The sequence below is a fragment of the Taudactylus pleione genome, unplaced genomic scaffold (assembly GCF_031769625.1).
Source record: "Taudactylus pleione unplaced genomic scaffold, aTauple2 ptg000184l, whole genome shotgun sequence".
NCBI classification, from domain to species: domain Eukaryota; kingdom Metazoa; phylum Chordata; class Amphibia; order Anura; family Myobatrachidae; genus Taudactylus; species Taudactylus pleione.
In genome coordinates this window covers 6691948-6764036 of record NW_028284586.1, presented here as the reverse complement: position 1 = coordinate 6764036, position 72089 = coordinate 6691948, and the positions used below count along the sequence as shown (strand labels likewise).

At 43.4% G+C, this 72089-nt stretch overlaps 1 protein-coding gene across 1 annotated transcript; it reads left to right on the top strand.

Annotated features, from left to right (window-relative positions):
* The first annotated feature begins 44715 nt into the window (after window positions 1–44715).
* LOC148519726 (protein kinase C delta type-like) lies at window positions 44716–69128 on the top strand. Its single transcript, XM_088476205.1, has 8 exons — window positions 44716–44923; window positions 46816–46958; window positions 58789–58959; window positions 59808–59899; window positions 65574–65636; window positions 66897–67026; window positions 68839–68994; window positions 69114–69128. The coding sequence occupies exons 1-8, from the start codon at window positions 44716–44718 to the stop codon at window positions 69126–69128; spliced, it is 978 nt and encodes a 325-aa protein (XP_088332331.1).
* Window positions 69129–72089: the final 2961 nt, after the last annotated feature.

The window sequence follows — 72089 nt, the reverse complement described above, 5'->3', positions numbered from 1 at the left end:
CACAACTGTAGCACTGTGCAAAGTACTGTTCTCTTTTTTGACTATTGGGCCATCCACAGCTGCTCTTAGAGGTGATTAGGGAAATGCCTACCTCCCAGCGCCTAGTGAAAATATCTACTCTAGTTGTATCTAAACCATTATAAACCACCAGCAGGGCCTAGACAGTATCAAATATTTTTGGGAACAAGACACAGAGATCGATAATGCACAAACCACTTTCATTTTGCAAGCCATAGAGTTCATCATCACACATAATTATATGTGGTTCGAGGATCAATTCTTCTTGCAGCGCAGAGGCACAGCCATGGGAACCAAGTCCGCCCCGAGTTACGCGAACCTCTGAGTCATTGGGAGGAACATCACATTTGGACCAATTGCGAGCTTGGGGCGAACTTGGTTCTCTGGAAATGATATACTGGCAGGGAGGTAAAGCGTCATTACAACAATTCCTTAAACACTTAAACAATAACAACAGGAATCTAGTCTTCACCTCAAACTATAGCAGAATTTCTAGACCTTGACATTTTTATTAGGGACTCCCAAAAAAAATACAATATGAGAGAAGTAGAAGAACCTTTCAATAAACTGAAAGAAAAACCTAGATAGGAGTTACTGGGCAATTCAATGAAGAAGCAGGCTAATGAAAACAACAAGGTCTACTTTATAAAAAAATACACAGGATCATCACAGAAATAAAAAACATTCTAAGATAACACTGGCATATTTTACACATGGACAATAGTCTAAGGGAAATACTACCAAAGGCACCAGATTTAAATCGGGTGCTTTTCAGAATACTACAACAAAAACTCATTCACAAACCATTTGAAAATCAGTTAAGATACCAAACAAACCACAATAGAGGGACATATACTGTAGTATCTAGAGGCTTCTATCATTGTGGAAGATGCAAAAATTGCAAATAAATTAATTATAGACGCACGAAGCCCACAGGCCATTTTCAATCTAAGCAAATATACAAGAATTAGGGAGATGTTGACATGCTAAGGAACAATATACAGTGAGATTATGTCCACCACAAAATGGCCACCGCAATAGATGAAGAAAGAAGCCCAAATTATATCTATAGGACACAGAGTCCTGCTTAGCCTTGAGGGCTGGAATTCCTTGGCTGGATGCGGCTGGGTGGTTGCCTGAAGGGCTGGAGGAGCTGGCTCCAAATGTGGCTTAAGAGCCAATTAGTTGTGGTGCGGCCTTTGGGCTGGTAGCAGCCCCGGGCTGGAAGGGCCTGTGGGCCAGTAAGTGGTGATGCGGCCTTTGGTTTGGTAGCAGCCTTTGGGCTGGATGAGGCCTGTGAGCCTATAAGTTGAGTTGCGGCCTTTGGGCCGGTAGCAGCCTGTGGGCTAGATGAGGCCTGTGGACCTACTATATGAGATGCGGCCTCTGGGCCAGTAGCAGCCGCTGGGCTGAGTTGCTGCCTTGAGGGCAGGAAGACTTTGGCAGGATGCGGCCTTGGGCCAAGACACAGTCACTGAGTAAAGCTGCAGCCTCTGGGCTGAAGGACTTGGCTAGGAGATGCTGTGATGCGCCAGTGTCGCCGGGATGACACAAGCGGTCGTACACCGGATTGCGTACTCAGGACGCCCAGGTGCGCTTAATTCCGCCGGGATGACACAAGTGATTGTACACAGGATTGCATATTGAGGATGCCCAGGTGTGCTTAATGCCGCCGGGATGACACAGGCGGTTTGTACACAGAAAGACGTACTCAGGACGGTAGGTTGCGCACTCTGGACTCTGAGTGCGGCCTGTGCCGCCTGGATGACACAAACGGCAGGGAGTGCAGATGCAGACTGTGCTGCCTAGATGACACAAACGGCAGGAACAATGGCTGGATACTGGAACTCGACTGTGAACAGGAGACCAACAGAAACCGGAAACACGTGAAACGCTATCACCGTCACCGTGGAGTGAAGGGCTGGCTAGAATTTAACAAACACGGCCCAACCAGAGCAAGCCTCCCTAATGAGAGACTATTGAGCACCTGGGTTGTGCAAAGACAGGAGAATCAATTAGTGCACACCTGATACTGCACACAGTCAGGCAGTAATTAGTGCAGAGCCCCAGCAGCAACCAAGACTAGAACTGCAAACAATATGCTGCTACCACAGATCCTAAAAGGAGGAAGGAGGAGACTTCAGCAAACGCTTGCCTGGCATTCACCCCGCACAGCATTGGCAGCGCGGCGGCTTGTGACACACGGGACCAGTAATGTCCCAACAACCATTCAGAAAGAGGCCACACATGCGCACTAAGAAGATCAGGATGTCGGTGGATAACGCAATTGCTTAATTAAGGACTGTAAAGCAAGGAAACAGGGACCATTTAACTAGGGAATTCCAAACCATCCCCAGAATGCAGGAAACTTTCAGCAATCGCCTGCTCACATAGTGGTTGTAAATGCTCTATTGGAGCAGGACAGCCTGCTCTAGGGGTCAGGTCACACCTGTAGTCTACAGCCAGTCAGGTTAACTGAGAGTACTAGGGAAGAACCTGTAATAACGGTTGATGTAGCTGGTACTAAACATACTTTTCATGTAGACACAGGGGCGACCAGATCAGTGATAAAATCTCCATCCACTTTACAAATGACCTGCAAGACAGTACCAGCAATGGGCGTAACGGGTAATTCCATTCTCCTGGCAGCGGTGGCTCCTACTAACCTGCTGGGAAGGGATTTGTTGTGTAAAATGGTATGTGTCATTTATTGTACCCCTGATGGTATATTTTTAGATATCCCAGAGAGAGTTGCACATGAGGTAAGGGATATATTGGACACTCCACAAAGGTTAATGTTTCACTCTACCATTCTAGAGCAAAGTCCATCACAGGTAAAAGAGATGTTATCTCAAATACCGGGCTCCCTTTGGACCAAAGATGAACAGGTTTAGTGGCAAATGTAGCTCCTGTAATGATCAACTTAAAGGTGGGAAGACAGGCTCTAAATATCCATCAGTACCCTTTAAAACCAGAGGTGGAGTTAGGGGTGTATCCCATAATTGAAAGATTGCTCCAGCAGGGGATTTTAGTCCGTACAGCTAGTGTAGCCAACAGTCCCATCTTTCCTGTGAAGAAGAGTGGTGGGAGGGGTTATAGGCTAGTACAGAACCTTAGAGGGGTTAATAAGGTAGATTAGAGCCAATTCCTTGTAGTGCCAAATCCAGCTGTCATTCTCATGCAGATCCCACCAAATGCAACCCATTTTACTGTCATTGACCACTGTTCTGCCTTCTTCTCTGTCCCTCTTCATCCTGACTGTCAGTATTTATTTGCCTTCACATACAAAGGGGTACAATACACATGGACACAATTGCCCCAGGGCTTCATAGACAGCCCCAGTATCTTCTCCCAGGCCTTACACGACTGTTTACAATCTTTTCAACCCACCAATGGATCTATTCTAAATCAATATGTAGACGATTTATTGTTGTGTTCTGATTCGTTTATGTCATGTTTAAATGATACTAAACTACTGTTGCTTCATCTCTCACAGACAGGACACAAGGTTGCTAAGGACAAATTACAGCCATGCCAGACCAGGGTTAAATACTTGGGACACTGCCTAACCCAGGGCCTACGACATTTGACATACGACAGAATACAGGCCATACAGACCATGACACTGTCGCAGAACCAACAGCAAATCCGTACCTTCTTGGGCATGTGTGGATACTGCAGATCATGGATCCCAGGTTTTTCTATTTTGGCCTTACCTTTGCAGGAACTGGTATCATCCTCAAAACCCGACCGTGTCACACACACTGAGGAAACAGAGCAGGCTTTCCTTAACCTTAAGGATAGTCTGACAAGAGCACCTGCATTGGGAATACCAGATTGCAAAAAATCATTTGATTTATATTGTACAGAGGCTAATAGTTGTGCGGCAGGTGTCCTCACACAAAAACATGGTGATGCTAGTAGACCCGTACCATATTACAGAGCACAATTGGACACTGTGGCAAGATCACTCCCAACGTGTTTAAGAAGTGTAGCAGCAACTGCTCTATTGGTCAGTAAGAGTGAGGATATAGAATTAGGACATGATATGATTGTTTATACACCCCATGCTGTATCTGTTTCCTCAGCTAGGTTCACGAAATGGGAATTAGCTCTAATAGCACCTGCAAATATCACCATTAAACGGTGCTGTACGTTAAACCCAGCAACGTATTTACCATATGTGCCTCAGGATGCACAAAAGGTGGAGAGTGGTGAGTCGCAGGTGGAAGGTGAGTTCTGCAGGTATATTGATGCACATGATTGTATGGAATATTTGAATCAGACCTTTACTACAAGACCTGACATACGTGATACACCTTTAGAAAATGTAGATGTGGCATTTTACACGGATGGGAGTTATCATAGACAGACTGACGCTGGAGAGTTATGTACAGGTTATGCTGTTGTAAATAACGAGGATGTTATAGAAGCCGAACCCCTTGGTCCACCTCACTCGGCCCAAGTGGCTGAACTGGTGGCATTAAGGAGAGCGTGTGAACTGGCAGAAGGTAAGTCAGCTAATATCTACACTGACTCCAGGTATGCCTTCAGGGTAGTGCATGATTTTGGAGCTCTTTGGCGTCTGAGAAATTTTATGACAGCAGCAGGCACACCAGTAGCACACTCATACCACATAAAAGGACTGTTGACAGCAATTCAAAAACCAAAGGCAGTAGCCATCATTAAGTGTAAAGTCCATACATGTGAGGATGATCGGGTGTCACTGGGCAATAACAGGGCAGACAAAGCTGCCAAATGGGCATCAGGTTTAAGAGTGAACATGCCAATTGATCAAATGATGATGTTTCAAACTATTGATATGCAGAAATTAATTAAGATGCAAAATTTGTGTTCCATTCAGGAAAAGACAGTCTGGAGATCTAAGGGATATGGGCAAGAGTCCTCTGGACTCTGGAGAGATGGACAAGGTAAGCCGGTGGCACCCATGGCATACTATTGAAGCTTGGCTGAGGCAACGCACGGTCTGACTCACCTGGGAAAGCAAGGTATGTGCAAGTTGGTCAGGGCATATTGGCTTTTCCCAAGCCGAAAAAAGGGCAATATCCTGCTTGACATGCTTGAGGAAGAACGTTGGAAAAACAATACCAACCGAGCCATCTCACATCCCTCCAACAGACGGACCTTTTCAGGTGATACAAATTGTTTTCATCCATTTACCACCCTGCAGGAATCTGAAGTATGTATTGGTTTGTACCGATGTGTTTTCCAATTGGGTAGAGGCATATCCAGCTGCCACTAAAACTGCTGTGTTTACTGCTAAAAAGATTGTTCAGGAATTTGTATGCAGGTAGGGTATCCCTAGAATCATAGAAAGTGATGGGGTACTCATTTCACCGGAGATGTCTTCCAGAACATGTGTAAGATGATGGGTATTAATAGTAGATTTCACACCCCTTACCGACTGCAAGCCAGTGCCAAGATGGAGAGGATGAATGGTACTATTAAAAATAAACTGAGTAAGATCATGGCAGAAACTGGATTAGGTTGGCCAGAAGGTTTACCGCTAGTCCTTCATAGCATCAGGACAACTCCTCTTAATCTGTCCCCCTTTGAGATACTGTTTGGTAGACAACCTCATTTGATTATAAGTCCACAGGAAGATTTGAAAAGTAACAACGAGGTTACTGTAAGGTATCTTATAACAATGAGTAAACAGTTGAAGCAGCAGCAGCAGAAACTGAAATTGTTGTCACCTGATATGCCAGAAACAAACTGTCATGATGTGAACCTGGAGAATTTGTTATGATCAGAAATTTTTTACGTTCAGATTGTCTGACAGATCGGTGGGAAGGTCCGTATCAAGTGTTGCTGACAAGTACGACATCCTTGAAAGTGGCAGAGAGATACCTGGGTCCATTCCACTCACTGCAGAAAGGTCAACTATCCGGTGGAGATACAAGGCGGAGTCAGGGCAGATAACGTGGACCTGTCGATTGTGAGCTTGTTCCGGGAGAGTTAAAGACTGCAGTGAGATACCTGAGCTAGGGAAATTTGCAGCTCACTATTCCAGCAATGGAATGACAGGCTGAGTTTGCGTTCCTGTTTTCTTCCAGAATTCTCATCATCCTTGTTGGTTCAGGATGTCCTGTTTCTGTAATGGTGGGCAGATGATGGAGGGAGAGGTCGATGGTGATATCGCTGGATTAGAGTCGGGAGAAGGAGCAATGCAGTCACAAGGGCGGTATCTGAACAAACTCAGTACAGTAATTGCTAAGAGATCTGTTAGCCTAGAAACTCGGAGACAGTGTGAAGGTTTATCGTCAAAGGAATATTGTATATGTGAGTTTTGTGGGTCCCTAGTTGATGAGAGATGCACCCAACGGTGCCAACCTAAGTATAGCCAGTATTGGGGTGGGTATCCTTTAGAGGATTATCATACCATGGTGGGCAAAGTTTTAAACCAGACTGACTGTTGGGTGTGCTCTCACGTGCCTCAGGGACAGCATAATGTAGGGTTAGTGCCATTTCCATTAAATGTCTCTGAGGTTTTAGAATTGCAACAAGAGAAGATGCTGGATGGAAAATTTCTTATGTCTAAACCACCTCATTTTAAACTCCACCAGTACCAAGTAGATAGATCACTTTTGTGATTGAACATCACCAACTTCAACAAACCAGGAAGTTGGGAGGTGACTGGGAATAACCAGATGATGAGCTTCTTACTAAGAGTTGATAATGAACCTATAAATTTGTAATTTTTACGCACAATTAGATTAAGTGGGAGACACTTCCGGTATCAGTATACATGTAGTGACACCAAAGAAATGGTTGGTAGGGTACCAGAAGGGTACTGTGCCAGAGTTATACAACCAGAAACGTGTGTTAGTCAGATGGGAGAACTAGAGATAGGATCATTTGCTAGGGAAATGTGTTTAATGATTATGATGCATTCTTTTCCTTACCTTCTCCCCAATGATGTGTATTTTATATGTGGAAGGAAATCGTATAAGTTGCTCTCTCCGAGTCCAGAAGGTTTATGTTATCTTGGAAGGGTACTCCCAGAGGTTATGACTCTTACACATGGTGAAATGCTTGGTATTAATAAAAACACACCATCACCATATCTTCACACACGGGGCCTGATTCAGACCCGCTCGCGAGCGCTGAGCGCTCGCAAGCGGGTCGATGTTGGCCCAGTGCACATGCGCATGAGGAAGCAGTCACTATGGGTCTCGCTACAAAGGGGCGTGCTGTCGATGGTGAGTGACAGCACGCCCCCTTTGGTGGGCGTGCCGGGGGTGTGGCTGCCCAGACGGAGGCGTTCCCATGGGAACACCTAGCGTCTGGAGCAGGCCCCACTGACATCACAAGTGATGTCAGTGGGAGTGCTCTCGGCTCTGATAGAGCCAAAAGCACTCCAGGGCTTGAGGCAACGAGACCCTACCACAAGGGTCTCATCGCAAGCCCGATGGTCACGATGGTCTTGACCATCGTGACCATCTTTTTGGCCGCTCGCTATAGCTGTGGGTGGCCACCCACTGCTATGCGAGCGGCCAGGAGGCCTCTATAAAAATTAAGAGGGACAGCCCTGATTCAGAGCGAGCGCTCTGTCAGAGCATCCGGCTCTGAATCAGGGCCACAGTATGAACACAGAGACAAAAGAAACATGATACCTGGTGATGTACATAAAGAGACACAGTTGATTAGTGAAACAACTGGCTTTCAAGTTTTGATAGCATTAGATCCCACCAGAATCGCTCGGGGTACTTTACATTTTAGATACATCCAAGACCTTGCTAAATTAATAGATAATATCACCGAGATGTATGATGACATATTTAGGTACACAGGTAAGGAGTTACAGGTCTACAAGAAAGAACTTGTGCAATATAGACTAGTATTAAATAATTTAACAGCTGTCACTGGAGAGTACTGTGTGACTTTAGCCACTCAATTTGGTGTAAAGTGTTGCACGTATATTACAAATAACACTAGTGACCCCAAGGAGGTGATAGACCGGAAAATGGACGAAATTCTGCAGCTAAAATGGGAATTTCAGAAGAACCATAATGCTTCAGTGGCTGAAGTAGAGGAAGAGGTAGAAGAGTGGTTCTCTTGGTTGAACCCAGTGAAATGGTTCTCCGGTCTAGGAGAGTGGGTTCAGGAAATGGTTGCTAGTGTAGGGAAACTCCTGATGCTCATATTGGTTGTCATCTTAGTAATTGGCTCATGTGTCAGATGTGTTCCTACTGTGTTGAAGTGTGGAAAATGTAATGCTAAAGTAAACCGGGAGAATGAAATCATGATGGTGGTAAGCAATGATAGTATGAATGCCAAGGTAAATGAAGAACTGCATTACAATCCTGAACTAGAATGTACCATCAGATGATGTATAGATTTAGCCATGCATGAAATGTATTATTAAATGTTATTTTAAACATCATAAATAATGTAAGTCCCTATCCCCTTCAAGACTTCCTTTATAGGTTAGATGCATCCCCACATCTTTCCCATGATCTTCCAAGATCTGCGGTGTGTGTATAAGGGTAGTTTTATGTCCCTCCCAGGGACACATTATTGATGGTTTAATGACCACATTGTGCCATCCCATAATATAACATGTGATAATATTTCATAGTGTAAGCCTGAATAAACTTTAAGACCAGAGTGTGATAGCATGTTGTTTGCTATCAAAGGGTGGACTGTCGAAGCCGGATGATTGGCTGAGACCAGATCTCTAGTTAATATCGGGAGACGCCATCTTATGTTGCCCCTGACATCGCCATCTTGCGTCGTCAGCATGAAACCATTGTGTGCGATGCTAATATGCTATTATTAGCATCGTGCAACTGCATTGCTACCACATATTGTTAAAAGTCTTACCATACCCCATACGCACATTAAATCATAAATATAATATACAAGATGCACAGCGCACAGTTGCGCTGTTTATCAAAGCACTCTACACATAAAACGCACCATGCATACTAGCAACTATACGCAATATTCTCATACTTATTACATATACCAAAACTTATAAAAAGGTTCCTCCACATTAAAGGCTTAATATTAGACTTTATATTATGTTGTGAAATGTAATGTATACGATATTTAAGGTACATAAGCTAGTAAACATATCATGTTTGGTACCATTCTAAAGCACTGTTTGTTTGCAGATTTCCGGTTTGACCCACAAGGAAATCGCATCATGTGTTCACAAGATATGAAAATAGTGGTTAAAATGTGAAAATGTATGAAGTGTTTTTTTACTAGTTTAAACCAGTTCTTCAGTGGGTAAACCACACAAAGCAACATCTGAGGAACTGGGACATACCCCTAGTGATGCTATATGAACTGTCCAATGACCTGCATCATACCAGAATGTCCACGAGCAAGATCCAAAGGAAACCTGTTAATTAGTTTCTTTGTTCTGGGAGGGTATATAGCTTGCATACTGGTTCTAGTATACAGCCATTCTTTCTTGGATGACCACAGACTTCTGGACTGATGACTGTTTGTTGGGACCAGTGCACACGTGTATGTATTGGGCTGTATCATATTCTGTATTTCATTGTCTTTGCTCTAATTGTGCTAGATGAAAGTGTGTAACTTTCTTTTTATTACAATAAGAACTTTTGTGCGTTGGAAACACAATTATTGTCTGGACTGCGATTATTTCTCTTTAGCAATTTAAGGGTATTCATAATATTGTAACTGCCGGAGACCAGAACTCCCTGCACATATAAAGCTGTCTTTCAGTAGGGTAGACAGTATCAGATTTAAAAGGAAAATAAAGTGCACTCACTTACCTGTTAGTGTTTGGTAGTGCCCCCTCTCCTCTTCAGAGTCCAGGACATGCAACTGTCGCATTGGGTCTCCTCCTGTTTCTGTATTAGCACGCTGCTGCTCTTCCTCTGCACTTCCAGTTCTTCACAAAAAGCCTGGGGGTGGGGCCTTGGTCTGGGGATGGGGACTGCAGTGGCAAACGCAGGATTTCTAGAGGGGGGTTTTCCAAATGCCTGATTTTAGAGTGAATGTGGCCAGTCCATGAAGAGGGTAGAATTAGCACTTAACCAGCTTTAATATGTGTCATACAAAGTATATTGTGTGTCATAATTCCAGCATATAGAGGATCAGCAATCACTGTAACCCATTAAATGCAGCAGTAGGGCCATCCTGTCTGAGCTGAATGGTTTAATTGGATTTGTGGGCACCATTCCAGAGTATTAGAGCAAGTCCGGGAGTCTGGGAGCAACCTAGCACTGCACTGGACATATATGTACATATTGGGCTCTATAGCAGCACATCCCTAACAGTGAATGTTTTCCAGATCTCCTAGTTGGTGCACAGGTTATTTATTACTGGCTGATACATGTTAAAAGATCCACAGGTGGTGCTAATTATTTCATTTGTGATACTGAGAAGAACATACAGCACTAGTAAAATTCTATTATATTACTATTTCTGTTGTGGTCATGGTGTGGGCTGGGGAGGGGGGTTTCCAGGCAGATGGAAACCCCCCCTGCATTTGCCTATGGACTGGTATGGCCACTGTCAGCAGGCTGCTGTAGCAGGAAAATTTCCTGTACAGTATAATAGCAGCACAGATGATGTTAATCTGGCCCTGTGTAGGGGGCATGTCAGACCTCTGTTACTAGAGGTACCGCTGGTCCTCTAGTGTCTGCTGGCAGAATATGGCCAGTGAAGATCTAAAGTTGTGAATGTGAAACAATTTTCTTTTCTCAGGCGGTGGCCATTTTGGTAAAGACATTTTCAATAGTATACATGCAAGCGTGCAGATCGGCCCACCTAACCATCGGCCCTTCTGGCATATGCCAGAAGTGCCAGATGGCCAGTCCGGCCCTGTATGCATTCAATCAGATGCTTTTACTCTATAATAATCCTCTACATATTATCAGAAACATCTACAGACCCCCCCCTTACTAAAGTGCTAATATATATGTATATATAATTTGCCACTATGTACTTTTTTGTTATTTCCTTACTCCATTATGTCTAATATTATTGTTTTATTTTGGCTTGGTTTTAGCTGCCTACCATCCCTGTATAGTTATTGCATTTGGGTCTGGTACTCTCCCTATCTTCCTCATTCCCCTAATTTATTTATATATTAATGTCTTTACCTCTCTACCCTTTTCTCCTATGTATTTTTTCATTTGGGGCTGGTTTTCCTTTACTCCCACATTTTATATAAATTATTTTCGTTTGATTCAATGTTATCAACAGATAGCAAAGGAGTACAATCTAATTGAGGATTAACTTGGTGTTATCAAATTTTCTCCCTATTCATCCCTGTTAAATTATGTTTTCTCCCAATTCATCCCTCTAGTTCATCCCTGTGAGTGGTAGCTGGTCTGCTGGTTGACACAATCTTTTTAGCAGATTGTTTCAGCAAATGTATATCTGAGATCTGCTGCAAAAATAAACAGGTATGTAGGCATATATTAGGTGTTTAATCTGTGACCAGGTCTCCAGTAAAATTGTGGCAATAGTCTATTCTGGAAATGGATCAACAGAGGTTTGGACAGTTGTGTAACCATCTTAGTTATGCAGCATCACATTTTATGAATAATTTGCTGAATTCACGGTCTCTATATTAAAAAACTGCAAATTTAGTGGAGGGAGGTGTCTGAAAAGGTAAGGATGACATGTCAAAAGTTGTTATATAGTCCTTACCTTAGGATGGTATCCAGATTTGATTTCTAAAGGTGATGTTGTTGATTAGGACATTTTTGGAAAATGTATTCTAAAGTCCTTTTTGGTAGTTGTTATCAAAAGTCACTTAAAAGAAGAAGGAACTACACAGAGAATATCAATGTAGGACAAAATGTCACCACAAAATGGCTGCCAGTAGCTGGGCATTCTTTACACTGGGCTGTGACCTGCATTGTGACATCACAGTGCATGCAGGCAGCAGCTGGATATGGATGTAGCTTAAGTCAGCTCTTGGCCCTACAGTACCTGCCACATTTATATAACATGATTAGAATTAGGAAATTAAGAAATAATGGGTTTTGATCTTTTTATTCTTTCTTTCAATTTTCACTTGTTTGAAGGCATTACTCATTTGCTATATTTTTTAGCTTTAGTTATTTTCTTATAGCATAATATATATTTATGTACTGTAAATATTCTCCCCCCTTTCTTTCTGGCACTCTAATCCCAGTTTATTTGAAAGCGTAACCTGGTGTATGGCAGACGTATTTGCGTTTCTTATGGGGAGCTATATTTGTTTCTATGTTTGTATCTTTTATATTTTCCTTTTAAAGTAATTATAAAATTGGGAAAATCATTTGCAGTTTCTTAAAGACTAGTCATCAAATCCATCTATTGTACAGCTATTTGCAAATGTGCATTCAATCAGATGCTTTTGTTCTACAGTATATTAATCCTCTACATGTTATCAGTTACATCTACAGATCCCCCCCAGCACTAAAATGCTAATATATGTGTATATATATTTAAATTGCCACTTTGCAGTTTTTCTGTCATTCCTTCTCCAATGGTTCCCAAACTGTGCGCCATGGCACCCCGGGGTGCCTCGGGACACTTGCTGGGGTGCGTCAGGTTGTGGTCCAGCACAAAAATTCTTTATAGTCAATGTAATGTAAATATGTGCACAAACAGAAGCACAAACCTGTCCAACACTATATAACCAAACCAAAGGATGACAGGTAAGCTCAATTTACTTCACTGTACAGGTCGAGTCTCCCATATCCAAATATTCCGAAATACGGAATATTTTTAGCCTGAGATAGTGAAACCTTTGATTTTTATTTTTTTTTAAATATTTCTTTATTGAAGCACAACAAAAAACAATCAAAAATATAAGCGATACATAGATTCAGTCAGAGATAATATTAACAATTATATCTCGAGATTTACACATTAACTTATCAATAAATATTTTCATCAATATATCACTGTGTTTACAGTAAATAAAACAATGTAATATTAACAAACAAACAAAAGAAAAAAAATTACAATATAATACAGTTTGATATAGTGTAAAATAGCTTGAGCCCGGGTTCTTGGTATCCCCTCATTAATCAGATACATTAAGACAAACAAATCAGAGGGTCATTCCCACAAATTTTTTTCGTACCAGAGTGTACCAGAGTGTTTTGTACCAGAGTGTGGTCCTAAAACATTTTGTTAATTGTTCTTTCAATGATTGGGACAATGTTGCAATGTAACTTTCCCAAGTGGAGAAAAATTGTTCTGTAAACTTTTAATTCTGTAGTGTGGCTCCCAGCCACTCCATTCGAAAGATGTGAAAACGTTTTCCCTGAAACATTGTTAGTGAGGGTGCAGTAGTTTGTAACCACACTTGCAAAATGCATTTCTTTGCTACCGCTGAAACGATAATTAGCAATTTTTTAACCCCTCTAGATACTTTAGTTTCATTAGGTGTGATGCCAAATATGGCCCATTTGGGTGTTAATGGCAAACAATCCACCAGATATCTATTGACATAGTTTCCCACCATAATCCAAAATCACCGTATAATTGGACAGCTCCATAAGCAATGCATCAATTCTGCATCTTGTGCTCCACAACGGAGATACCTCGAATTCTCCAACAACCCCATTATATGTCTACGGTGAGGAGTGAGGTAAGTTCTGTGTAATATGTTCAAAAAGTTCTGTGTAAGACGTCGCCGGTACCAGTTTAACCGATTGTTCAAATGAATATAATAAATGGTCTACAGATAAGGATGGAAAATATATTTTCCACTGTGCCAAACCTGTATGTTGAGTATCATAATCTAAAGAGTCATGTAAGAACAAATAATGTTGTGATATTGCTTTATTTTGGGGATTCTCTGTCATGAGTAAGGTGTCTAGTTTGTTAATATGATCATTTGGTGCTAACTTTCAAGAGAGTTTAGCTATGTAATGTTGTGCTTGAAGGTAAGATAGGGGTGAGGTACTCACAATTGGGTGCTTGTCTATAGCTTGATTTAATGTTAAGGGTTTTCTTGAGTTCCTATCCATAAAATGTCGGATAGCAGTGATTCCGCTTCTATGCCATAAAGTGAAGGGGTGTCCAGCATTTCCATGTTGGAAATCCGGATTACGTCTAAATGGGATATGTAAAGAGAAATATGGATTTAGTGTATATCTGCTGCATAAAACATGCCATAGTTTTCTAGTAGTCATCAAAAGGGGATTGGTTTGGATTAATTCTGATATCACCTCATCATGTAAGTGCAGAAAGGATATGATATTAATATTCCCCAGAAATGCTGCTTCTAATGTTGTGTGAGCATATTGATTCACATTGTGAATCCAATCCCTTAAGTAGCGAAGATATGCAGCATAACTATACATAGTGATATTCGGCATATTGATGCCCACATTTGATTTCTGTTGTTGGAGTCTCACCATACCAATTCTGGCCCTTCCACCCTTCCATATGAATGTTCGTATCAGTTTTTCTATTTCAGATGTGTCCCTTTTGGTTAATAGGATAGGAAGAGATTGGAGTGGATAGAGGAGTCTGGGAAATAGAATCATCTTCACTAAATTTGCACGACCCAAATAGGAAATGTTAAGGTGCTTCCATCGCTCTATGTCATATTTGATACTAGGTAAAATATGTTTCATATTTATGGTATATAGGTTTTGAGGGTATTTAGGTAGCTGGATCCCTAGGTATGAAATAGTTTTGGTGGTCCATTCAATTGGAATTTCTCTAAACCAAGCTGGTCGTGCACAACCTTTTTTTAAGTAAAGTGCTTTTGACTTTTCAAAATTTCTTTCGAAGCCGAATACTGATCCAGTTTCCGATATTCATTCCATTAGCAAGCTAAGTATTCTCCGAGGTTTCGAGATAAATAAAAGGACATCATCAGCGAATGCCGACAGTTTAACCGTTTCTGTGCCAATATTAATTCCCTTGAATTGTGTCCAATTTTCCAATATTCTCAACATGGGATCTAACGCCAAGTTAAAGAGCATGGTAGAAAGTGGATAGCCTTGTCTAGTATCTCTGGTCATAGTTATTCCTTCCCTTATAGTTCCATTAATAAGCAATGATATTGTTGGTTGGGTGTAAAAAAAATTAATTATTGATTAAAACATCGGACCAAAACCCCATCTGTCAAGACTCTCATAGAGAAAGGGCCATGAGACCATATCAAAGGCCTTGGTGGTATCTAGGCTCAAAAGCATAGATGGGGTCTGGGATTGTAAATTAGCTGCCACAACCGCTGCTATTGCAGTACATATGCCTTTCACAGAATGACTTCCTTTTGTAAAGCCCAGTTGGTGTGGTGTCAGGAGAGTGGTAAAAAATCTTTGTAGACGATCCGCCAATATTTTGGCTAAGATTTTAAAGTCGATATTCAACAAAGTAATCAGGCGATATGATGACATTAAAGTCAAATCTTTATTGGGTTTTGGAATTAAAGATGTATATGCTTGATTAAAATTTGGGTAACAAGGGGTACTATCTCTAATTTTTTTTAAAAGAGCACATAATGTTGGTATAATCTCGTGTTTTAGTACTTTATAATATTTCATCGAATAACCGTCAGGGCCTGGGGATTTATTGAGGTGGATGGATGAAATGGTAGCAGATATTTCAGTCTCAGTGATGTCACTTTCTAACTCCTCACATTGTAGGGGCGTTAAGCATGGTAAAGCTGCTTCGTCCAGTATTGCTGTCATCAAAGCAGGATCATGAGCCTGTGATGTGTACATTCTCATAAAATATTCCTGAAATTTGTTTGCTATATCTGTGTTTTTAGTAAGTAAAGTCTGCGTATGTGTGTCTCTAATGGCAGTTATGTGATGTCGCATTTTGAAACTTTTAGTCATGTTTGCCAATAATGTGCCAGTCTTGTTGCCCCATCTAAAGTATATTTGTTTTATATGATCTAATTTTGTTTGTGCCTGTGCTAGTACAAAACCATCTAGTAGTTGTTTTGCCTCTAGGTATGTCGATTGTGTTTCTGGTGTGGATTGAGAGATGTGATCCGCGAATGCCGATTGTAAATTTCTTTGTAATTCTATGTATTGTACCTTATTATCCCTATTTCTCTTCGCTATATAAGAGAGAATATGGCCACGCACAACCGCCTTCGATGTTTCCCAGAATAGTATGGGCGTGTCCCAATGATCTAAATTATCATCCATAAATTCTGTTCATTTTGTTACTAAATATTTGCCGAATTGTTCAGAATTATACAAATATGATGGGAAGCGCCAAATAAAGGGCCGAGAATGGGTTGATTTTGCAGCCAATGTTATTGATACTGGTGCATGATCCGATATTGCAATGTCCCCTATTGAGGTAGATATGATATCTGAAAGAAGTGTTGTAGATATGAAAATGTAGTCAATTCGCGAACCATGGACCCATGGACTGCTGAGTAGAAGGTATATGATCTGTCTGTGGAATTATGCAGTCTCCAAACATCTGATAGATTATGGTCAGCCAAGAATTGCGGAACATAGGTCCAATGCTTTGCTAAAGGGTGTGTTGGATTCGGTAATTTATCCAATGTAGGGTCGGCTACATTGTTCAAATCCCCTCCTATTATCAAATTATGGTTAACTCTACTGTGTAAAAGTTGTGTAATAGATTGGAAAAAAGCCTGTTGGTCATTATTAGGTGCGTATAGGTTTAACAACGTGTATTTGGTGTCATATATTTGAACATCCATCAATATATAGCGTCCCTCTGGATCCAAAATGGAGGATAGTATGGTATATGATAGGTGCCTAGCGAGTATGATAGCTACACCTCTAGATTTTGTGTGATAAGATGCCGATATACAATCATTGATCCATCTATCTTTTAAAGTGGAATTATTGCCTTGTTTGATAGATTATATCAGGTTTCAGTTTCTTTAGTGATACAATTATTGTTTTGCGTTTAATTGGTGTGTTGAGACCCCCCCACATTCCATGAGGTGACCTTAATTATTTGAGAAGGTTGAGTATCAGGTGATACCCTAGTTATTGTGGGAGCAGTCATCCAACATCTTTACCAGAAAGTTTACATAGAAGGTGCAATATTAGAATAACTGACTCCCCCCTGTCCCAGCCATCAGGGAGAATCAATTGTGAATACAATAAGAGATCAAAACCCGGGCCCAGTTCACATAACCGTACTGCATCTGTGCAATAACTCAAAAATAAAATGTGCTTCAATACATTTTCAAAACTTTTCCTAACCCAAATTTTTCCATTCCAGTTCTGATTGTAATTTTCAGACACTGGTGAATATATACCAACAAAAATAAAGCGGACAATATTAACAAACAATAATATAACATGAATAAAAGCGTGTAATAGGATATTCCATTCCCGTTATCATGTGTTGCAAATTTCCATATTCTGATATAATACATGACAAATCCTTTGGGGAGATGTCACATGACCATACTAACTTTAAGTACGAGTAGAAAAAGCTGAACGAGAATGACTAGGTGAGTTTCTGGGAGAAAGAGTAGTGGAGAAATGTGTGAGTGCTGTTTCAGGATTGTCAAAGAATAGTGTTTGACCATTGTCAGTGACTTTTAGTTTTGCTGGATATAATAATGTGAATCTTTATTATTTTCTACCAAGAATTTGCATACTGAGGAGAACTCCTACAACAGAGAAGTCCTGGAAAATAAGTATACGTTGATCATCAATCACTAAATTTCTCGGTTTCTTGAAAGCTGATAAAATTTTTTCCTTAGCTCTAAAATCCAAAAATTTCGCAATCACAGGTCTCGGTCTACTTCCTGGTCCATCTCTTTCTGGACCTAGCCTATGAGCCCTCTCTATGTGAGGTACCCCTACATCATCCTGGATTTCCATATTTATGATCAAGGTTTTACCCAAATATTCAAACAATGCAGAACCCTTAATCTGTTCTGGTATGCCTATAAACCTCAGATTGTTACGTCTGTGTCGGTTCTCTAGGTCGTCAACCTTTTCTCATAAGGATTTGTGAGCTGTTACCTAAACATCATGTGATTTTTGTAGGGTATGTAATTGATTTTCCACATCGCTCATTCTCTACTCAAGGGTATCCAATCTGTTAGAATGCTCTGATATTTTGGACAAAACTGTATCCAGGGAATTTTGAATTTTGTCTAACCTCTCGTCAATTTTCGGGGCAAATTGATTAAACTTTTCTTCCATTATTGGAAGAAAATCCTGTAATTTCTCATCTATTATAGGTTTAAGTGTTTCAAATTTTTCGTCTATTTTGGGCATTATCGCACTCAATAAAGTGACAGCTAAGTCTGGGTTTGGAGTGATAGCTTCAGTTCTCCTCAAGTCAGACTGATCAGTGTCTGTGTGGGAGAGGATGGCGAAGTGCCTCCTTTCGCAGGAACTTTATTTGGTTTGCCCATTGTGCGGGAAAAGAGTCTCTGTGTTTGCGGAGGGAAAGCCTTATTGAAATATTTCTCCATATACTATACCAAACACACTAGAATAGACCCCACAAAAATAAAAGAAAACAAATAATGTACAACAAAAACCAGTGTGTTTCACCTGAAATCAAGGTATATGTGGTTTGTTTTGTAACCTGCAGGTGGCAGCAGATACACACCAAATGGAATACTTCACTCCAGCAAAATGATCCAGCAATAAATGTGTATTGTGTCAGTGAAAAATAGCAAAGGGAATAGAAAAACTAAGAAATTGTGGACTACTATAAGTTATAATATTAAAGCATATAATATTCACTTAGCAATATGTGACAGTGAATTACGGGTGTGTGATGAGTATACTTACAATACCACCTCGATTTATTACAATCCGTACCATCAATTCACCAATATTATGCTAGTTCGGCAGGTCACAAGGGCAGAGAAATAATATGAATCCAGGTCTCAGTCACTGCTGCAATGAGCCAATGAGAGTGTCCTTTGTAGGCTTATCTTCCCTCTTTTAAGAAAAATAAAAAAGAAGACAGAAATGTCCCTTGATTGGCGCACTAACAAAAATTTTAATAAAATGTAACTTTTATTAAACAATATTAAAATTGTATATATAATAATCTCTCCAGTGAAATATAAAAAATGAAAAACGTCTCAGTGTGTTAATTATTGAAATGAATAGTGTTATTGGTACACCTGCGCGTGTAATGGCGACACAAAAATGGATATTAATAAATAGAGAATCTCTCACAAATAAGTCATAGAATATATGCAAATCCAAAAATAGCAAATCAAAACATGCATTTAATTGGGACCAATTATATGTGGCATGCTATAACATCCCTATAAGTGGGATAATATTCTGCAATGTCCACTGCATGTCAGAATTGCCATGATATGCATGTGAGAAGTGGCCGCAATATACTCATATACCTAGATTGCCACCTGTAACTGAAATGCACATAGAATCTAATACATTTAAACAAAGGTTGACTTAACTGCTGCAAAGCCAACAAATAACTTATAACATCTAAGGGGCTGGAATTATATTCCGTAAAGACTGACTAATATATTTGTAATCAGTCAATTGGCTCAATTAATATAGATTTCATATCACAAATGTCATGTAGGAATAGGAGATTGATATCTTATATTATCACCTTATCCCCTCATGTTATTCTACAATGTTTTTGGACATTATTGGCTATTCATTAGGCTGCAGGTAAACATGCACATGTGCTGTCTGCAGTGTATTCAGCAAATCTCTGGAAAGAAAGCCAAATCTTCAGATATACAATGTTGCAGTGTCACAGTGTCTTGTTATAATGTTAGCAGCACATGTAGCCATTTAAATCATAAGGGTATTTGCATTAGCTTTGACAATAAGAAAACCCAAGGCCTTGAAAAAACTCTCATTTGTGAAACGTACGTTGGCAGCAGCAGGGATTTTACAGCTGCATGAGCAGATATGTTACTGCTCAAATGTCTGTAGTGATGTGATATGATGTAAAAAGAAGATAATACTTCACTCAGTACTCACCTGATATGCGCTGTGTATATGAGACACTTATCTCTATTGAGCTGATGTAATGCTCATATATATTATATCAATTAAGTCAAACCTAATACTCATATAACTTATACTGCTGAATTCAACCATTATTAGTGAGCTAGTGTAAGGCTCAGATAGTGTATACCATGTGACTGATTAGAGCTGTTTCTAGACTCACTAAGTTACCAGCTATTCATGTTAGATCCTATTTATTTATAGCTGCATGAACAGCAGCAAGCTTAGAATCATTTATACACACCATGTGTGCTGTTCAAATTTGGCTTCTTTCCCACATACTCCATAATTTGGGCATATTCTATGACTTATTTGTGAGAGATTCTCTATTTGGCATTTGGGTTTTCTTATTGTCAAAGCTAATGCAAATACCCTTATGATTTAAATGGCTACATGTGTTGCTAACATTATAACAAGACACTGTGACACTGCAACATTGTATATCTGAAGATTTGGCTTTCTTTCCAGAGATTTGCTGAATACACTGCAGACAGCACATGTGCATGTTTACCTGCAGCCTAATGAATAGCCAATAATGTCCAAAAACATGGTAGAATAACATGAGGGGATAAGGTGATAATATAAGATATCAATCTCCTATTCCTACATGACATTTGTGATATGAAATCTATATTAATTGAGCCAATTGACTGATTACAAGTATATTAGTCAGTCTTTACGGAATATAATTCCAGCCCCTTAGATGTTATAAGTTATTTGTTGGCTTTGCAGCAGTTAAGTCAACCCTTGTTTAAATGTATTAGATTCCATGTGCATTTCAGTTACAGGTGGCAATCTAGGTATATGAGTATATTACGGCCACTTCTCACATGCATATCATGGCAATTCTGACATGCAGTGGACATTGCAGAATATTATCCCACTTATAGGGATGTTATAGCATGCCACATATAATTGGTCCCAATTAAATGCATGTTTTGATTTGCTATTTTTGGATTTGCATATATTCTATGACTTATTTGTGAGAGATTTTCTATTTATTAATATCCATTTTTGAGTCGCCATTACACGCGCAGGTGTACCAATAACACTATTCATTTCAATAATTAACACACTGAGACGTTTTTCATTTTTTATATTTCACTGGAGAGATTATTATATATACAATTTTAATATTGTTTAATAAAAGTTACATTTTATTACATTTTTTGCTACTGCACCAACCAAGGGACATTTCTGTCTTCTTTTTTATTTTTCTTACATGTTGTATCTTGTCCTTGGCAGCACGCCCCAGACGTCGCATAAATATTTAATTTATTACTCTTCATATTGGGGTTTCACACTTATTTCTAAATAAATATTTACTGGTGCAGAAGCTTTCCCCAGATTCTCTTCCCTCTTTTAGGATTTGATTGCAGGATCTGTTCCCGGGGTCACAGCCCGTGAAAATAAATCTATTATAACGGGAGAAAGTTCCACACAGTATTGCGCTCTCAACCCCTCAGTCAGGTCAAATAAGATATGCTGCAATGGATCAGACAGGGCTAATCACAATTTATATGGTACGGGGAGCACAATTCAGAGGGAGAGTTAACAAAGAATCTGTTATTGGCATCCACTAATTAGCAGTTGCTGGGTTCCTCGGCAGGTCATCTATTCAGGATCTCCCATACTCCTATTGTGGGATGGGGAAGCTCATCCCCAAACAGTCCAGTAGTGATGTGGTTAACTGCCAGGAGGAATCAAGCCCTATGTATGCCACACAGGTCACTCATGCATATCACCATATAGCCAGGGCCAGCATCATGGGGTAAGTAATGACCCACACCTGTTTATGCTGGTGCTCCCCATTTACAGCAACGATGGTAGCACTTCCAGATTCTGATAGAAACAGTCCGGTGCCGGTAAGACACTCCTGGAATCTAATGGTGTGGGGATTTGAGCAAGGATCCTGGTGTGACTGTGGCATTGCTGAATACTGCAGGGTATCTTCGGTGAGACACCGCAATCAAAGGAGCCTCTCAGCTCCCACTGTGGTCTTCGTGAGATTGCTCACAGTCCCCTGCTGCTGATGCTGACCGTGCGGGTACAAGCGTCTGGGCACCCGTGCAATTTGCGCATGTAGACAGTCCCAGCCGGGCACAGATCACAGCCCCCATCCGTCTTCTCCCGCTCCAGGTTGTACACCCACGTAGTTGTAAGCAAGTGGTATTTATATTCAATCGGCCCTCACTTCGGTAGTGCAGGACTCCCAAAGAACTCCATATATTAGCTTCTAATGTGGTGGGAAGAAAAAACGACACGTTGTTCAGGCCAGTAGTTTTGGTCAGTGAAGATGGCGCCAAAATGGCGCAGTAAAAGCCAATAATCTGGCCGGACTGCTGGGTTTAATAATCCGCGCTCCCTAGGTCACCAGAATGCCGGCAAACTGGTCTCTGTATGTTCCCAAAGCCAGGGGTCCAATAAGGTGTGAACCTCGCTGGTGTAAGAGCTTTGCAGCTCGGTTTTAAAGATGTTGGGAGAGGAGCTGCACTAAAACGCGGCTATCTCGGATGCCACACCAACTGGAAGTCTCCGAAACCTTTGATATTTGATGGTTCAATGTACAGAAACTTTGTTTAAGGCACAAAATTATTAAAAATAAAGTATAAAATGACCTATAGGCTGTTTGTATAAGGTGTATATGACATATAAATGAATTTCAGGTATCTACACAAACTTTGTTTGAGCAACAAAATGATTGAAAATATTGTATAAAATTACCTGCAGGCGGTGTGTATAAGGTGTAAATGAATCAGAAATGCATTCTGTGTTTAGATTTGGGCCCTATAAGACATTTCAATATGGTACGCAATTATTCCAAAATACGGAATATTCCAATATACAAAATACCCTTGGTCCCAAGCATTTTGGATATGGGAGACTCAACCTGTACGGAATCGGTATGAAATCCCGACAGCGGCTGCCCGACATGGGTGAAAATCCCGATCGTCCCCAGGTACGTATTTACTAACCTAACCTTGCCCCCCTAACCCTCCCTTAGGGGTGCCTAACCTAACCTTCACCCCAGTACCTAACCCTAATCCCCCCTCTAATTGCCTAAACCTAACCCCCCCTTCCCTGCCGCCTAAACTGAAGTCCCATGGGGGGTGCCTAACCCTGTCCCCTGGGGGGGTGCCTAACCCTAACCCTCCCTTCCCCTAGCCTAACCCTAACCTCCTGGGGGGGTGCCTAACCCTAAATCCCCATCGGGAGCCCTAAACCTAACCCTCTACCCCCGCGGCTGTCCGCAGTGGCGCCCGGCGTCGGTAAAATGACAGGCGTCTAGATTTAGACGCCTGTCATTTAACTCTCACCGGGATAAAGCAGTCGGGAAGCCGGCCGATGGTATAACGTCCGCCAGCTTCCCGACTGCATACCACCTGTACTACTACATTTTTTTCTGAATTCTCAATAACAACCTTTTGACTTAGTGGTGCCGTGAAAACAATGTGAAAACAATGCTGATGCACTAGGGCGCCGTTATTCAAAAAAAGTTTGGGAACCACTGCGACTCCATGATGCCTAATATTTTTGTTTTATTTTGGCTTAGTTCTGTCTGCCTACCATACCTGTTTAGTTATTGCATTTGGGCCTGGTACTTCCCCTATCTTCTTCATTCCCTTAATATGTTTACATATTAGTGTCTTTACCTCTCTACTCTTTTCTCCTATGAACTTTTTAATTTGGGCCTGTGTTTTTTTACCCCCATCTTTTACATAAATTTTATTACGTTGATTCAGTGTTACCAACAGACAGCAAAGGATTTTACTTTAATAAAGTATTAACTTGGTGTTACCAATTTTTGTCTGCCAAAGATTCGAAGAGTTTGTACATTGACACAATCTTTTTAGCAGATTGTTTCAATAAATGTATATCTGAGATCTGCTGCAAAAAATAAACAGGTGTGTAGGCATATATTAGGTGTTTAATCTGTGACCAGGTCTCCAGTAAAATTGTGAGGTTTGGACAGTTGTGTACCCATCTTAGTTATGCAGCATCACATTATATGAATCATTTGCTTAATCCACGATTTCTAATTTAAAAACTTCATATTTAATGGAGGGAGGTGTCTGAAAAAGTAGAGATGACATGCCAAAAGTTGTTATATAGTCCTTACCTTAAGATGTTATTCAGATTTGATTTCTAAAGATGATGTTGTTGATTAGGACATTTTTGGAAAATGTATTCTAAAGTCCTTTTTGGTAGTTGTTATCAAAAGTCGCTTAATAGAAGAAGGAACTACTCAGAAAGTATCAATGTAGCACAAAATGTCACCACAAAATGGCTGCCAGTAGCTGGACATTCTTTACACTGGGCTGTGACCTGCATTGTGACATCACAGTGCATGCAGGCAGCAGCTGGAGATGGATGTAGCTTAGATCAGCTCTAGGCCCTACAGTACCTGCCACATTTATATAACATGATTAGAATTAGGAAATTAAGAAATTATTGGTTTTGATCTTTTTCTTCTTTCTTTGAAGGCAACACTTATTTGCTTTAACATTTTTTAGATTTAGTTATTTTTTTTATAGCATAATATATATTTATATACTGTAAATATTCTCCCCACTTTCTTTCTAACATTCTAATCCCAGCTTATCTGAAAGCGTAACCTTGTGTATGGCAGAAGTAATTGCGTTTCTTATGGGGAGCTATATGTGTTTCTATGTTTGTATCTTTTATATTTGTCTTTCAAAGCAATTATAAAATTGGGAAAATTATTTGCAGTTTCTTAAAAACTACTCATCATATCCATCTATTGTACAGCTATTTGCAAATGTGCATTCAATCAGATGCTTTTGTTCTATATTAATCCTCTACATGTTATTAGTTACATCTATAGACCCCCTCTCATTAAAATGCTATATGTATATATATTTAATTTGCCACTTTGCACTTGTTTGTCATCCCCTTACTCCATTATGCCTCATATTTTTGTTTTATTTTGGCTTGTTTCTGTCTGCCTACCATCCCTGTATAGTTATTACATTTGGGTCTGGTACTCTCCATATCTTCCTCATTCCCCTAATATGTTTATGTATTTATGTATTTATCTCTCTACCCTTTTCTCATATGTACTTTTTCATTTGGGCCTGGTTTTCTTTTACCCTGACCTTTTATATAAATTTTGTTACTTTGCTTCAGTGTTACCAACAGACAGCAAAGGAATTCAATTTAACGGAGGATTAACTTGGTGTTATCAATTTTTCTCCCTATTCATCCCTCTTTTATCACGTTTTCTCCCAATTCATCCCTCCCATTCATCCCTGTGAGTGGCAGCTGGTCTGCCAAAGATAGGAAGAGTTTGTACGGTGACACAATCTTTTTAGCAGATTGTTTCAGTAAATGTATATCTGTGATCTGCAGCAAAAATAAACAGGTGTGTAGGCATATATTAGGTGTTTAATCTGTGACCAGGTCTCCACTAAAATTGTGACAATAGTCTGTTCTGGAAATGGATCAACAGAGGTTTGGACCCATCTTAGTTATGCAGCATCACATTATATGAATAATTTGCTTAATCCAATTTAATTGCTAAATTAAAAACTGCATATAAAATAAAGGGAGGTGTCTAATAAGGTAAGGATGACATGCCATAAGTTGTTTTAAAGTCCTTACCTTAAGATGTTATTCAGATTCGATTTCTAAAGATGATGTTGTTGATTAGGACCTTATTTAAAGATGTATTATAAAGTCCTTTTTGGTAGTTATCAACAGTTGCAACAGAACAAGGAAATGCACAGAGAGTATCAATGTCGGACAAAATGTCACCACAAAATGGCTGCCAGTAGCTGGGCATTCTTTACATAGGGCTGTGACCTGCATTGTGACATCACAGTGCATGCAGGCAGCAGCTGGAGATGGATGTAGCTTAGATCAGCTCTAGGCCCTACAGTACTTGCCACATTTATATAACATGATTAGATTTAAGAAATTAGGAAATATTTAGTTTTGATCTTTTTCTTTGAAGTTGCACTTCTTTGAAGACATTACTCATTTACTATAATATATTTAGATTTAGTTATTTTTTATAGCATAATATATATTTATTTACTGTAATATTCTCCCCCTTTCTTTCTAACATTCTACCCCCAGCTTATCTAAAAACATAACCTTGTGTATGGCAGAGTGTGACAAGGTCACTAGTATAGTGCAGGAAGGTCGCTATATTTCTCCCAGATTCCTAACCTATGTGTTATAAAAACCCCAGGACAATATCTGTGCAGGTAACAGCTTTGTGGGCTTTTTGACAAAACTGGAAAAGGGTTCCTGGAGTTTATGAATGGAGAGATAGGACGTTCTCCATTCATTAGGCCCAGTCTGGGTTTTGGGGCTTTTTGCCTCACATGAGGATAATTAGGGCTTGCAGCTGTGTATGTGTGTTTTAAGGCTGTCAGACTGATCATTTGGGAGACACACTACCCGTTGAAATGCGAGTCTATGGTTCTTCCCTTTCAGAGGGTGCCCGTTTTTGGAAGCTTAACTCATTTTGGCTGGACCTGATGGGTGCCGGCTCTGAGTTGGAGGCTCTTTGGGTGTTCTTTTTTGAAGATAATGCATGTACTGAGGTTTCTCTCTTTTGGGATTTCTTTAAGGCTTTTTTAAGGGACACCTTTATTTATTATGCCTATTTAGAGGCAGTCCATCTGCCCCTTTTTGAGACTGAGGCAGTGGATTTGTTGGATGCTCCTTTTACAGAGGAGGAATTGGAGGTTGCTATCTCCTCCTTTCCACACTGTAAAGCTCCCGGAGTTGATGGTGTCCTGATAGAGGTGTATCAGAAATGTAAAAACTTGTTTATCCCGTGTCTCATTGAGACTTTTGATGCTTTTTGAATGCTGGTTGTCTCCTGCCATCCATGTCGGAGGCCTTGGTTGTAGTACTCCCAAAGCCTGGGAAGGACCCCCTCCATCCAGACTCTTATAGACCTATTTCCCTTCTTACCACTGTCATTAAAATATTGGCTAAACTGTTGGCTATTCGTCTTAATTCTGTTATAACTTCTATTATACACCCTGACCAGACCGGCTTCATGCCTCGTAAATCCACTACTGAAAATCTTAGGCGTCTGTTTTATCATATGCAAATGTCCCATAGGGATGCTCCTGAAGCTGTGGTGGTCTCCTTAGACCCAGCCAAGGCCTTTGACTCTGTGGAATTGGAGTATTTATGGGAGGTCTTGTCTAAGTTTGGTTTTGGTTCTCGTTTTATTAGCTGGGTCTGTCTTTTGTACTCTTCCCAGGCAGCCAGAGTGTCGGTGAATGGTTGTGTCTCCTCTTCTTTTCAACTTGGGTGTGGTACTCACCAGGGGGGCCCTTTATCCCCTGCATTGTTTGCACTGGCTATCGAACCCCTGGCGTGTCTCATTCGCTCAGATTCCACTATTCAGGGCCTGCGTGTGGGCTGTGTAATTGACAAATTAGCTCTTTAAGTGGATGATATGCTCCTGTTCCTGGCAGACGTGGGCCCAGCTTTGGAACGTTTGATGGACGTTATTAAGGATTTTTTTTTTTTCGGGGTTGCTGATTAATTGGTCCAAGTCTAGTATTTTTCCTTTGAATGGTTCCTGCCTCTATCCCCCTCTCACTCCTGCCCTTTACAATGGACTCTCTCCTTTCGGTATTTGGGTGTTTCCATTTCACTTAACCCTGTTGATTTTGTAGAATTTAATGTGATGCCCATTACCTCAGCTTTTAAACAGAAGATTAATGTGTGTAAGAAACTTCCGCTTACAGTGACAGGTCGTATTAATTTATTTAAAATGTCCATTCCACCTAAATACCTGTATTTATTCCTAAAAAAGTTTTCTCTCATGCTGATTCTATTCTATCTTCTTTTGTGTGGGGGGATAAGAGACCACGGATTGCTCTCCGTACACTTTGTAGATCTAAATCTTCAGGTGGGCTGGCCCTTTCTAATTTCTTTTTATTACCAGTTATTTATATAGTGCACACATATTCCGCAGCGCTTTTACAGAGAATATTTGGCCATTCACATCAGTCCATGCCCCAGTGGAGCTTACAATCTATATTCCCTATCACATGCCAACACACATACACACTAGGGTTAATTTGTGTTGGGAGCCAATTAACCTACCAGTATATTTTTTGGAGTGTGGGAGGGAACTGGAGCACCCGGAGGAAACCCACGCAAGCACAGGGAGAATATACAAACTCCACACAGTTAGGGTCGTGGTGGGAATTGAACCCATGACCTCAGTGAGGCAGTAATGCTAACCATTATACCGTCTGTGCTGTGATAGCTTCACAGCTGTCACACTTGGTGCCCTGATTATCTGCTGGTACTGATACCACTTTGGCGGGATTTGTTAGTGGGCAAACAGGCTCCCCTTTAGCTCCTTTACAAATCTTGTTCTCTGTAAAATTGCCGGGTAGATCTCCCCCTTTGACAGGTTCGACTGGTTTGACATGTTGCTCAGGTATTATTTGGGGATGAGGGTGTGGATCCAGATGTCCCCCTGTGGTATAATGGTGGTTTTTCTGAGCTGGGAGTGCTGGGATTGGAGTCCTTCTGGATTTCATATGGTATCAAAACCCTTGGCCATTTGTTTCATAATGGGGTGCTTCACTCCTTTGATCATTTGCGCATGGAGTTTGGCCTTCCTCGTACGGCATTTTATAGATACCTTCAACTTCGTCTTGCCCTGCACTCCCAGTTTGGATCTGGCCCTGTTTTATTATCACCTTCTCTTCTTAAACTTGCACTTGTCAAGTTAACTGTTCGTAAAACAGTCTCCTATCTTTATAGTGATCTTATTTCCCGAAATTTGCCAGATGCCCTTCTTCCCCTTAGGAATAAATGGGAATTAGATTTGGGTTCTCTTCAGGATGAACAATGGTCTCATTTGTTGGGCTCTATAAGATACACTTCTCCTTGTGTTCGTCTCCAACAAATCCATTATTTTTTTTTGCACAGGTCTTACCGGTCTCCTTTTTCTATTGCTCGTATTGATACTAATGTTCCAACTAATTGCCTCAAATGTCATGCTCTTAATTGTGATTTTTGGCATTTGTTATGGGATTGCCTAGGGTTAACGATTTTTGGAACTTAGTCTGGTCTGATATGCAGTTTACTTTCCCATCAATACCTCCCTAATGCTGGGCATATACGGCAAGATAAAATGTCTGTCAGTCCGACAGACATTTTATCTGGCCAGCTGCCAGCCGCAGATGTCCGCGGCATACACTGTGAGAGAAATCTCACAGTGTATAGCCCGACATCTGCGCTCCGCCCCCGGGGGAGGAGATATTTCCCTGTTCCTTCCATAGGAAGGAACACAGGAAATGTCTGTCTGTCGGCCGCGCTGGGCATACACTGCCCGATGCGGCCGACAGTTACCGGGTAAATATCGCATCGGACGGGCATGCTGTACAATCCAGCATGCCCAACCGAGCAATATTTAACCCTCGGTCGCCCCCCCCCACGCTACAATTATCGCGGCGATCTGCCGATATCGGGCGGATCGTCCCGATAATTGCAGCGTGTATGGCCAGCATTAGAGGCAAAACTTTGTTTATTCGCATTGGATATTATTATTGTTTAATGCAAATATTTATCGTTATGTTTTAGGCTTATCCACCTTATGCTGGGCATACACTACCAGATAAAATGTCTGTCAGACCGACAGACATTTTATCTGGCAGGCTGCCAGCCGCAGATGTCCGCGGCATACACTGTGAGAGAAATCTCACAGTGTATAGCCCGACATCCGCGCTCCGCCCCCGGGGGAAGAGACATTTCCCTGTTCCTTCCGTAGGAAGGAACACAGGAAATGTCTGTCTGTCGGCCGCGCTGGGCATACACTGCCTCATGCGGCCGATAGTTTACCGGGTAATATCGCATCGGACGGGCATGCTGGACAATCCAGCATGCCCGACCGAGCAATATTTAACCCTCGGTCGCCCCCCCCCCACGCTACAATTATCGCGGCGATCCGCCGATATCGGACGGATCATCCCGATAATTGTAGCGTGTATGGCCAGCATTAGCAAAAGTAATTATTGCCCATTCCTGGTGTGCTCCAGATCCCCCTGATATACACAAATGGAGGGCGCTTGTTGATGATACCATTGATCATGAACGGTATGTTTATAATAGTCGTAAAGCCCTTTCTAAATTTCACAAATTATGGGATAGATGGGCTCTTTCTTGCTTGGGCCTTCGTAGACCGGTTGGGGATCCTTTCGTTTAATCTATCCTCTTCTAATCTCCCTCTTCTTTCCTTTTTTGTTTTTGTCCCGTTTTCGTTTTGTTTGCTTTCTTTTTGTTTGATTATTTTATTTTACTTCCATGAGCAAGCTGTTTATATGCCATTTTTGTGATCTCAGGTTCGGCTTACTGCTGATATTTCTCTGATTGTTTAATTTGGTATTTAATTGTACCACTGTTTTTTTTTCCTTTTTCACTGGTAACTCTTATGTTTTTGTTTATTTGTTTTTGTGTTTGTTCTGTTTACAATATGTAGAACATTTTCTAATAAAAATTTACATGATTTAAAAAAAAACTCGACCATTCTCGATTCTTAGTAAATTTACCCCCATGTCTCCTTCTGGCCTCAATGAGGAATTAACTTTTACATCATTTTTGTGATGCATAGAGTGGTACTGCAAATGTTGATTGTAGTTGAGAGATAATTAGAGATCTCTCTCTTCAAAGAATTTTTTTCTATGGCATTTCGGTTTTCAAATTATCTATTCTTGCGATGTGTAAGCTTACTTTGACTATAGATATCATAATGTGCATATTAAATACTTTGTATAGGTATTTTACTACATGAGATTTCTACATATGTACAAAAGTAAATGTTTTTGGGTTATGCAATATGTTAGCATACATATGCCATTAGAGATGACCATTGTTATCATCAATATTACTATGACTATTACCATAATGTATGGTGATTTTCTGTATTAGGGGTTTATGTATTCTTTACATTTAATTTTGTGATTTGTTATTATGTGTGTAATGTATACTATTACATTGTTTACATATGCAGCGGTGACGCCGCTTCCGATGCACTGTGGTCCAGTGCAGCTGTCTTTTGGGACTGTTGCCTGTTATTACAGCGGCTGGGGACAGGCACACTGCCCGGCACATGGGATTTATTTACATTCGGCTGGGTCCGAGACGGAACCCTGCTGCTGGCCGCTGTTTCTGTTGGCAGGCTGCGTGAGTTCCGTTGTCCGGGGATGAGGGTCCGGATGCCTATTAGGTGTTTACACAGGTGAGTGGCTTCACCATTAGTATGTTTGGTATTTATATGGCCTCTGCTGGCATAGTAAATATGGCTGACCCTTAAGAAAGGTGGTAACACCGAAACAGCTGTCAGGGCTGGGAGCCATCAACATGCCTGAATCTTTTGCTATGACTTTGATAAGTATAAAATTTTTATGAATACAGCTAGATTACATTTTTTCCATTTAAATAAATAAACAGAATTTTTTTGCTATATGGATGGTGTGCTGGTTAGGGCCAGATTAAGGTCTGTGAGGGCCCCTGGGCAACAAACATGTGGGGGTCCCTATTAAATGTGACAAACTGGGGGTATGCGCAATGGGGACCTTATGCAGAGCCCTCAGTAGTGTCACTGCCCACAGTGGTAGTGCCCTATATGCAGAGCCCACAGTAGTGGTGCCCTTTATGCAGTGCCCCCAGGAGTGGCGCCCCTTATGCAGTGCCCTCTATGCAATACTCCCATTAGTAGTGCCCCTGTAGTTATGCCCCCTGTAGTTATGCCCCCAGTAGTAATGCCCCCTGTGGTAGTGTCCCCAATAGTAATGCTCCCTGTATATAAATGCCCCCAGTAGTAATACCCCTGTAGTTGTGCCCCCAATAGTAATGCTCCCTCTGTAATCGTGCCCCGCCCCCCGAGTAACACCCAGTAGAAAAGCCACTTGCACAAAAAAAAAAAAAAGCTAATACTTACCTTAAACCCTGCTCTCGCGTCCGCTGCCGTCCACGTCCAGTCCGCTCGGCTGCTCCTCTGCACCATGGGAGAGACGTCTTTGCATGAGCCGGAAGCTGAGTGAGTGAGCTCCAGTCTCCGGCTCCCGCTGTGGGGAGGGACCTGGGCGCCTGCTGGTTACAATCTCAGTGGGCACCTAGCAAATGGAGCCTCCCTACGGTGCTGGGGTCAGCTTGCTGGAGGAGGCGGAACTGGTTCCGTATCTCCTCCGGCTCACTTTAACCCTGATGGGTGTGGGGGCCCTTCATGTGTGGGGGCCCAGAGACGACCGCCCCTATCGCCCCCCGTTAATCCGGACAGTTGAGGTGTTTTTCTGTGATAATCTGTGACCTTGCACCCCACTATCTGATACAATGTGTGCGATTTTTTTGTATGGAGATATATACAACTCCACAATCCAGCACTCCAAGGAAAAGGCTGGTACTGTGCCAGGTGCCCTCCGCAGCCAACCTCTAAACGAGATTGCTGAAATACATAGTTCCCCAGGCGGCACTCAGGACAGATGAACAAAGTAACACTTAATGCGGCATAAATTGCAACATTTCAACGCCTTTATTAGCCATTTTATTATTGGCTTGACAAAAACGCTAATAAAGGCGTTGAAATGTTGCAATGTATGCAGCATTAAGTGTTACTTTGTTCATCGGTCCTGAGTGCCGCCTGTGTGACATATATATAATATATATATATATATATAGATAATCTAGAGGTGTTTTGCAACCCCCACCCCATATCCATAGGCCACCATTATAAAATAACTTCTCACCCACTTTAGGCAATAGACCCCCCAGAGGTCATAAATCCTAATAATAATTCCCCCACACCCCATTACTAAAAAAATTCCGTTATCTAAACCAACTCTCCCACCTTGTAAAAAGCCCCTTTTTCTTTGCCCTCCCCCTCCTACCCTGTGACCAGTATAATGTTTTTATTTTATGTTACACCCCTCCCCCTGCAGCATCATAGTTCTCTCTGCCCCACCCTCACTGATGCAAGACACCCCTCCCCCCATTAACCCCCCAACCTCCATGGACATACACCCTCCCTCCCCCATATGCAGAGTGTGTGCTATTATTATTATTAGTAGTAGTAGTCCCAGTTATTTATATAGCACAAAAGGGAAAGTGTGGGTGGCACTGAAACATACAGCAAGGGATGATGATGAATCTCTTTAATGTATAAAAACCATGAATGATACAATAACAGCAATATGTATAACTCCCGGGAGTAAAAAAGCAACAATTGAACTACAATGAAACAATAATGCTCATGAATCCACCAGTGTAATCCAGCCTAAATTGAATTAAAACAGCTGTGATAGTTCCATGCATGTAAATCCAATAAGGCTAAAATCCAATTCCTACATGGGTAAACCGATGATCCTTAAATGAGGGTAAGGCCAATGAGGGCAATAGTGATGGCACTGATAATGGTGCATGTAAGGTAAGCACCGGGTGACCCCAAAATTCCGGCTATTTAAATAAGCAAGTCAAGGCACTGGGAATGTCAACCAGTGGGCATATAATCAGATCAGTGATCCACAGTACTCACTAGCCTTGTAGTGTGATACCGCTCCAGCACGTCACACGCCACACAGCGTGTGATACAGTGAAGATTCCTCCCGGCACAAGCAGCAAGCGTCTCTCTCCAGGAGTCTCCCTGTCCGCAACTCCCTGGTATCCTGCTCCCAAAGAGCTGCGCGGGTCACGCGGTGAGTCGGCTGCTGTAGATGGGTTTCATATGGAAGTAGTCACAAGATGAAAAACTCCATTTCCTCAACGCGTTTCACCGCACACCGGCGGCTTTTTCAAGAGGCGGCTATACTAGTCAGCGTGCAGTATCCTGACTGGCGAGTGGGAACACACGAGGGGCGGAATCCGGGTTCTGGCTCTTTGGAAGCAGGATACTAGGGAGCTGCAGGCAGTGTATGTGTGCATTAGGATAGCATATTATATAGATGCAGGCAGTGTATATGTATGTGTATTAGGATAGAAGATTATATAGATGCAGGCAGTGTATATGTATGTGTATTAGGATAGGAGAAGGACATTATATAAGTGCAGGCAGTGTATGTATGTGTACGAGGATAGGAGATTATTTGGGTGCAGGTAGTGTATGTATGTGTATTAGTATAGGAGAAGGAGATTATATAGGTGCAGGCAGTGTATGTATGTGTATTAGGATAGGAGAAGGAGATTATATAAGTGCAGGCAGTGTATGTATGTGTACGAGGATAGGAGATTATATGGGTGCAGGCAGTGTATGTATGTGTATTAGGATAGGAGAAGGACATTATATAAGTGCAGGCAGTGTATGTATGTGTACGAGGATAGGAGATTATTTGGGTGCAGGTAGTGTATGTATGTGTATTAGGATAGGAGAAGGAGATTATATTGATGCAGGCAGTGTATGTATGTGTATTAGGATAGGAGAAGGAGATTATATAGGTGCAGGCAGTGTATGTATGTGTACGAGGATAGGAGATTATATGGGTGCAGGCAGTGTATGTATGTGTATGAAGATAGTAGAAGGAGATTATATAGGTGCAGGCAGTGTATGTATGTGTATTAGGATACGAGAAGGCAGAGCCGGCCCTAGGCATAGGGATTATAAGCAAATGCTTAGGGGTGACTCAGAATGCTAGGGGCATTCCAGGGCTCTGCCTCTCTGTCCCCCTCTGCCACTAGCCCCCACCTCCGCCACCTGCCGCTGCTCCCACATACCCAGGCCCGGCGACAGAGGGGTACAAAGGGTACCCCCATCCCGCTCCCCTATGTTCAGAGAAGCCATGAGGGGCCGTGGCCTGGGCTGTTGTAACTTAATGAGCACTGCCCCAAGAGCATCATCTACGGAAGGGGATCTATCTCTTCCCCTTCTCGGCAGCTGATATTGGGTCGATTAACGCTGCTGCCGCTGCACCTGTAACGCTGTACAACATGCACCGGCCCTGGCAGCTAAATTAGATTAACAGTACATATACAGACAGCACTGTCTACCCTGTGCGACGCAACTGGATAGAAATGCGTAACAAATAAATGAAGCTACCAGAGTAATAAATAAATAAATAAATATATGTGTATATATATATATATATATATATATATAAACGAAATGTTAATATCCGCACTCAAGGCAAATGTCAGTCAGCAGTGTGGTGCTCCTCAAAAATCCAAAAGGAATCCAGAATATAGAGTTTAACAGAGAAGAGGGCACTCACCAGGTAAGGTAATAGAAAAAAATCACATCTTTATTACTTATCTTGGTTAAAACATTAGAGTCAACGTTTCAATCCTGCTTAGGGACCGTCATCAGGACACAAACACATAGGTGGCTGTGGAGAGACCTATGTGTTTGTGTCCTGATGACGGTCCCTAAGCAGGATTGAAACGTCGACTCTAATGTTTTAACCAAGATAAGTAATAAAGATGTGATTTTATTCTACTACCTTACCTGGTGAGTGCCCTCTTCTCTGTTAAACTCTCTCTCTCTCTCTCTATATATATATATATATATATATATATATATATATATATATATTAGGGGTGAGCGGGTTCGGATTTCTGAAATCCGAACCCCCCCGAGCCCCCCCGATCCGAGGCCGATCCGAGTCAGGCTCGACTTTTCCCGCCTGACTCGGATCTGAAATCGAGGCAAAACATCATCATCCCGCCTTCCGGGTCTCGCGGGTTTTGGATCCTATATAAGGTACCCGCATCGGCGCCATTTTCTCACTCGGCTGTGGACAGTGAAGAGGGAGGGTGGGAGTTAGGGCTGACTGGGCTGTGTAGTGTAGTGTAGTGTTGTAGTGTAGTGCAGTGTAGTGTGGTGCTGTGCTGTGCTGCTGTTGTCCATAGGGGCTGTGTCCACTACTTCAAAGTCCATAGGGGCTGGCAGGACTGTGTTGTGCAGTCAGTTCTCCATAGGGGCTGTGTCCACTCCAAAGTCCTGTGCAGTGTCCCAGTCCTAAAGGGGTGCTGTAGTGTTGTCCAGGGGGTGCTCTGTCCATCAGGGGTGCTCACCCCAAGTGCTAAAAAAAAAATATTTTTTCTGTGTTTGTGAATTGTGTGCACTGTGGCTGCACGTGAATCAACAAAGGAGCAGCGCCAAGCGTGCGCCTGTGTCCCATAAGTAAAAGGCCGGCTGGCTAGTCCGTTAAAAAGTGCTGTAACCCCCAAAGGGCACTCCAAACAAAATAAAAAAATATATTTTTTTGTGTTTGTAAATTGTGTGCGCAGTAGCCGCACGTGCATCAGCAAAGTAGTGCCAAGCGTGCGCCTGTGTCCCATAAATAAAGGGCCGGCTGGCTTACCGCTAAAGGGTGCTGTAACCCCCAAAGTACACTCCAAACAAAATAAAAAAATATTTTCTGTGTTTGTGAATTGTGTGCGCAGTAGCCGCACGTGCATCAACAAAGTAGTGCCAAGCGTGCGCCTGTGTCATAAGTAAAGGGCCGGCTGGCTTGTCCATTAAAGGGTGCTGTAACCCCCAAAGTACACTCCAAACAAAATAAAAAAATATTTTCTGTGTTTGTGAATTGTGTGCGCAGTAGCCGCATGTGCATCAACAAAGTAGTGCCAAGCGTGCGCCTGTGTCATAAGTAAAGGGCCGGCTGGATTGACCGCTAAAGGGTGCTGTAACCCCTAAAGGGCACTCCAAACAAAATAAAAAAATATTTTCTGTGTTTGCGAATTGTGTGCACTGTAGCCGCACGTGCATCAACAAAGGAGCAGCGCCAAGCGTGCGCCTGTGTCCCATAAGTAAAGAGCCGGCTGGCTCATTTCTTAAAGCGTAGTGTAACCGACAAAGTGCACTACTCTCCAGCAAAAATAAAAAAAAAATTTCTGTGTTTGTGTGCGCTTTAGCCGCACGTATATATCAATATAACATAAATGGAGGACCAAACTTTCTCCGATAAAAATAAAATAGGGAAAGATCAAGAACCACTTCCTCCTAGTGCTATTGCTGCTGCTGGGAGTTGTTCCTAATCCCAGAGAGGAAGTAGGAACATCACTACTTTTACTAAACAATTGACCCTCCAACAGTCCCTAGCGATGAGGATGAAGTACGACAGCAGGCATCCTGAAGCAAAACGTATAACTGAGGCCTGGACTGCTATGTTGGTGTTAGACGTGCGTCCGGTATCCGCCATTAGTGCAGTGGGATTTAGACAATTGATGGAGGTAGTGTGTCCCCGGTTCCAAATCCCGTCTAGATTCCACCTGCATCCTCAAAGCAGCAGCGACAAGTGTGCGTCTGTCTGTTAAAGGGTGGTGACACCCTCAAAGTGTGCTACACAAACAATAAAAATATTCTTCTTTTTTTTCTGTCTTTGTGAATTGTGTGGGCTGTAGCCACACTTGCATCCTCAAAGCAGCAGCGACAAGCGTGCGTCTGTCTGTTAAAGGGTGGTGTAACCCTCAAAGTGCTCCAAAAAATAAAAAACTATTTTTTTATGTGTTTGTGACTTGTGTGCGATGTAGCCGCACGTGCATCAACATAGTAGCAGCGCCAAGCGTGCACCTGTGTCATAAGTCAAGGGCAGGTTTGGACATCTGGTCCGGACTGAAGGACGTGCCAACAATTTCTGACAAGTCTACTGTCACTGCATATGATACTGTCCTCAAAGCAGCAGCGACAAGCGTGCGTCTGTCTGTTAAAGGGTGGTGACACCCTCAAAGTGTGCTACACAAACAATAAAAATATTGATCTTTTTTTTTCTGTCTTTGTGAATTGTGTGGGCTGTAGCTGCACTTGCATCCTCAAAGCAGCAGCAACAAGCGTGCGTCTGTCTGTTAAAGGGTGGTGTAACTCTCAAAGTGCTCCAAAAAATAAAAAACTATTTTTTTAATGTGTTTGTGACTTGTGTGCGATGTAGCCGCACTTGCATCCTCAAAGCAGCAGCGACAAGCGTGCGTCTGTCTGTTAAAGGCTGGTGACACCCTCAAAGTGTGCTACACAAACAATAAAAATATTCTTCTTTTTTCTGTCTTTGTGAATTGTGTGGGCTGTAGCCGCACTTGCATCCTCAAAGCAGCAGCGACAAGCGTGCGTCTGTCTGTTAAAGGGTGGTGACACCCTCAAAGTGTGCTACACAAACAATAAAAATATTGATCTTTTTTTTTCTGTCTTTGTGAATTGTGTGGGCTGTAGCTGCACTTGCATCCTCAAAGCAGCAGCAACAAGCGTGCGTCTGTCTGTTAAAGGGTGGTGACACCCTCAAAGTGTGCTACACAAACAATAAAAATATTCTTCTTTTTTCTGTCTTTGTGAATTGTGTGGGCTGTAGCCGCACTTGCATCCTCAAAGCAGCAGCGACAAGCGTGCGTCTGTCTGTTAAAGGGTGGTGACACCCTCAAAGTGTGCTACACAAACAATAAAAATATTCTTCTTTTTTTTTCGGTCTTTGTGAAATGTGTGGGCTGTAGCCGCACCTGCATCCTTAAAGCAGCAGCGACAAGCGTGCTTCTGTCTGTTAAAGGGTGGTGACACCCTCAAAGTGTGCTACACAAACAATAAAAATATTGTTCTTTTTTTTTCGGTCTTTGTGAAATGTGTGGGCTGTAGCCGCACCTGCATCCTTAAAGCAGCAGCGACAAGCGTGCGTCTGTCTGTTAAAGGGTGGTGACACCCTCAAAGTGTGCTACACAAACAATAAAAATATTGTTCTTTTTTTTTCTGTCTTTGTGAATTGTGTTGGCTGTAGCCGCACTTGCATCCTCAAAGCAGCAGCGAGAAGCGTGCGTCTGTCTGTTAAAGGGTGGTGTAACTCTCAAAGTGCTCCAAAAAATAAAAAGCTATTTTTTTAATGTGTTTGTGACTTGTGTGCGATGTAGCCGCACTTGCATCCTTAAAGCAGCAGCGACAAGCGTGCGTCTGTCTGTTAAAGGGTGGTGTAACCCTCAAAGTGCGCTCCACAAACAATAAAAATATATATATTTTTTTTCTGTCTTTGTGAATTGTGTGGGCTGTAGCCGCACTTGCATCCTCAAAGCAGCAGCGACAAGCATGCGTCTGTCTGTTAAAGGATTACATCGGTGACAGCATCCAAGTAGGCATGTCAGACAGTCCGTACCTGTACTGGCAGGAAAAAGAAGCAATTTGGAGGTCCCTGTACAAACTGGCTCTATTTTACCTGAGTTACCCCCCCCTCCAGTGTGTACTCCGAAAGAGTGTTTAGTGCAGCCGGGAACCTTGTCAGCGAAAGGCGTAGGAGGTTGCTTCCACAAAATGTGGAGAAGATGATGTTCATAAAATGAATTATCAACTCTTCCAGGGAGACCAGCCTCCAGAACGTACAGAGGGACCTGTGGTTCCAGCGGGGATGAATTAATACTCTGTGAGGATGAGGATGTACACACTGAAGAGGGTGAGGAATCGGTGGATGAGGAGGATGAGGATGACATCTTGCCTCCGTAGAGCCAGTTTGTGCAGGGATAGATTAATTGCCAGCTTGTTTTGTGGGGGCCCAAACGAACCAATCATTTCAGCCACAGTTGTGTGGCAGACCCTGGCGCTGAAATGATTGGTTTGTTAAAGTGTGCATGTCCTGTTTATACAACATAAGGGTGGGTGGGAGGGCCCAAGGACAATTCCATCTTGCACCTCTTTTTTTTCTTTGCATTATGTACAGTTTGGGGCCTAGTTTTTCAAACTGCCATCCTGTCTGCCACTGCAGTTTCACGCCTAGATGGGTCACGTGTTTGTGCCGCCCACTCGTGTCGCTTAGCATAGTCATCCAGCTACCTCGGTGCAACCTTTTGGACATAAAAACACTATTGTGAGGTGTGAGGTGTTCAGAATAGACTGGAAATGAGTGGAAATTAAGGTTATTGAGGTTAATAATAGCATAGGAGCAGAAAAACCTACAAATTCTGTGATTTTAGCTGTTTTTATGCTTTTTTTCAAAAAAATACAGATCAAAAACCCAAAACCCAGAACCCAAAACACGGAAGGGTGGTTTTGGCAAAACCAATCCAGATCCAAAACACGAAGAAAGATCCAGATCCAAAACCAAAACACAAAACACGAAAAGTGGCCGGTGCACACCCCTAATATATATATATATATATACTGTATATATATATATATAGAGTATGTTATTATGATTATTATTATTATTATTAGTTATTATGGTGAGTGCAGAGCCCCTGTGATTTCTATTTAAACAATGTGGTCACATACCATGTTGCACCCCAAATCTAGGAATGGTGAGTGCCGCGGATTAGTGCTTTTTGTTTATTTGATTAATTTTTATAATTAATCATTTTTGTGATCACATTTTCTCATGCACCACTTTTAACTAGTTTAATTAACTTGTGTCAGCTGATTTCCTAGGTGCTTTACAACAGGTGTGCTTGGTAACTGTCTCACGTTTAAAAGCAAAGTTGCTGTGAGCTTTAAACCTTGATAGCACACCATGAGGGGTATTCAATATGAAACGTTAACCTCGCCGTCGAAAATTTCGCCACACATCGGAGCTTTTGCCGGCAAAAAAGTATTGCGCGCCCCCGCTTATTCCCATATTCAATATGAAATCGGCAAAAACGGCACCCGGCGATACTTGGATCGGCGAAAACAAAGGGGAATTTCTTGGAAATAATTGTAGGACCCCCTAAAGATGTCCAGACCTCGGGGATCACTATGGGTACCCCCATTTTTGCCTGCAGAAAAAAGTCGGGGTTTTTAAATAGCCGCGGCAGGTGTTTTTTTCCCCGACTTTGAAGAAGTGATGCAGAAGAGCATTTCATTTTTTTTTTTCATTTTTAAAAGTGGTCCCATCAAATTTGGAGTACATGAAAATGGGTACTAGCATATTTTTGTGTCCATAAAGTTATTTTTTTTAAATTCTGCAAAAATGCACCTGCCGCTACTTTGCGCAATGATGAAACACCTGCCACATACTTGGGGACCCCACCAGAATTAATTTCGTTAGTTTGGCACTTTTCTTCCCCTTTTTTTTATTTTCACAACAACAATTTTTTTATTTTTTTTTTGGGGTGTCCCGATTTTTTTTTTTTTATAATATTTCCTTTTCAAGGGGACATTCCCAAAAGTACATGCTATTTTTTATAAGCCTGCACCCCCAAACCCAAATTCTGCACCTTTTTTCACTTGCTGTAGTGATTTTAAAAATTATCCCGTTTTTTTTTAAAAATGACCCTTGACCCCATTAACGAACAAAAATGGGAATTTTCGAGAAATATTCTAGGGACCCCCCTAAAGATGTGTAGACATGTGAGATCACTATAGGTACCCCCATTATTAACTACTGAAGGAAGTCGTGGTTTCTAATAGCCGCGGCAAGTGCATAAATGCAACTTTGAAGAAAGTGATGCAGAAGAGCATTTTGAATTTTTTTGGGGGAAAAATAACTATGCCCAGCAAATTTGGGGTACTTGAAAATGGGGGTCAGCATATTTTAAAGTTGCTAAAGTGACTTGAAAAAATCGTGAAAAACCCACCTGCCGCAAGCAGCTGCAATGAAAAAAACACCTGGGGCATACTTGGGGACCCCCCCCAGAGTCAAGTTCGTTATTTTTTAACTTTGTCCCCCAACATTTTTTTTTTGGCCCCCAAATTCAAAGTGCTGTTTTTGGGGTGTCCCGATTTTTTTCTTTTCTTTTTGACACAGATCGTTTCAAGGGGTCAGTCTGAAGGCTGCAGGCAATTTTTTTTAAGCCTGCACCCCTAAACCCCAATTCTACACTTTTTTTCGCCACCTATTCAGTGGTGAAAAGTTATCCCCGTTTTTTTTCAAAGACTTTTCGAACCTGCGAAAAATCTTTGAAATTGAATACGGTGTAAAACCAAAATGACGTCATCGGTGCGAAATGATCACAAAAACAGACTTTTCGCTCCAAATTGAATACCCCTGTAAGAGTTTAACACTAATGTGATGGCTATGTCCATGTGATAATTCTGATCAATAGAGTAGGGACTTGCAGTAAAGTGGGGTCACGTGACGATGGGCTGCAAGCTTAAACGCATTGATCAATTCATGAACTAAAACCCCACTGTTTATTATGATATTATTATTAGTTATTATGGTGAGTGCAGAGCCCCTGTGATTTCTAAATATAATGAGTATATATATGTGTGTGTATAGACAGGCTTAATCCATTGCACTCAACCATCTGGGGTGCCCTTGGTATGTGACCACACCATCCACATAAAAAATATCATACAAACTCGGCACTCACATGCTTTTCAAACTGCAACTCCTTTGAACCTAGGGAATGTTGGTTCCAAAATATTGCAATAATTTGTTAAGCTGACCACCACTTCACGGTCATTCCCATCTGGCCAGTCCCTACACTGATTCTCAGGTCTCAGGTCAATGATCTTGGTCTGCCACCTTTGGCTCAAGCTTGCATACATTTTAAACATGAATGTGGGTCCTGGCTTAAAGAGACAGTTCTCTGTTCCCTCATCTTCCTCTGCCCCCCTCACCTTCCTCTGCTTCCAGCCCCTGTCACTTTCGCCAGGGCCCACCTGCTCCTACCGCCACTCCCTCCAGTCATGTATAGTATATGTAATAAATCACAATGCAGGATGTCTCAAAGAAATCTCCAGCAAAGTGCTAATTAGCGCTGCTGATCGCAGGTCCCATTATTATCAATGGGGACTACGATCTGACCCCCTATGTACTAAACTCCAAAAATTGAAGCTTTTCAGAGTTTAGTCCTAGTAGTTTACACCATCAGATGGTATAAACTACTGTAAGCCTATGGAGGCTCTAGGGGCAGGAGATCTTTAGATCTCTCCCCCGCAGACCCCAGCCGGCTTTGGAAGCTGACGCTGTTTGCATGCCCAGTGCCAGCTTCTTCGGGAGAGTTACCGCAACTACTGTCCCTGCATGTTCCCCTTTGTACATAGTGGAAACATTTTCATTAAAAAGCTTTAAGAAGTTGAATATAAGGAGGAAAAACCTCCAAAAATATGTAAGGGGCATGCATCAGGAACTCACATATAGTGATATGGTTTGTTTGAGGGAGGGGGGCCCCAAACTGGTATCTTGCCTAGGGCCCCATGAGGTCTAAATCCGGCTCTGGAAGGCAGTGCATGTATTTGTATTAGGATAGGAGAAGGAGATTATATAGGTGCAGGCAGTCTATGTATGTATTTTAGGATAGGAGAAGGAGATTATATAGGTGCAGGCAGTGTATATATGTGTATTAGGATAGGAGAAGGAGATTATATAGGTGCAGCCAGTGTGTGTATGAGGATAGGAGAAGGGGATGATATAATTATAAATGCAGGCAGTGCATGTATTTGTATTAGGATAGGAGATTATATTGTTGCAGGCAGGCTATGTATGTGTATTAGGATAGGAGAAGGAGATTATATAGGTGCAGGCAGTCTATGTATGTGTATTAGGATAGGAGAAGGAGATTATATAGGTGCAGGCAGTCTATGTATGTGTATTAGGATAGGTGAAGGAGATTATATAGCTGCAGGCAGTGTATGTATGTGGATGAGGATAGGAGAAGGAGATTATATAGGTGCAGGCAGTGTATGTATGTGGATGAGTATAGGAGAAGGAGATTATATAGGTGCAGGCAGTGTATATATGTGTATTAGGATAGGAGAAGGAGATTATATAGGTGCAGGCAGTGTATGTATGTGGATGAGGATAGGAGAAGGAGATTATATAGGTGCAGGCAGTGTATGTATGTGTATTGGGATAGGAGAAGGGGATAATATAAGTGCAGGCAGTGTATGTGTACGAGGACTGGAGAAGGAGATTATATGGGTGCAGGCAGTGTATGTATGTGTACGAGGATAGGAGAAGGAGATTATATAGGTGCAGGCAGTGTATGTATGTGGATGAGGATAGGAGAAGGAGATTATATAGGTGCAGGCAGTGTATGTATGTGGATGAGGATAGGAGAAGGAGATTATATAGGTGCAGGCAGTGTATGTATGTGGATGAGGATAGGAGAAGGAGATTATATAGGTGCAGGCAGTATATGTATGTGTACGAGGATAGGATAAGGAGATTATATAGGTGCAGGCAGTGTACTGTATGTATGTGTATTAGAAATATATCCCTGCCAACCAATTTAATCAATCAGTCAGTCAATCAATCAATCAATAAGTCCTCTGACAAATTGGTCAATCGTCTATGAATGCTGCTACCAATAGAGTTTGGCTTACAGCCCCCATGGAGTATATGACAAGTCTCTTCCATGAGACACTTATGTACCTCCGTAAACATTAGTATTCTTGGTACCCCATCAGGTTAGGAAATATTCATCCTAATGCTACTGTCACTGTGTGACTCCAGCTTTTGCAAATCATTTTCATTGTTGTATTATCTTGAAAAATGAGTTACCATGCTGGCAATTTATAAGTATATTTACATTTTGACCTTTGTTCCATTATTGATGTGATACATAAAGATATACTGTAAAAACAAAGCAGGAATATGAACAAGCAATCCACTACCAATAAGGCATAATTAATGTGTAAATTACATTGTCTTCTTCAAAATATTAGAAAAAAAAAAAAGACTATCCATCCACAAATTTCTCTGCCCATCAATCACAGATCCTCATGGATAATATATACATTAGTACAGTGTATAAGAGAGAGCAGCAAGCAGGTGACATCACATGACTCCATGGCCTGGACATCATGCACCTGTAGTCATGGCAACAGAGTTGTTTACTTTCAAATTTGTGAGCGGCAGTTACCAGAGCCAACTGCCATTTCTGCTGAAGACAGAGACCAGTGGGAAGAAGCAGAACCCAGCGCAGAAGAGAGACGATGGCAGGAAAGAAGAGGAGCCGAAAGGAAGACAACAAGGAGACCATGAAGCCGACAAAGAAGAGACCATGTCCTGAAGACGATCAAGAGAAGAGGAGAGGAAAGAGAAGCAAGAAGAGAAGATGCAGAGAGGAGGAGTCCCTGGCAAAGAAGATGAAGAGAGCGGTGAGGGAGGCTGAAGAATTGGACGGAGATCAGCCAAGACCAGGTAGAGAGGGGAAGGAGGTTTTATTAGGCAAAACATTTCTTAGTATGGGGCAGTTGTAGAATCCCAGCTGTATCAGAGAGACACAAAGGGGGAATACAATTAGCTACGATAAGCCGCTTTTTCACGAAAAAAGTCTAACCGTGTGAATGCTTATCTTGCAATCCTATTCGCCACGGTTTTAGTGGGTGCGAATTCTACATAAGATTTTGTGCAAATTTCACCACCTCCTGAGCAGGTGAAAAGTTGGAGAAATTTTATTTTAAGGTAAAAATGTCAGGATTTGGTTCAGAATCACTGGGACACCCTCCTTAATGTCTAATTAGGTAAAAATATTTTTTTACCAGCCTAAATTGGCCAATAATGGCATGTCATTTTTGGGGCGATAAAGTGCAGGAAAATGGGTTAATAGATGTGGGACAGGTATATTGGGGTGCTATATGAATGGGACAGGTGTTTTTAAGATTGCAGGTGGGTGTTAGAGGCGTATCTTAAAGGTTTTTTAAACATAGTATAAAGCATTTTTATGCACCCCCAATATAAGTAGAACATTTATTTTGTCAAAAAAACAATTGCTTTCTAACATTATTTGACTGATTTAGAAAAATGCATATAACGGCTATCTGAGACAACTTAAGATCCATGAAAACTAGTATTAGGCCCTATATTACTGTGGCTTTTTTGGGGGTACTGTCAGATTTCCCCATTTCCACCTACACCTATCTCAGATAAAAGCAGCAAGATTTATTGCGCAAATGCCGCAGCACGACTTTTGCAATTGAATTGCGTGAAAAATGGAAGCACGCAAAGACGCAATAAGTTAACGTATCACGTTGGCTAGTTGAATTTCCCCCAAAGTATAGCTGGAGGTCTGTTACATTTAATTATTTATATTGATAAAGTTTTATCTTTAAAATGTTACTATATAAACAGTATTTGGTTCTTAATTTTGTAGGGACTACCTGTCTACTTGAAGCATTATAGGGACTAACGTTCTTTATTAACTTTCTTAAGTATCAGGGTACTATAGGAATTACCAGTGTTTGGAATGGGTATGTAATTCCAGCTGTCGAGATGTCTCCTGTCAGAATACCGACAGCAGCTTCCCGATGGTTGGTATCCCGACAGGAGTGGGTTAAGTATACTTACCCTCCCCCCTTCTGCCCTAACACTTCCTTCTTGTAGCCTAACCCTCCTTGTTAGTGTCTAAACCTAACACTCTCCCCTTAGTGCCTAACCCTAACCCTCCCAGTGGTAACTAACCCGAATCCTCCCCCCTAGGGGTGCCTAACCCTAACCCTCCACCCAAAAACCTAACCCTAACCCCGCTATGCTCCCTAAACCTAACCTAACCCTCCCCCTTCGCTGCTAATGATAAGGGTGCCCCGGACTTAACTTGTTCGGGCAGGCGTCCTTTGGCGTTCCGGCATCAGGATTAAGATAGGCATCAGTATTTCGACACCTATCTTAAGGGGTTGTAGTCATGTGGTCACAATCCCGACATCGGAATGCCGGCTAGTTTCTAAGCATTAGCCGCGTTGGGGGGGAGGGAGGGTTAGGATTAGGGAGTCTATCAGGGTTAGGTTTTGGGGGGGATAGACACCCCTAGGGGGGAGGGTTAGGGTTAGGCACCCCCAGGGAGAGGTTAGAATTAGGCACCATTCCCGGGAGGGTTAGGTTTAGGGAGCGGTAAGGGGGGGTTAGAGTTAGGTACCCCCGGGGGTAGGTTAGGGTTAGGCACCACTAAGGGAGGGATTAGGGTGAGGGGTGGACAGGGAAGGGTTAGGGTACTTGCCTGACCCAGTCGGGATCTTGATCCTGTCGGGCATCCGCTGTCGGTATTTGAAGAGCCCTACAATGCATTTTATTTAGTATTCTCAATTATTCCTGTTCAGTAATCATCACAGTCATCTCACGGTGTCCTTATTTTATTCCTCAAGGACCAAGCAGCATCTCATCACCCTGCCCCGGTGACGCCTCTCAATCCATCAAGAGATTTAAGATCAGACGTGAGATCGGCCGGGGCAGCTACGGAGTTGTAAGTTTCATGGCTTTACTACAGTACATATAGTATCTTAATGCAGATGCACATAGATAAATGATCTGTATATATTATAAAATGGCATAACTGTAATGGTAATTATCTCCCAATCCGAAACCATCTGATCCTTCTCCAAATACGTGATTATTGAACCAATATGTTTCTAGGTAGTTTTAGCTACACTATACCACATACTTACCTACTCCCAAATCTCGGTGGCTCTCCCAGACTCCGGGAACAGTGGATGAGTCTCCCGGACACGGATCACTGCTGTCTGTCCTGCCCACTTCCCAAGTGTACTAGGCATCTTGATGACAGGTTTTGTGATAAATCACCTCATTGTATACCCGCCCCCAGCTTAACAAAGATGGGCATTTCAATTTTGTACAGTGGTGGATGAGCCACGATGATGTAAACATTGCACTACACCCCCACACATCCAACCTGGCTGCTCACTCCCAGAGTGCAACAGAAATATCTGCAACTATGAGTAGCACCATAAAGGACAGCTCCCTATAGGTGACTGTAAGACAGCTCTATACCTACAGTACACCGCCTGTGCACATGTGACTCCAGTACCCAATAAACTAGCACAGTTTCTTCAGGGAGAATAATTTAAAAAATACTTATTTGTATATGTCAATGAGGCTGATTCTGAGTAGGACACAAGTGGCAATGCGGATATCAACAAACAGAAGGAAGAAGGAAACGGGCGACTGCATATCCACCTGATCAAACTTAAAACACATGTGGTGATTCAATTAGTTTATTAGGTGCTGTAATTAATGGGCACCCAATGTAGCAAATTCATTATTTTTGGGCGCCCATTAATCATCATGCTTGTAGCGCCCAATTAGATTAGGTTTAGCCACGTAAAACATTCTAAACCCATCTGAAGTCCTGGTTGGGGCGCCCAAAATGCAGGTAGGGTGCCCATACCATAGACTTAACGCACATTTCTGCTCGCCACCTCAGGAGGCTGTAAGCAGACATGGTGCCGGCAGCTAACGCGCCTGAATGGAATAACAATTGAATTGCTCCATCGCTGACTGCCGCTGGTGCAAACATTAGATCTGTTTGGTGTAGTAGGAGCGTCATGGGTGTGTCATGGAATGGATAGAGGTAAGGCACCTATTTCAGATGGTTATTTTGCATGCAGCATGGGCTGGGTGCAAGTACAGATAGTAATGATTATGTAGACAATATGTACTAAGCGTTTAGTACATATTGTCTAAATAAACGTGTATTTTTAGAGCTAGGACATCTCCACTACCATGCTGCTCCCACACTTGGGATACCCCTTGTTGAGCGCTTATCACGATCACCATATATCTGCAGATAGTAATGATGACAGCTGCAGATGGGATAACAGTGGGCAGGACAGACTCCCACATTTACTCATACAGCACACACAGGCGGATTCTATTATTAGTATAAGTAGGAGCCCAGAAAAATGGCTGCAGATGTGTCTGACTCACGATAGGCGAGGTCCAGCCATTGGGTGGGTGTGGTCACCAAATTTAAGGGCTTGGCCATCACACAAAAGACATGGCACAATATTATGCTGCCTGGTAATTACAGGCCCAGTACTGCTGTGTACGATGTACTGGCTTCTGTGTACTCAGACCCACTGCACCAAACACTATGCAGCCTAAATTACCACACAGCCCAAACAGTAGTGTAACTTATGTCTGGTCAGCCAGTTTGGTGACAACATATGACCACTCTGACATATAAAGTAGCATGGGGCTGTACAAACAGTGCAATAAGCTCATTTAGTTTAAACACAGCAAAGTAGGAGGAAAGCAGAGATAATACAGTTCAGAGTTACAATTCAATAAAGTGGTGTTTGTGTACTGAACAGTAACTGTATATAAGGTTATCCGTTCTAATAGCAGAATATAATATACAGTATATAAGGTTTGATAAACGTGTTCTACAAAAAACCATACTGCTATGATTTCATTGAATATAACGAGTATAACACATGCGCTGTGGAGTACCGAGGGTGACTCCAGGGGAGCACCAGCTCCAGGCACCTGCTCCAGCCAGGGTGCTGGAGATCAGCTACTAGACGAAGGGAAGAGCACCTGCTGAGCTGAGTTGAGCGTGAAACACATAAAGAGATCAATGCCTCCAGATAGGGGGCATGGTGTGGACGGAGCGGTGCTTGTGGCTCCTCTTTTCCACCTTTGAGGTGGGTCCTACATACCACCCTGGCCCTGATGTCAGCCGGCCTGGTTTGCACGGAGGAGAGAACATAGTGGCTGTGTCTCTGCTGCTGAGGGGAGGCCTGTGTTGGGTGCTGCTGTTGAGAGTCTGTGTCGTGGCACCCGTGACTGGGAGAAGCCTGAATGGTGAGTCTGGTGAGGTCACGCCTGACTGCTCTGACACCAAATGCCAATAAGGGGCACTACTATGGCATGTGTATAAGAGACACTACTGTGGCATAACTTAAATAAGGGGCACTATTGTTAGTTAGAGTGTGAATAAGGGGCACTACTGTGGCATAATGTGAACTATGGACATTACTATGGCATAACATGAACTGTGGGGACTACTCTGTAGCATAATGTGAAAAAATAGCCGAAACTGTGGCATAATGTGAATTAATGGGCTCTAATGTGTGGCATAATTTTGACATTGTGGTCATTATTTTGTAACATAATATGAATAAGGGGCACTACTGTGGCATAACATGAATAAAAGACACTGCATGTTGTAATGTGAATAAGGGGCACTAGTGTGTGGCATAACATGATTTGTGGGCACTATTGTGTGGTTTATTTTTAATTAGTGGAATTACTTTAGTGGGTTGGAATATATCTATCCCTCCATGTCCCAGTTGGATACTGCCCCTAATGTTTATTTTTATTTCCCTTTAATTTGCTCCTTCATGGTGGCCACACCCTCTACCTGGCACTACCTGGCACACTTGGGGGAGGGGACGCGGTAGCACACACATGCTCCGGGCACCATGGCTACATGCTACACCCCTGCACATGTGGGAGAATACTCCTCACACCATTATAAATTTATAGACATAGAGACACTTATTACACGAGTGGCTGCAGATTTTAAGTCACTTACTGATATTTTGAAGCACTTTTCTTATCTGCAGTCATTAAATATTTTACTAACTATGGATCCTATTGTTTAGAATTTACATATGTTTTAAATAAATAATAATATAGTGGAAGATTATTAATATAATCTCGGAGGGGTGGAAGGGGTGTGGCCAATACGCCTGCATCTGTTTTGCCTGTAACTACCAAATATGTACCAAATGCCTGTTTGCTGCCGGTCCTGAGTTTGAGTCCAGTGTCTCTGAACTTGATCTCTGCTCACTACCAAAGCAGAACTGATGTACATCAATAAGCCAGTGGGACGCCACACGAGAGGTTCTGTAGCAGTGTGACCACGCTTTCCCAAAATTAAGTGGTTCCAGTGCTGCTATAGGAGCTTGGTGGTGGCAGTGATGTAACCTCTTACAACTATAGGAGGAGTTGGTAAGAGTAAGGGGGATCCCTATATTCCCCACGACTGGTGAAGTACACCCACTCGAGTTGCTCAGAAACAGTGACACATTTGTACCGTCTGGACAAGTACGACCATTTAGTATGTCTGATTTACTACAAAACTCTGGGCCTGATTCGGACCCGCTTGCGAGTGCAGGACGCTCGCAAGCAGGTCGATGGTGCCGAAGTGCGCATGCGCACGACGGAGGGAGCTCCATCGTGCGCATGCGCGAGACCCGGCGAGCGACGAGGAATCCGTCGCTCGGGGTCTCGCAGCAAAGAGGGCGTGCTGTCGATGATGAGTGACAGCACACCCCCTTTGGTGGGCGTGCCGGGGGCGTGGCTGCCAGACGGAGGCGTTCCCATACCGTCTGAGTCCGGCCCCACTGACATCAGTAGTGATGTCAGTGGGAGTGATTTTGGCTCTGATAGAGCCAAAATCACTCCTGGGCTTGCGGCAGCGAGACCCTACCGCAGGGTCTCGTCGCAAGCCCGATGGTCGCGATGGTCAAGACCATCGCGACCATCATCATGGACGCTCGCTATAGCTGTGGGTGGTCACCCACAGCTATACGAGCGGCCAGGAGGCCGCTCCATTTTAAGGTTGGAGGGCCTGATTCAGAGCGAGCGCTCTGGTCAGAGCGTTCGGCTCTGAATCAGGCCCTCTGTACATACAACACCAGAAAAACATACTGCAATTATCTTAAGCTTTACAAGTGTCTCACATAAGTAACAAGCATAATAACGTCCAAGTTACCATAGACGTGGTCTTCCTTCTGACAATTCCGACAACTGGTTCTGGTGGCAGTGAATAGTCATGTTGCTGTACGATCAGCCAATCAGAGACCAAGGTAATAAGAGATATTGGCAAAAGAGACCCCCTGCATTTCTCACATTACATAAGAAACACACCTGTGAGGTTACTGCAGTGGCACCAGCTGAGAATCCCTTCTCTGTCAGAGGAACTCTCACTATCCTCAGAGTTCTCCTTCTCCAGTGAGTTATTACCACTGAGCTCTGCTCGGGGAATGATAGCCTGGGTAGGTGGTCATGCAGTAGGTGTAGGTGATGGTGGGGTTCATCATTGTCATCCTATAAAGGTGGGACATGGATTCTAAAATATAAAGAGGTCAATTCAATGACATGTGAGTTACTCGCGGCCATGGTCCCACTGGTCTTGCATGTTATTGTTTGCAGCCCCATAGGACTACGTACAAAAATCCACAAGTCTGGACTGGACCGAGAGGGGGCGAGTTCAGATGCCCACCTTGACCCCCAAAGACTTACAATGCAAACTCCAATCATTTCTATAGATATAGATCAGGCATGTCAAACGCAAAATACCACCGGGCCGAGCATTCAAGGTCTTAATAGTGTGTGGGCCGTAACAAAAAAAAAGTCTTCTATGCAATTTTGAAAGGTTTATTATTAATAAAAACCAAAGCAGTGCTCCCTGTAGTAGTGCCCCTTATGCAATGCCCCCTGAATTTGTGCCCAGTATGCAATGCCCATTATGCAGTGCCCCAGTAATGTCCCTGGAAGTGCCCCCAGTAATGCCCCTTATGCAGAGCCCCCAGTAATGTCCCTAGTAGTGCCCCTTATGAAGAGCCCCCAGTAATGTCCCCAGTAGTGCCTCTTATGCAGTGCCCCCAGTAATGCCCCTTATGTAATGCCCCTTATGTTGTGCCACTTATGCAGAGCCCCCAGTAATGCCCCTTATGCAGAACCCCCAGTAATGTCCCTAGTAGTGACCCCAGTAATGCCCCTAATGCAGAGCCCCAGTAATGCCCCTTATGTTGTGCCGCCAGTAATGCCCCTTATGCAGAGCCCCCAGTAATGCCCCTTATGCAGAGCCCTCAGTAATGCCCCTTATGCAGAGCCCCCAGTAAAATCCCTAGTAGCGCCCCCAGTAATGCCTCTAATGTAGAGCCCCCAGTAATGCCCCTTATGTTGTACCCCCAGTAATGCCCCTTATGCAGAGCCCCCAGTAATGTCCATAGTAGTGCCCCTTATGCAGAGCCCCCAGTAATGTCCCTAGTAGTGCTTCTTATGCAGTGCCCCCAGTAATGCCCCTTATGTTGTGCCACTTATGTAGAGCCCCCAGTAATGCCCCTTATGCAGAGCCCCCAGTAATGTCCCTAGTAGTGACCCCAGTAATGCCCCTAATGCAGAGCCCCAGTAATGCCCCTTATGTTGTGCCCCCAGTAATGCCCCTTATGCAGAGCCCCCAGTAATGCCCCTTATGCAGAGCCCCCAGTAAAATCCCTAGTAGCGCCCCCAGTAATGCCCCTAATGTAGAGCCTCCAGTAATGCCCCTTATGTTGTACCCCCAGTAATGCCCCTTATGCAGAGCCCTCAGTAATGCCCCTTATGCAGAGCCCCCAGTAATGTCCTTACCAGTGCCACTTATGCAGAGCCCCCAGTAATGCCCCTTATGCAGAGCCCCCAGTAGTGCCCCTTATGCAGAGCCCCCAGTAATGTCTTTAGTAATGCCACTTATGCAGAGCCCCCAGTAATGCCCCTTATGTTGTGCCCCCTTTAATGTCTCTTATGCTGTACCCCCTCCCAGTATAGAACAGGCCCCACTCACCTGTGCACTACTTACCTTTCTTTACGATGGCTGCTGTGCACTGCTCAAGTCTGTGCCGTCTTCACTCCTGCCGTCCTGCGTACTTGCTGCCGCTGACTGGATCTAATTAGATCCAGAGCGTCAGGCGTAGGCTCTTCTCCTCGCGGGAGACGTCATGACGTCACCCGCACTCTGCATCACTGGGAACACTGGCCTCTGAAGTGATCAGAGGCTTCTGAGTCCAGCGTTGCCAGCTTTAACTAAAGCAAACACTGTCCGATCAGAGCTGAGCTCCGATCATGGCAAAGATGTAGGCCGCATATTATATATATATATGTGGGCCCACACTTTTCGGGCCTCATAAAAATGTTTATTTGGGCCGCATGTGGCCCACGGGCTGCATGTTTAACATACCTGATATAGATGTATAGGCTTCTCTCCCAGCACAAATTATACTGATGAACAGATTGTGCAGCTGTATCTCACATCACTGTCCCTCCTGCCACTGCCAATAATTATATTACTCAGACAGCTATGTGGTCCAGGATACTCTACAGATTGGGCTAGTTATTGGCACTATAGGCGTTAGATTCACTGTTCAAAAGATAGAAACAGAGGGCCTGATTCAGAGCCGCTCGTAAGCGGCCGCTCGCTCCGAGCGATGTTCGCACATCTGCGCATGCGTATGGGTTGTAATGCGCATGCGCCAACCAGTCAGTGCTGTCGGAAATCGTGTGTTCGCAAAATAGCGAGTGCCTGCTAATTTCAGTGACAGGATGAGGCGTTTGTGGGTGGTAACAGGGGAAGGTGCTTGAAAACAGGGAGTGGAGATCCGAAAGCAGGCGTGCCAAACGGTCAAAACGGGCGTTTTAAGGGTGTGCATAATTAACAAAGCAGCGTCATCGGCCACGTCACTTAGTTGTCTCTTAGCCTGAAGTGTTCGCATGATTGCGGTAGGAAAATCCAACCACAAGCACTGCGAGCAGTTCAGACGCCTTTCGATGTACTCGATTAATCTAATAAATAGCAGAGTGCGAACGGCCAGGGGGCGTCTTTACAAAATAGCGAGCGCATGTTTCGTTCGCTCGCTCAGACATAGAGGCGTCAACAGACCGCAAAGAGGTCTGTTTAAATATCCGGCCCCTTTTTCTGACCGAGCGAGCACAAATAGCGTCCGTCTCTGAATGAGGTCCAGAGAACCAGTGTGAGGGTATAAATGTGTAGGGATTGTTATACTAGCTAGTGTTAAGTTCCCGTTATAAAAAGTAAAACTGGGCAGCTATTCTCATTTTTGCACATAACAAGCAATGGTGAAAACCCAGATTACACAAGCAAGTTTGTATCATGTAATTTCTGTTACTGGCCTGGTCATACACTATTTGATAACAAGTTGTATATATAAACAATGAAAAATACATTTGACACTACATGAAGCCATACATCACTACACCGTGCTGCTGCCCTGCTACACCCACTATCACTCCATCTGAGGCTTCCTGCATACCTCTATTACATCACACCTGACACTGGCCTTGTTACATGCAGACAGGGCCGGACTGGCCATCGGGCACTTCTGGCAAATGCCAGAAGGGCCGATGGTCAAATGGGCTGGTCTGGCCGTCCGTTTGGATGCCATACAAAATGTCTTTCCCAAAATGTCCGCCGCCGGAGAGAAGACATTTTTTCCACATTAGGAACAGTAATGACACTAGAGGCTCCGTTAGTCCTCTAGTGTCCACTTGCCATGGTCTGCCAGCAAACACTAGAGGACCAGCGGGACCTCTAGTAACAGGTACTGTGTGACACGCCCCCTGCCTGCTGTGTGTGAACCTCTGTGAAGAGCTGGAAGTGCCGAAGAGGAGCAGCAGGCTTCTACAGAAGCAGGAGGAGACCCAATGCGACCCTGAAGTGGAGAGGAGAGGGGACACTACCAAACACTATCAGGTAAGTGTGTGCACTTTATTTACTTTTTAAATCTGTTGCTCTTTACCCTAATGACAGAAAGCTTAATACTGTATAATCACTGTGTCTCCCCCTCAGTATCCAAGCCCCCACCCTCTCTGTAACCCCTAATTCATGTCCCAGCCCCCACCCTCTCTGTAATCCCCAATTAGTGTCCCAGCCCCCACCCTCTCTGTAACCCCTAATTCATGTCCCAGCCCCCACCCTCTCTGTAACCCCCAATTGGTGTCCCAGCCCCCACCCTCGCTGTAACCCACCTCAGTGTCCCAGCCCCCACCCTCCCTATAACACCCCTCAATGTCCCAGCCCCCACCCTCTCTGTAACCCCAATTAGTGTCCCAGTCCCCACCCTGTCTGTGACTCCCAATCAGTATCCCAGCCCCCACCCTCTCTGTAACCCCCAATTAGTGTCCCAGCCCCCACCATCTCTGTAACCACCCTCAGTGTCCCAGCCCCATCCTCTCTGTAACCCCCCTCAGTGTCCCAGCCCCCACCCTTCCTGTAACCTCCCCTCAGTGTCCCAGCCCCCACCCTCTCTGTAACCCCAAATTAGTGTCCCAGCCCCCACCCTCCCTATAACACCCCTCAGTGTCCCAGCCCCCACCCTCTCTGTAACCCCCAATTAGTGTCCCAGCCCCCTCCCTCTCTGTAACCCCCTCAGTGTCCCAGCCCCCTCCCTCCCTATAACACCCCTCAGTGTCCCAGCCCCCACCCTCTCTGTAACCCCCAATTAGTGTCCCAGCCCCCACCCTCCCTATAACACCCCTGTGTCCCAGCCCCCACCCTCTGTAACCCCAAATTAGTGTCCCAGCCCCCACCATCTCTGTAACCACCCTCAGTGTCCCAGCCCCATCCTCTCTGTAACCCCCATCAGTGTTCCAGGCCCCTCCCTCCCTATAACACCCCTCAGTGTCCCAGCCCCCTCTTCCCTATAACACCCCTCAGTGTCCCAGCCCCCATCCTCTCTGTAACCCCCAATTAGTGTCCCAGCCCCCACCCTCCCTATAACCCCCCAATCAGTGTCCCAGCCCCCACCCTCCCTGTAACCCCTAGTGTCCATGCCCCCACCCTCCCTGTAACCCCCAATCAGTGTCCAAAGCCCCCACCCTCCATGTAATCCCCAATTAGTGTCCCAGTCCCCACACTCCCTGTATCTCCCCCTCAGTGTCCCTTCCCTCACCCTCCCTGTATCTCCCCCTCAGTGTCCCTGCCCTCACCCTCCCTGTAACCCCCAATTAGTGTCCCAGCACCCACCCTCCCTGTAACCCCTATCAGTGTCCCTGCCCTCACCCTCCCTGTATCTCCCCCTCAGTGTCCCTGCCCTCACCTTTCCTGTATCTCCCCCTCAGTGTCCCTTCCCTCACCATCAGGCCGGTTTTGACTGGGTGACAAAAGGCCGTCCGTTTTTTTGCCGGGTGTGTTAAATAATGGTGGCTGAAAACAGGTGCCTCTATTCACATGGCACAGTCGTCATGTTACAGCCGGGAATATCCACTGAGCATGATGGCTGCCGTACTGTGTCCATGCCGTCCCTGCTTGACAGTAGTGTATAAGAATCAATGTTTCCTTACAAATTAGTGTCCCAGCCCTCACACTCCCTGTAACCCCAAATCAGTGTCCCAGCCCTCATCCCCCCTGTAACCTCCCTCAGTGTCCCAGCCCCCACCCTCTCTGTAACCCCCAATCAGTGTCCCCGTCCTCACCCTCCCTTTAATCCCCCTCAGTGTCCCTTCCCTCACCCTCCCTGTATCTCCCCTTCAGTGTCCCTTCCTTCACCCTCCCTGAAACCATCCCTCAGTGTCCCAGCCCTCACCTGTGTGGTGGCACATGTTTAAATCCCTTGCAGAATGTGCACTGTTGTGTGTGTTTTAATACTAGCGTTCCCACTAGACTGTTTCAGCAGGGCGCCGCATCCTGCCCTATTTCTGAAGGGCAGAAAGCACCCTGCCCTCCAGTGCGGTGCCCCGCTGAGACAGCCTGTGAGCTCTGTCTTCACCCGTGGGTCACAGTGTGTGTCAAGTGTGGTCAAAACGGCGGCGCTGCGGTCACCGCTGGTGCACCCAGCATCCATTCACAGTGACCGTAGCACTTGGGGACTGCCTGGCACTTAAGTGCCCCAGGAGTGATGAAAAGGGGAAGTGTCATAAAGACACTCCCCCTTTTCTTTGACCATGCCCCTTTTTCGGCCACACGCGCTTTCAGCGCATGCAGAAGTGCCCTATCTCTAGGTCCGGCACCCTGCCTACTGCCGGACCTAGAGTGAACACAAAATACAGAGAATAATGTACACTTTTATGTTGTTCTAATATTAATTATATGTGTCCGAGCATAGACTAAGCAGTGGGAAGAGTTAGGAATAGCAAGGGGAGGAGTCTGTGACAGGAACCAGGATGCTGACACCAAGGGGTCAATCCTATTAGGTGCTATGTGTTGTTGCAATGGCATTTAAACGCAGCCAACGGCACCGCAGCTCGCACCCTTCGCTACCCAAGCCAGGATTCGCATAATTTTGTTCGGAGCCCTATGGGGCTGCGAGCAATATTAGGCAAATCGGGGCAGCTGTAAAGTGCGGCCACTGCCGCGAGGACTCGCGCCGGCGAGATCATCGTGGCTAATATGATTGACCCCCAAGATGGGCCTGTGTGCTTTAAAATGCCAGGGCCTATTTTTAGTCCCAGTCCGGCCCTGCATGCAGACCTGTCGTCCATACATCGCACCAATCACTGCCACCCAGAAGATTCCTGCAATCCTTTGTGATACAGTGATGATTCTGAAGACCTCACTACAGGTTGATTTTTTCCAGCGATCTTCTCCCTGTGCCACCCGATTCCACCGCTGATGGCTTCTGACCTTCCACAATAGTGCGAGGAGCTCTGAAGTAGAGGGGTCCACTAGGGAATTACATGGCCTCCCCACTGGGTCACTCTGGATATGCCACCCAGTCACTGTGTACCATTAATCACTGGCTAGATGCTTTCTATAACAAAATAGGAAGAAAGACAAATGTTCATAATCAAGAATTATTCATAGAAACTGCTATATATCCTTTAATTACATATTACTCACACAGCACAATACTAATATCCATTATAACAAAAACAACTCATTATAAGCAGCAGAATATCAGCACCCCCCAGGACCTATACCCTTTGTGAGATATTACTCATCTTACGTCAGGCTTGTCTACCATCCCGATATGGGCCAGGAGCCTCCCGATTTTTGGGTGCCGCTCCCAGGCCCCTGGAAAGGCAGGCAAGCCTCCTTGCAGCCAGCAACCCTCCTGACCTCCCCCCATAATAAACTACAAACCCCTGCAGCAGGGGGGGCAGTGACGCGATTCGCGCTGAATTGCGTCATCGTGGCCCTGCCCCGCTTCACAATGTTGAACGACATTGTGAAGAGGGGGCTGGGCCACGATGATGCGATCACATGGCCCCACCCCCGGCTCCACCCCCAATGTGCCGTGAATTACCAGGCACGCCCCCTGCTGTTAGCCGACAATCAGCTCCCTCCCGGAAGGAGGGAGCTGATTGTCGGCAAGTATGTCTTACGTTATGACTGTGGGTGGGACTGAATGCAGACTGTGTAAGCAGCAACTACCTATATTCACATTTATGTATTTTTTTATATATAATTTTAACATCTAATACATGGAAAGTATCCACAGCGCAAATAGTTCTTATTAATTATGTTCATAATCTTTTAATATACTGTATATACTGGAGCAGCCATTTGTGCTCCTCACCCTGTAAAATATCTACATCTGTGACACATTCAGGTCCTGCTGGCATATGATAAGATCACAAAGAAGGACGTAGCCATGAAGCTCCTGAATAACAACGGAATGACAGCGAGAGAAGAGGCCAGAGCGCAGATGGAGAGGAGAGCTCTGCAAGCAACATCGGGAAGCCCCTTCCTAATACACAGCCTCCTGTCATTCCAGACCGAGGTATTACCATAATGTTACACTGATCCTTGTGGTCAGGTGACAGCTCTGTACCAGTGGCGCACACCAGGGGGGGCTCTGAGTAACAATGAGGAGTGTGGAATATTAGCAGACTGTGCTTAGGGCCTGATTCAAAGATGGATGGTAATGCGATCGCAGCTGTGATTTCATAAGCAACACAGCTGCGAAAATATGCTAATAGTTACAAAGTTTACCGAAGCATAAGGATGCTAAGCTCACCTGGGTTAATATCAATAACATTGACGCACATCAGGCGGCCATCTTGCCCTTGCGGTAGGTATGACCACCCGCAGACTTGGCAGCTCTCCTGACACGCATAGGGCTCTCATGCTGCATTGGAGATCGCTTGTTTTACACCTAAATACATTCCAGAGAGGATCCATAAACAAATCACAACCTCTTATATCAGTATAATGTCCTGAGAAATATATGCATTGTGCAGGCTTACCCCCACATATGTGCACAGTGCACATGCAGGCAGAAGAGGTCAGAGGAGACACATATTGTTTAGAATTTATTTGATGCAAATCACCTCCACTGTGTCCATAGACCCCATACCCACACTGTTATATTGTAGTCATGTGGATGGCATGTGCATTTACAGAGCTGGCATTAAAATAAGTCCCATAATGTCACATATTTCAGCTCCATCTATGTTACTAAGTTCCCCACACATTTATAATCAGATACAGTAATGGTCACTGTGTAGAGTATGGTGGAGAGTACGGTGCCTGCTGTAGACTCTGAGCGCCCAGACCAGGTAACTGGAAGAGACTGTGCTAGAGTATATAGCAAATATGTGACTCTGTTCTGTTTGTGTCTTCTGGTAGGAGATTTTGGGCTTCGTCATGGACTATGCCAGCGGAGGAGACCTGTTCGAACTCCTGCATAAAAGAGGCCGTCTTGAGATCGACGCTGCAACGTAAGATCTATCACTGAGCTGACGTGAGACTCTGCGTAATTGTTTGCAAGAGACAATCTGAGACATAGGCGCTTACAGTGTGGGGAATGAGATATATTATGAGAATAGAGATGTGTCCTCATACAGCTAGCCTCAATACGCCACGCAGCGCAACTTACCCGGTGTAGGTGAGCTGTTAGGTCCCGTGCTACTCTGCTAGCGTCATGCCTTCTGCTATAATGCCAAGTATTATGGATGTGAGACAAGGGAAAGTGGACGTCATTATGTGAGGCTGTGATCCAATGCTTGACTGCGATCACAATGCATTTGCATATCACCGCTGATATTAGCAAGAAGAGTTAGCAGAATAGCGATCCGTAGTGAATCAGGCCTTCAGTCACACACTGATATATGTGTTGCATATCAAATTAATCAGCACAGTCAGACACTCTCATTGGCTGCTGCACAGGGCCAGAGCTGCATGAGTGGCACTACTGGGGGCACTGTATAAGGGACACTACTAGGGGCAGTGTATAAGGGGCACTATTGGGGCACTGTATAAGGGTCACTTCTTGGGGCACTATATAAGGAGTACTACTTTGGTCACTGCATAGGGGGCACTACAGGGGCACTATTGGGGGCACTGTGTAAGGGACACTACTGGGGCACTGTATAAGGGGCACTACTGGGGCACTGCATAGAGGGCACTATATTAGGGGCACTATATATTGTGTACTGCATAAGGGGTACTCTATAAGGGGCACTACTGGGGACACTGTAAAAAAGGGCACTACTGTGGGCACTGTGAGGGATAGAACTGGGGAACTGCATAAGGGGCACTACTGGGGGCACTATATATTGGGTACTGCATAAGAGGCACTATATATTGGGCACTACTGGGGCTCTGCATAAAGGGCTCTACTGGGGGGCACTGCATTAGGGGCACTGTATAAGGGGTATATTGGGCACTTTATAGGCGGCACTATATAAGGGGCACTACTGGGGCACTATATATTGTTCACTACTGGGGGCACTGTATAGTGGGCACTGCATAATGGGCACTACTGGGGATACTATATATTGGGCACTGCATAATGTGCACTACAACAGGGGGCACTACTACTGGGGACATTGCATATGGGGCACTACTACTAGGGGCATTGCATAATGAGCACTATATAAGGGGCACCACTACAGTAGGCATTGCATGAGGGGCTCTACTACTGGGGGCATTGCATAATGGGCCTTGTATAAGGGGAACTACTACTGGGGGCATTAAGGTGCAAATGGAATGGAAAAGAATTCTCCCAGAGTGACGAGAAACGGTGGTGTCATGTTGATACGCCCCCATTTTCTAGTGGCCTCGCCCCTTGTGGCATGTGGTCACACCCACTTTTTCGGCACGCACACATAGGATGGGGGCTCCATTTTTCATCTTGCCCTGGGCTCCAAATACCCTAGTTACATCACAGATCGCATCTTAGACACCCGACGCTAGCAGTCTCACGAGATCTGGTGCACCAAGAGGGGCTTTTTGATGTGACTGTAGTAAAGATGTGTAAGGACACAATTATACATGTGGCAGAACAGTTATCATACACTACCTTCATTACATTTGCCCTAGTGATTATACCAGCACTGGCTACCACTGGTCACCACATTATGTGTACCATAAGACTCAACCACATTACAGATGGAAAAGAAGAAATAATGGTCCTGATTCAGAGCTACTCGTAAGCGGCAGCTCGTTCGCTCCGAGCGATGTTTGCCCAACTGCGCATGCGTACGGATCGTTATACGCATGCGCGAACCAGTCAGTGCGGTCGAAATTCATGTGCTCGCAAAATAGCGAATGCCTGATAATTTGAGTGACAGAATGAGGCGTATGTGGGTGGTAACGGGAAGGTGCTTGAAAACGGGGAGTGGAGATCCGATCGCAGGCGTGCTTAAAGGTCAAAATGGGCGTTTTAAGGGAGTGCATAATTAATCCAGCAGCGTCATTGACAACGTCACTTGGTTGTTTTATAGTCAGAACTGCTCGCAAAATAGTGGTTGAAAAAACCAACCACAAGAATAGCCAGCAGTTCATACGCTGGTCGATGTACTCGATTAATCTAATAAATAGCGGACATGACGTATGGTGCGAGCGGCCAGGGGGCGTATTTTTAAAATTTACGTTCGCATGTTTTGCTCGCTCGTTCAGACTTAGAGGCGTGAACAGACCGCAAAGTGCGAACGGTTCATTTGAATAGCCACCCCTTTTTAGAAAACGAATGACCGCAGATAGCGAGCGGCTCTGAATGAGGGCCTATGTCAGGCCAGAAACCACACACAGGGCCTGATTCAGACTTGGGAATAGAGTGAGATCTCTCTCTCAACTGATCATCTTGGTGAAACCATGCTGCACTGCAGGTGGGGCAGATTTAAAATGTGCAGAGAGATTTAGATTTGGGAGGAGTGTTTCCAAACTGACCTCTAAATTGTAGAGTAATAATAAAGCTGTGCAGTATTTGTGGGCTACATGCAAACGCAGCCAGTATTTACCCCACATGTAAAAAAATGTATGTATTTACACCCCTTACATTGCAATATGGTTTGTTCAGGTTCACAGTTGAGAGAGAAATCTCACTCTATTCCCAACTCTGAATCAGGCACACAGTACATACATACCGGGTCCCGTTTTTGCCGGGGATACATACTTATGTTTTCGCAGGGGATACATACTTATGTTATCCCCTCCCCACTTGTTGGTCACCCATCATTTAGTCTCTTCCAACTAGGGGGCATATTCAATTAGGTGCGAAAAGTGCCGTACTTATTCGCATGCCGGACTTTTCGTCGACATAGCAGGTTTTCCATAGAAAAAAGTATCACGCTCGTCCCCGCTTATCCCAGCATTCAATTAGAAATCGGCAAAAACGGGACCCGGCGAAAAAAGTGCTGTCCGATTTGGGTAAATCAGTCTGACACCCCCCAAAAGATGCACTGACATTGGGGATCACTCTAGATACCCCCGAATAGGCCTGCTGAAGGTATTTGGGGTACTTAAATGCTCTCAATAGCTGCTAATTAGCGTGTTTGCACAAGTGGTGAAGAATAGCATTTAGCAGTTTTTTTGTGCCAAAAATAAATAGTTCCAGCAAGTTTGGGATACATGAAAATGGGTGCAAGCATGGTTAAAAATCGCTAAAGTGAGGTTTTAAAAAAACGTAAAAAACGCAAAAAACGCACCTTCAGCAAGCACCTGCAATCAAAAAAACACCTGGGGCATACTTGGGGGACCCCCTGGAGTCTATTTTGCTAGTTTTTAAGTTTGTCCCAAAACAAAAGTACTTTTTTGGGGTGAGCTAAAGTATTTTTTACACTTTTTTTGATGCAGGTTACCTTTGGGCGGCTTTCCCAAGGCTGCAGGGGTGTTCATGCAACTTTGCACCCCAAACCCCCAATTCTGCACTTTTTTTTGCCTGCATTCAGAGGCGAATCTTTTCATTGGTTACGAGGCGCAGACTTTTCGCACCGGCGAAAAGTCTTTGGAATTGAATACGGGTATAAGTTTTCTCCTGGCAAAATGACATCACCGGCAAAAACTTTTCGCCAAAAACGGCTTATTGAATACGGCCCTAGGACTCCTTCCTGCATGCACTTGTCTTTATATCCCTTCTCTATAGCTCTCTTACACTCTCCCCATCCCCTATCTCCCATATACACAGTATGGGACTGACACAGAGCCGCACTCTTCTGTGACCGCATTAGTGTCTCTTGCCGCAGTTGTATCTATTACTTTATACTAATGCTAGTATCAGCCCTTCCCGTATGTCTGACTGCCATGCCCACATAATGCGTCTTTAGACGCTGCCATCGACGCTCCAACAAAATGCACCTGCCCCATACTAGGAGCATATTCTCCATCAGAGTATGGCCTCCAATGTAAGTGTTTAAGCATCTGAGCTCATGTCCAGTTATGTGACATCAGACAGTATCTCTGTAATAGCCATCTCCTAGTCACAGCCCGGGAACACCCAATACATTTCCAATACATTTCTGAGATTGTATATCTCAGCTGTTACTGTGCTTCTTTACACACACACTGCGGGATGCATGCACTGTGTCTCGCAGTGCGACTTAAGGTAGGTACACACTGGAAAGATATATCTGCAGATGATGGTTGTACCCCGTGGCCTCTGCAGCAAGTGTATGGGCGGTCGGCTGATCGCTCGTACACACAGCACAACAATGAGCAGATACATCTGCCATTGGCTGTGCTACGCAACTGACCCGATATGTCTGTGAATTAAATCATTCACAGACATATCGTCTATACACACTGGCCAACGTGCACACAATATATTGGCAGTTCAATTGAACGGCCGATATGTTGGCCAGTGTGTACCCAGCATTATAATCAGCCCTTATGGCTCTCTCTTCCTTCCCCCATGGGTATGATAATACTCTCCAGAGGCTGTGACTGGATTCCCAGGGGACACTGGGAAGTGACATCATGTGAGCAGCCAGTCCTATTGGCAGATGGAAACTAGAAGCAGCTGATGCATAGTGCAGTATGCAGCAGCTGCACACACCTTTAATCTTCAGGCTCCCATACATCAGCAATTGATTGTGGCAATTCTGCAATCTGCAATCGATTGTGTATAAAAATCTTTCCTTTTTCAATCGATTGTGGCAATTCTGCAATCTGCAATAGATTGAAAAAGGGAAAGATTTTTATACACAATCGATTGCAAATTGAAGAATTGCTGCAATCAATTGCTGATGTGTGGAGGCCTTTCCTCTAGATCAGATTGCTCAGAAGACGTCTGTCTGCTGCAGAGAAACCAACAGATAGGAGGAGAGCCTGGCTGAAGGGGGAGGAAGTAAGCAGATATGTGCTATAGTAACTATGCAGTGGCTGCCTGGTATTCACATCATAGCAAACAACCACCTTTATAAGGGTCTTAGATCTGTGAATTATGGTCCCATAAACATGGCACAACCTGTACTGCACTGATGCCCCCAGTGACCTTACCTGCGCTGTGTCACCACTGACTTTATCAACATTTTTCCTTTCCCTTGATTACCTTTCTATGTGTAAGAATAACCATTATTGGCCACCCTCCCCCCTTACATCAGAGCAGCTGCTAATACTTTCTTTATGTAGAAGTACCAGCAGGGAGATGAGTGAGGGGGTCACGGGTGGCAATTTGTGTGTGTGGAGAAGTTGGCGCTATCTGCTGGGTCTCGGGGGAATCAGCTTCGGAACTAGCCATCCCGAGCCGTCATGACAGGGGCAGAGCCAGAGCCTGCTGTGTTTATTCAGAGCCACCTGTCACAGCTACTGGGCATCTCTGGATAAACACAGGTGGCTCTTGCTCTGACCATGCATGATGCTGAGACCCAGCAGGTAGCCCCTACCTCTCCACACACACAAATTGCCACCCACGACCCCCCTCCCCCTATTTCCCTGTTGCTACTTCTACATAAAAAAGTATTAGCAGCTGCTCTGATGCGGGGTAGGGGAAAGGGTAGGCCTGCTGTGCCACATCCAGCAGGTGGCGCCCCTATGCACTTGCCTCACGCGCCTAGTGGGAAATCTGCAATCTAGTAAGATATTCCATGTATACAACTAATTCTGTATCTATAGAATCCTCATGGAGAACAGAATCTGGGACATTACAATAATGTTACATTTCTTCTTTGACAGATTCTACGCTGCAGAGATAGTCTCCGGTCTCCAGTACTTCCACATGATGGGCTTTATACATCGGTAACTACCTTTCTTTCCATATATCATTAAATATAGAAGAAATGTCACTTTTAGGATTTCCATGTTCTTCACAGAAATAACTGTTCTTACAATGGGAAATTAATGAAATTAAAACCTTATAAAACAAAACAATATTTAGCAATGCATTAAGTGTTAAGTGTTGCACCCAGAGGGCATAATGTCATCACCGAGCAACTAGGTTACTGCTCGGAAGGAAGCTCCAGTACTGATCCAAAGACACTGTGGGAGAAATCTTGATGTCTTTCACAACACAGTGTAGGAGCCAGAGTAGGGTGCAGGTTGTTGCTGCTGGTGAACATGGCGAGTTCCATCCCAATGGCTACCCACCCTATGTGATGGCCCCGCTGCATCGCCTCCTTATAGCCCTGCCTCCCAACGTTGAAGGTGTGCAGATTGGGACAGTGGTGTGACCATGTAATGAAGGGGTGTGGCTGTGTCTCAGAAGAGCATGGCCATACCTCCATGGTGTGGAGCAATAGGCTGGCCTTTATGTCTCTCCAGTGAACCTCCTACCACCCTGTCACTACCACATGCACCTTTGGCAGAGCACAGCAAAAGGGAAAAGTGATGCCTCCCAACTATAACACTAAAATTGGGCAATTGGGAAGTATGCTATTAGTATATATGTGGACCCGAATATGTTTGGCTCCCATAAGCTTGTTATCCTATACTGAATAACTACACAAGTGCAAAGTACAAAAATACGGGGAAGTCATAATCTGTGCACAGAAAAACAATACTCTTTATTAACTACTGAAAAGAGTAAAATAATCCATTATCAGTATAATAATAGACTATATGAGTCATAGAAAATGCGGACTTGTACTGCATACACCTTTACACAAACTGACCTATTTCTTCCCCAACCACACTACAAGGCGCACACCCATTCATCACAGCTGTTATAGAAAATCAGGGAACCCGTGTGCAAGATATTTGTATGTGCCCCCTCTTCCCAGTGAAATAAGGTGCTGGCGCCAGCACAGAAGACTGATGTCAGAGGGTTTGCTACCTTCTGCCCAGATGCACTGTACTTCACAGTCCTTGGTACTGTCTTCATAACATGGGACTGCCCTCATCCGGCCAGGTGTAATAGGCATTTATCCTCTAGGTGGCGCATGTTTCCACATTCACAAAATAACCTTACTCACTTATGATACTTTGTATTTCTCCAGTAAGTACTTGTTTTCAGTGACAGATGATGATCCACATTCTAAATGCAAAATGTCCATTTTACAGAGATATTAAACCGGAGAACATCCTCATTGATGACGCCGGCCATATCAAACTGGCCGACTTTGGGCTGGCAGTAACTACTATCCATGGAGCCACGGGCTATGCTGGTACACGAGGGTACATTGCCCCAGAGGTGAGGATGTAATAATATAGGGATGAGGTGGATTACTGCTATTCATATATGTAGAATCCTTGTAGTAAGCTAAATATGGAGGAATGAATTGCACATGTACACAATTACCTCCATATTTACCTCCTCTTAATCAATTAGGGCCAAGCCCAGATGGTGGTCATTACCATGCAGCATGTGCAATAATCAAATTGACCAACCTGATGATTCCCAGTATGCCCGTAATATGAACCAAAACACAGCAAACACCCAATTTACACACACAAACTGCCATACAATTTAGAGAGCAACGAGTGACTCTCAAGTAATACAGAAAGCAACCTAGTGATTCATATACCATGCAGAAAATTTCCTAGTGACTGATATACAATACAGAGAGCATCCTAGTGAATGCCATACAATAGAGAACATTCTTGTGACACCACACAAGTAAAAGCATCCTAGTAACTGATATACAGAGAGCAATCTAGTGACTGTCATACAATAGTGAGAGCAAAGTAGTCACTGTCATACAATATACATATAATTCTAGTTACTGAAATCCAATAGGTCCTAGTGACCTATATACAGTACAGATAGCATTCTTGTGACAATACAATATAGAGCATCTTAGTGACCGCCATACAAAAGAGCCTGTGACCATAACAAAAAACAGAGAGAATCATTTGACCACAATACAAAATAGAGCAGACTAGTGATAATATGTAATACAAAGATCACCTTTGTGACTGCTACATAATATTATCCCCTCATCATTAATGAAGCCCTCCTCAAAATCAGTAAATCTTTAGTTTCAACATCATGAACACCTTTATAATCATTAGCTCTCACATCCCATAATTAAGTAATCCTCACATCAATGAATTCTATTTATATTCATTAGCGTTTCAATACCACTCAGATTCTCCTGATAATACTGAAATGTGTGCAGTGTCTGGTCCTGTAAATGTTTGCCAGTAATTGTGGACCCAGTATGTCATTAAATGGTATACATGCACTGAGCTTTCATTCATCTGACATGTATGGTCCGATGTTCTCAATCTGCCATCTGGTCACAGACAAATTTGTTGCAGTGAATATTAATATTACACTTTGGGAAACACACTTAATGCAGTGAGGTGTTTCCTTACAATGACAGAACGCCGGAGATTGCCATAGAAGGGGGATTGAAGAAGATTGTATAGAAGGGGGATTACACGTATATATCATCTCTTAGTATGTAAGCTCCTACAGGCAGGGCACTTCTCAGTCTGATTTTCCTAGCACACCCCATGTTACCAGTGCTCGTCTCCTTCTCCCCATCATTGCCTCTGACTCTGCCTGCTCGCCCATACATTGGGTACAGCATCACTTAGTACTGAATGGAATCCCACCTGGGACTCCTGCTAGCGGAGTTGCCCTATCCTTGCCCTGCTATCTGTCTGACCCAGTCTGTGGTGTGATATTGTTTGGTACTTATTTTATATACTTAGTCGGGTCTGCTATGGGTGGCTTGATGATGTGATTTTCCTTGAAACTCATCATTGTGGTGACATCCTTTACAATGCCAGGAATTGCGGTACTGTATAGTGGAGAGGGCGCCATAATGATGAAATTGCAGCACCCCCAAAATCTTTGCTGCCCCCCTCCCAGAGACTGCAGCCAACATATCAGTAGTTATGATACATTGTACTTTATAATTTACTTTCATGTAGTATTATGTACTGCCCTTTCTCGTGTCCTGTATGTGAGTATTGTACAGTGCTCACTGCCCAGTTGTGTTCTCCCATTTATAATACCGTCTAACCTAGTGACCTGTTTTCCTCTTATTGACAGATGCTCTCAGGACAGCAGTATGATGCCGGGGTAGATTGGTACGCCTTTGGCGTGGTATTGTTCCAACTTACCACGGGAAAACCCTGGCTCTGCTGCAAGCTCTCTGTGTTGCCTGGCTACCACCTAAGCCCTATTACACAAAACATCCTTGAACAGGTCAGTGTGAGTAGATACTTAGGATTCGGTACTAGGTACAAGAATATCATGAACAATATTTCCCCATGGTCAGTATGTTGTATCTATAAAACTCTCATTCTCTAATACTTGTCATGTAGTTATTCTTGTTATGAATGGCCAGGCAGCGATATATGGAGAATCTATCCATATTACATACATCACATTATTGGTTCCACCTATCTGACACTCATAAACAAGTGGTGGCTGAAGAAAACTCCAAGTCAGAACAATCAGTGTGCAGGAGTCACTTTACCACTGACATATTCTATCCTAAACTAGATGCACATCCTCTGATTAGGGTAAAAGATTAATGCTTTCTTGTTTGACTAAATTACATTGCTGCCAAATATGTAGGTATAAGGGATCAAATTATAGCTGAACTGCATTTTAGTTGCATTCATGTTGTTTTTTTCAGCTCCTGTGTACAGATCCTCAGATGCGTCTGGGAGTAAATGGAGACATTTGTTATCATCCTTTCTTCGCGGGTATTGACTGGTATGCGTTAGAAGAACTGCGCGTACAGCCTCCATTCATACCCGGCAGAGTAAGTGCATAGAACTGGAAGGTACCATATAGGAATCTCATCATGTTCACCTGCTAATCACAACCCTCATTAGATTATGGGAGTCATGGGATGGATAGTCTGATCCTTTCATGGGGAGAGGTGCTGGCATTATGTTGTGTTACCAGACACTAGGCTTTTTTTTTTTTTTTTAAATCACATTTTATTGAATTTTCAAATAGACACTGGGCTTCAAACACCAAATATTCTTATTTGAGGGTCATAACAAGATAAACTGCAGCACGTGTGACGTGTGTGTATAAGGGTTAGTCAAAACAAAACCACGAGGTATGTCTAAGAATGACATAATTCCCTCATAATTATAACTCTCACTTCCTATTAGACACCCATATCTGCCACCACTAAGATTTGGCTCAAAGCTAATTCTTTAGGAAGTCTCATTTGCTCTCTAACTTATCTCAAAATAAAATATCAACCTAATTTAATTAGTTATTGTAAACCCAATAATCTGCCTTGAGTGTAGCAGCATAACAACCCAGCCTATCGCACATGCATAGCATATTTAAGAATTCTATAGTATGCTTTAAGAATGCTATTAAATGCCTTTTAAAACGACAAAGATAACTCAACATACTAAGCAAACAAAAAGAGAATAAAATATTGATATCAGTCATTTACGTCAGTCCCTAGGGGAGGTTACAATTTATGTTCACTATCAAATGAACACACACACACACACACAAACTAGGGTTATTTTTATGTCAAATACCAACTAACCTACCAGTATGTTTTTGAAGTATTGGAGGAAACCCATGCCAACTCAGGGAGAACATACAAATTCCACACAGATCAGCAATGACTTGGAATTAAATTCATGACCTTAGTGCTGTGAGACAGTAATGCTATCCACTATGCCATCCACTGTTGCCCACAAATGGTGTAGTGTTTCCTAAAGCATAATGAAGTGTTAATAATAGTAAATAAACAAAATATAAACATGTGCACAAAGGTATATTGAGCATGAACAAGTTAGATAAATTATTTGGAAAGATTCTGGATGTCTCCCCCTTCTTAATAAGGTTAGTAACCAAGCATGACAGAAGTCATATGACTGATTCTACTAATTACATGATGTCAGAGAAGTTTGGAAATATGAATTATGAAAAGTATTGCTTTGATGTACACTGGTTCCTGTATAAAAGATAAAGTACTTGGGAGTTATCACAGCTATTCTTGTCAGTACTCACAGCATCTGGACATACCATTAGCCATAGGTAACATCCTGATCTTATCATGTAGCTGGCTTCCAGGCCTCTCTGCATAGACAATCCCTGCTGACTTACAGCAGATTTCTAAAGGATCTTCCAGACATATTACTCCCAGTAGTAATGGCTCACAGGGCTGTCTTATAAAACCATATAATTGGGAAGGAATTGGTATGAAATACCGACAGTCGGGACCCTGGCGGTCAGAATCCTGATGCCAGGATCCCCACAGGGTTAACATACCAACACTTGGTGGTCGGTCTGCTAACCCTTCCCCTCTCCCTACCTTAACCCTAACTCTTTTGTGCCTAGCACTAACCTCCCCCCTAGTGCCTGAACTTAACCTTCCCCCTCTCCACACCTTAAACTTAGACCTCCCCCTAGTGCCTAACCCTCCCCCCACCCCACTACTTCATCATCCTGACAATCAGGATGCCGGCATCGGGATTCTGTATGGAATCGGGATTCTGGCACCAGTAATGTAAGCATTGGCATTCCAAGTGTCGGGGTGCCGAACACAAACCATTGGGAGTAGTAAGCATCAGATCATGACAAATGTGTAAAACAGTATTAATGTCACTGCTGTAATTGGTTATGCTTCCACTATAGGTAAAAATATATATGCTAAACAGGAAGAAAAAAAATTGTATTTTCATGCAGCTCTAGTTACACGTAGACATTAGTTATCTTGTGTGTCCAGGAGATTTTCCATCACTTCCCTCATGTGAAATTTGTCTGATTGTCTTGTACCTGCAGCCACCAAAGAAAGGACTTCCACCTCCCCAGATGCTTGAGGAATGAATACAACACACAGGAGTGGGCATCCCTCGGTTCCATTAATTAGAAGCTGCCGTTCAAGATCCAGACTGCTTAAAAACACCCGGCCCCTCCGTCAGCCCGAGTTATATAAGGTGGCATAACATCGCCCGTCATCAGTTGAAAGACCTATATTCTCCAAAGCCCTCAAAGTACTGGAGGCAGAGATTGAGGCTCCCACAGTATCTAATAAAATAAGTTAAGTAAATACTGTATTGTAAAAAAAAAATCTTATTTCCTTAGGCAAAATATTATTAAAACTAGTAATAAATATAAAATAATATATAAAATAAAAATTAGCAATAGTAAAATATTAAAAAATAGTAATTAAAATTTGGATCTAAATTTTCTGTTTAAATGTTTTATGTGCATTTTTATTCTTTGTACCATTAGTTAAACACATTATATTATAAATTAAATTACTTTATATTTACTCTATCAATTTTAATATCTAAAGTAACTTAAAGAAT

Excerpts from the sequence above, each read along its gene's own strand:
- LOC148519726 (XM_088476205.1), top strand. The coding sequence starts at position 44,716 with ATGGCAGGAAAGAAGAGGAGCCGAAAGGAAGACAACAAGGAGACCATG. Across the intron at positions 44,924-46,815 it reads CGGAGATCAGCCAAGACCAG|TAATCATCACAGTCATCTCA; the intron begins GTAGAGAGGGGA and ends ATTCCTGTTCAG. Across the intron at positions 65,637-66,896 it reads ATGATGGGCTTTATACATCG|AGATATTAAACCGGAGAACA; the intron begins GTAACTACCTTT and ends TCCATTTTACAG.